We start from the raw sequence: 70838 nt of genomic DNA on the forward strand, positions 1-70838 counted from the left end.
CTAAAAATGTGCTGGGCATGCTCCATTGAAAGGCTTTTTCTAACCCCCAATCCTAAGTCCACCAGGTAGTTCATCATCTTCCAAGTGCACTGGCTTTGCTTTCCAATGTCTGCTTTCCAATTTTGGATCCATGAGCTATACAGCTGCATGCTTTGATTGCCAGAAAATTAATCTTGCTTCTTCATCAAGTCTTTCACTTTACTTTCTCCTGTGCTTGTAATCAGAAATTAACTTCAAAGTGCAGTGACAGTGGATTTTCTCTTGAACTGCTGGTGAAAATAGTCTAGTACACAGGTGCTGTCAGCCCAGGGTGGAAGCTGGGAATGATTGCTGGGTTGGGGGGCGTGGGGTTGTATCTTCAGGAAAGAGATGCAGCATACCTCTTACTTTTGAGTGCTCACCTGTCCTCCCTCTCTGCAGGTGGAAACTCTAGGGGATGCTGACCTGTGGTCTCAAATTCTATTAGACTTTCCTTCTTGCTGCCCTTAGGGGTGGCAAGTCCACTGGGTTGCCACCCTCTTTTTATCCTGCCAATGACCAGCCACATGGTAAGACTGGGGAATTCACATCCTTGGGCAGTAAGCAGCAAGTTTTTATCCAGTAATGTCTCAAGGGATGTTTCATTGCTCTCAGGAGCTGGCCATTAAGTGTGTCTTGTGCTGTCAGTCAACACCAGAGGTACATAGGGACTCAACAGCCCAGCTCAGCTGAGACTTCCAATAGAAGGCTTTTATAAAGTGGGGTTCCTGTCCCCCCAACGTTGACTCTAACCTAACTCACAATCACACAGAACTTCATGGCTTTCGAAGGCTTGCACTGACCCCTCTCATTCTATCCTCACAGCCTAGGGAAATAGGAATTTTCATTCCATTTCTCCAGATGTGGAAGCTGAGGCACAGAGTAGAAGTTCCCTGTGCAAGATCACAGTCAGGCGGTGGCACAGTGCCGAGACTTGAACCCAGGGCTCTACAGGGGTTTCTTCCCTTCAGAGCGTCTTCCCTGCTCATTCCTCTGACTCTGAGTTGCACAGAGATTGACTGTAGGACAAGCTAAGTTGGTTTTGGTCTTTTACAAGCTTCCTGCTAAGAAGTTTCTGAGGCTGTGGTCTTCCATAAAGAAATAGGAGCTTGATTGAAGTCCCCACATTTTCAAGCATCTTATTTTCTATTTCTGGGCAGCTCTGCTAACAGGTCAGTGCTGTCCTAGGAGACCTCTGACTCAACCCGGAAAGCATCTTTCACTGTCTTTATTATCTTCCTCCCTGAGAGAACTGTTTTGTTTTTTCCTAGGTGGTGGGCAAGTCCTACCCAGGACGGCATGTTTGATCACTCCAAGCTTCTGGACATATACCCATGGGTGATATTTGATGGTCAGGCCAAAGAGTCTCAGACATCTCAGCAGTGTGAACACATAATGCCAGGCTGGGAGCTGGGACCACCATCTTGCTGATGGGAAGGGCCACAGGCAGGCCAGACCTTGCTCCCACTTGCTCCTGGATGTCCCCAGGAACTGTGTGCTTAGGAATTTCTGTGGTAGAGCACCGGCCCTGCCTTGAGAAGAGAGGCAGGCCTCCGATCCCTGCCCCAGCTAAGAGGGACTTGCCACAGAGCACAGGGTTAGCAGAGACTGAAATATGACTCGCCTAGACACAAAAATATACAGACAGTTAAAATGCTGAAATATCCAAACTTTCTTTTGAAGTTCTGTATCTTCTTGCAGCAACTCTGTGAATTACAAGGTCCCCAAATCTGCCTTCTAACTGTATTCTGTCTTTATTCATCCTTTTGGGCTAATTGAAGGGGGGCCCTTATTTCTTATCTCTAAAAGTCACCACCAAGGGCAACTTCAGATGGCCACTCTAGTCTGAGCTGTACTCAAGATTATATGACTTACGTTTAAATCAAAAGTTAAGAAACAGGAAGCCCATAAGCAAAGGCACTGAATCTTTTCCTGATAATGGCAGAGTCCCTAGAGGTAGAAATTCATCCTGCTGCAAAGAGAGAGAAGGAGAGGGGAGAGAAGGGAAAGAGAGAGAAGAAGAGAAGAAGCTGGGCAGGGTAGAAAGCTGACACTAAATATTTTTACACAAAAATTTACTAAAGCAACAAATATTTCCTGAAGATCCACCCTGGGTGAGGCTTTGTGCTGACTTTAGAGATCACTGTGGGGGCATGAATACATTTCTTACATATTTTATTCATCCGTTTTGAAAAAAAAAATAATTCAAATATGCAATTGAAAAGTCTCAGAAAAATATGGAATTTTTTTCCTGAACTTTTCAGCGTTTTCTTTTACCTTTGCCAGAGTGTTGGGGGCAGGACTGGACCTCCAGGGTGTATGGCCCTTCCTGCTTTGGTGGAGGCTGCAGGAGGGTGGAGGCCTGGAGAAGCAAGGGGGGCTGGGTGGCAGAAGGGGGGCCTCCCAACTCATTCTCCAGCGTGGCCCCCTGTCCCCTTCAGATGTGCTGCTCCAGGCTGTGCCTGCAGTGAATGTCCTCAGTGTTCAACCCTGTGCTGTGTGGTGTATTTTTTTTTTTTTTTCACTGACAGTGAATAAAAGGTGTGACCGTACCGAGAGCTCCTTCTCTTCCCTAAGCTGAGATAGGGCTGGGGTGAAGGGAAACCTCAGCATCCTCCTTGGGGCTGAGGTCCTTGTTCTAGGTTACGTGGAACAGAGACCCACACGAGCTAGTTCAAAGAAAGGGGTGAGCATATTACAAGGGACCCTAGAGATGGAAATTCAAGAATGTCTGGGCCTCAGGAGAACTGGGACTGTCAATGGGGCCTCTGTCCTCTCGTCTCTGGGCCTGTGGAAAAGACAGGAAATGAAGGCTCAGAGAATGGATGGTAAGGCTGCGACCTGAACTCAGGTCATCCCTTTGGCAGCATTCACATCTATGCTCTCTTCTTAATTTCTCTTCAGACATCCATGGTTTCCCAGCACAAAGTGGCTGCATCTCCAACTCTGTATCCAGACTCACCAGCGACTGACAATTCCCTTCTGTGTCTCTTAATCCAGTTCTCAAGAGAAAGAATCTGATTAGCTTTTGGTAGGAGCCCGTGGTCCATTCATCGATGGCCAGACCAGAACTGATTTGCGGGGTCTGTGGGCAGAGCAGTTCCCCCATAAGGGAGCTAGTGGCAGGAGACCTTGGACTCAGTTTCTCCTTGTGTCCAGTGGAAGGCATGGTGAGAGCCCAAATGAGTGGATAGTGGGCAGCGGGGAGAGAGGCTGAGAGCCAGGATTACCAGTAGTCCATCTGGGGCTCTTTGCACGAATTAGGAAAAGGTGCCCCTTTGAGTGTAACAGCGCCATAAGCATTCAGCTTGGCCAATGGATGACACCTTTGGGCTAATGAGAAAAATACACCCCTTTTCTTAACAAATACAGCCTTGTCATGCCACGATGCACAGCTTGGCAAGTGGCAGCCAGCCTGGATCTCAGCCTCTATCTGCCCTGGTCAAGGGTATTGTGTGCTGCAGACACTTCCACCATCCACAAGAGCCCAGAGCCCTGAGACCCTACACTGACCCAAATGTGGTGCTGTGAGGATGGGAAATAGTGGTGAAGTGTTTTTCTCAGAGCGTCCCCCCTAAAGCCAGAGAAGAGCTGTTCTCTGCAGGGAGTCCGGGGCGGGGCAGGGCATGAGGCGGGGTGGGGGTGGGGGGGTCGGGTGGGGGTGGGGGGCAGGTGCAGTGGCAGCTGGAGGTGCCTGCTTCCTCCTGAAACGCTCAATTACTTTTGCAAGGGTTTTCTCAAGGACGCTTGGAGGGGGCCAGCTCCCTTGACAGGAAGCAATTAGGACAGAGGAGTAAGGCTGACCTGGCCTCAGGGCAACCATGAACCTAAGGAGGTGACTCAGAAGCCTGAGAACTGGTGCGGCTTGGGGTGGGGGGTGGGGGGGGTGCCTGCTACTTGCAGCTGAAACTACACTGAGGGGAAAGGCAGTCTAGTTCCTGCCTGTCTTGAGGTCACAGGTCAGTCCAGCTTCCGCTTTCAAGTTTGCCCTCTGGACCGTCTGCCCTTAAGGAACCAGAGTGATCTTCCTAAAGCACCATCTGACTATGTCAACTCTCCAACGCCCCTCTTTTTCCCTCAGTGTAATAAGCCCCTTCGAAGTCCCTCACAGCCCTGCATGATCTGTCCCCTGCTGACCTCAGAAGTCTGCTCTAAGCCCCACCTCCCCCTCCTGCACTTGAGTCACCCTGAATTGCCCTCTGTTTCCCTAAGGGATCTCTTAGGCCTCTGTGCCTGTGCGCAAGCCAGTGCCCCTCCCTGGGCCACCCGTACCCCTGTCTCAATGATCTCCTCCTCTGTGAAGCCCTCCCAGACCTCAAACAATTGGCCCCTCATGTGTACACAGTCCATCATAGTAACCAAAGAGCTTCCCATGTGATTCCCTGTCAGCTGAGCTGAACACACATTTAAGTCTCTGTTAATAAAAAAGAAAAAAAAGACAGGAAATGAAGGCTCAGAGAATGGATGGTAAGGCTGCGACCTGAACTCAGGTCTCCTAACTTCAAGGCCACTGCTTATAGTGCTTCCTCATCCATGGGAGGGAATCCAAATCTAGATGTGAAAAGGGAGGTAACAAACCTTGAGCTCTGGGCATCAGAGGAGGGGAGGGTCTTGCCTGGGGGGGCCAGGAGGTAGGGGAGGAGAAGGGGAGGGGAACAGGTAAAGGATGAAGGGAGGCTTCATGGAGGAGGTGGCTTCCACCCCTGGTCTTGCTGAACACCAGCCCACAGGGGGAGCAGTTCGGGTGCGGGGATCCTGAGTCCTCTTCAGATGGGCTTCTCCTGCCACAGGGAAAGATGGGTATCAGCACACATTGTCCCAGATTAATAACCCCAGAGAAGACAGAGCCCAAATCTCCCAGCATCCCTGTACAAGAGTCCGGTGCAGCTGAGGTCGCATCCCCGTTGTGGCTCAATCACTGTGTCCAGGGAAATAGAGTTATATGACTGGGCAGCATCGCATGCCTATTCCTGTGACCAGGGAGGCAGGGCCTGTTACTAGGAGGAGAGGGTGGGAAAAGTTGCTAGTCAAGCAAATCCAATAGCCACCACCTTTCTGAGGGGCATTTGTTGAAGCAATGTGGAGAATCTCATGGAAATTTAGAGATGGGCATTATAGCCAGGCTTCAGCTAGGACTTGGGAAGCTATCAGGACCAGAAGCAGCTCCCTCTCAGGGCAGCACGGTTTCTCTTTCATGGGGTCTCTGCTGCCCTCTGCAGAAACCCTTTTCCATCTTTATGCTGATGGGCTCATTCTGCTCACAGAGTTTCTGCTCCCTCTTAGATTTATGTTGCACGTAACTGCAGCTGGCTAAGGCCCATCCAGGCCTCTTGGAAGCCAACTGTATTTCGCAGCATCCTTGGCTTCTGTTCTTACAGTTGACTATCCAGCCCCTGTTTCCCAATTCTAAATTCCTGAGAAAGAGGAATCTTTGGCACAGATCATCTTTTCAACCCAGGCTACTACCCAGGTCAAAGGTCACTGGACAACATGGGGATGGTTCACCTTTGGGTCAGGTGCTCACTGCCATCCAAATAACTCTATACATTCTCCCTGGTGACCTCCTCCTCCTCCTCCTCCATGAGGCATCTGAGAATAATTGACCCCTTCCTAGAGTTTCATTATTTACAGCTGTGTAACAAGCCACCCCAAAATGTAATGCTTAAAACGATAAAAACGTATCATTTTTCATAATTCTTTGGGTTGCCTGGGCTCAGCGGGGAGGTTTTGCTACTTTATGTGCTGTCTGTGGTCACTCCTCCTGCTGCACCGCACTAGGAGCTGGGCTGGGGCTGGAGCAGTAAGATGACCTCACTCATATGTCTGGCAAGTGATGCTGACAGTTGCCTGGGAAACCACCTTTCTCCACTGGCTTCTTATCCTCCAGGGCCTCTCTGCCTCTCCATGTGGCCTTTCCAGACTCCTTTACATAGTAGCTGGCTCTCAAGAGGGCAAAAATGGAAGCTGCAAAGTCTCTTAAGGCTTAAGCTTAGAAATCACACAGCATCACTTCTACAGCATTCTATTAGTCAAAGCAAGACGCTGGGTCAACTCAGATTCAGCTCCGCCTCTGGATGGGAGAAGTGTCCAAGTCACATTGCCAAAGAGCAAGCAGGATGGGAGAGAGTTTGAGGCCATCTGTGGAAACAATCTACCAAGCCTGGAGAAGGACAAGTCTAAACATACTTCCCCCAATCCTAAAACTTTCTGTTATGATTATTTCTCCTTTTCTCCCATGCAAGGTTTGGTTGGTTCCTCCCAGGTCATGATGGAGGCTGGGCAGACCCCTCCATTCTGTACCCCATCCCAGTCAGACGTCCACCAGGCTAAGCCAGTATTTTCTCCTGCTGCTCCCAGCCACCTTTGCACACTTCTAGACACACACAGAGATGCCCCTTGTCTGCTTCCTAGCCTGTGCCTTGGAATGAGGGGCATTAATGTCTGCACCTCGGGGTCTGCACCAAGGAGGGCAATGCCCTAGAACTCCAGGATGTTGGTCCAAGACTCTTGGGTTCCTAGGCTCCTTTTCTATCCTCTTTCAATCCAGCCACTTCATGGCGTATAACTAACCAAGCTCAGCAGGTGGTACCTGGGAGTGTGCGCCCCCTGCTGGCCATCAAGGGGCTAGCAGGAACCGGGGTCCCCGGGAGTCTCTCTGGTCTGGGTCCCCGGCCAGGCCAAGGGGAGCCTGGTCTCGCCACCGACTTCAAGGGCCCCTCCGCCTTGGTGGGGAAGAGCTTCCCGGCTGGGCCCTCCGCTGTGCCCCCAGCTAGGAGCAGGCTCCTGCTCGTGGATGGAGCTGTCCATCCACCACCTCCTCCCCCTCTGCGGAATGGACTAGGGTTTGAGGGAAGAGGACGCCGCTCAGGGTCCCACTGTCCTGGCATCAGAGGGGAAAGACGGGGGCTAGCTTTGTTTTGTGGGGGCGGCTAGCTTTGCATTTTTTCCTTTGTGGATCACCACCCCGGGGGAAAAAGTCGGCAGGTCTCCCCTTCTCTCGGTGCCGAATAGCTCATCGAAGAACACTATCCCCTTAATCCCGAACCCGCAGCAGCCCGCAGGCCCGGCTTAGGCCCCCTCCTCCTGCGAGCCCGAGGGTCCAACCGCCCCCCCACCATTTCGGGCGTGGAGCGGTCGGGGAAGGAAAGCGCAGCTGTCCTGAAATACACATCCACCAGCAACAGCAGCAACGCACCGGCTGCCGACAGGGCGAGCTGAGCACCCCAGAGGCCCCCCCCCCCATCCCGCCCTCCGGCCGGCCCGCACGCGCACTCTCCACCGCTGCCCGCCCCCTTCTCACGCCTGGGACGCGCCTCCCTCCCGCAGCCCAGACCCGCCGGCTCCGCTCTCCGCAGCCGCCTGCTCCGGCTGGGCCAGATCAGAGCCGAGCATGGAGCCTGGGGAGCCCCGGGAGCCCCGCGAGCCCGGGCCGGGGACAGGGACCGCCGCGGCCCCGCGCTGGGAGGAAGCCAAGACTTTCCACGACAACCTCGCGCCCAAGAAGAAACCCAAATCGGTAAAAGCAGGGCATGGGTATGGGGGAGGGCAGGGGGCGGGTCACCGGAGGGGGGGTCGTCAGCCCTCTGGAGAGGGACCCGTGGTGCTTCTCCGAGAAGGGACGCAGTTCCTCGGCACCAGAATGCGCCAGGCCGTTGGCACGGGCTCGGGTTTATTTTTGGAGCTCTGCTCTGGTGTTTTTCTTATGCCGGGGCTCGTGTTCCACGCCAGGATCCCCCTCCGTCATGCTGTCATCAGGGCCCAGCTCCAGACCTCGGCCCAGCCCCTCCCCTTGCGGGCAGCCTGGGGCGAGCGGACAGCATTTGTTGGCAAAGCTGGTCAGCGGCGCCTGCGGAAGCGCCCCGGGCTCAGGTAACCCGACTCTGAAAACCCGGCTCCTTGCTGTGCGCTCCGGTTTCTGCCATCTGGGCACCGGCCTCCGGACCCGAACCTCTGCGTTTGGGGTCTGAGTCAAGGTCCTGCGCCTTGGGCTCGGGGTGCCGGGTTCCCCGCGTCTTAAGAGGAGGTAGCTGCCCTGGAATCTGCTCTCTGCGCTTAGGGGCTCTGCGTCCCTGGTTCTGGGATCCCGACGCTGGACTCTGCTCCCCAGCTCCGGGCTCTGCTCGCCTCACAGGGGAGCCCTCGCTGGCATCGACATCTCTGCGACCTCAGTGGTCGTCTCATCCCTTGGGGATTCACACAGAGGAGGGAGCTCGTCTCCCCATTGGACAGATTGATGATGCCCTCGTTGGTCCCTGGGCCTTGCTCACTCCAGCCTCCCAGATCTCAGAGCTTGGGAAGGGGATAGAGGATCGAAGCTGACTCAGAGCATCCTCCAAAGAGCTCCAGCCTGAGACCCTTCCCATAAGGCCCACCCTGTCAACAGTCATTCCCCCAGAGCACCTGCAGGCCTGCCCAGCAGTGCGGATTGAGAATAAATTAGACTGAGTCCCCGCCTCAGGAGCTCACAGAGACCCTGGACATGGTGAGTGCTCAGGTGAAAGACCCTAGCAGTGGGAGCATAGAGGCGGGAGTGACTGCCAACTCAGGAAGTCTTTTAGAGGTGGCATTTGAGCTGATTTTAAAGCCTGAGTAGGTGGACTTTCCCAGGCAGAGAGGGAAACAGGCTGGGCAAAAAGCATGACTGATGTCTTTGAAACTGAGAGGATTCAGGATCTGAAGGAGAAGAGTTGAAGTGATGCCAGAGACCCACAGAGGGCCTTGAATGCCACATTAAGGAGTCTGAACCTTATTCAGTGGGGTTAGGGGTCTTAAAACTAGGCTCCATGAAGCCCCATGTTTCAGGAGGTCTTACCCACATGTGAAGCCAATTCATTTTCTTTCTTCCTCAAACTATGTTTTACACAAGTAAAAATAGGTGATAAAACTCAACTTACTCAAATGTGTTGTTGGACATTTTAGCACCTTGGAGACTGCCGACATATTAACTTATGCTACATACAGGTTGATTACCGTTTTAGCAAACCTCAGAATAAAGCATTTCCTGTGATCGGTTTTAATAGAAGAGTATCTTGAGATTGCTGACAATCGTTGCTGAGTCTCCTGAGGGTTGTAGTTTAAAACAGAACAAAACAAAAAAAGCCTTTTACCTGGGGCTTCCCTGGTGGCGCAGTGGTTAAGAATCCGCCTGCCAATGCAGGGCACATGGGTTCGAGCCCTGGCCCAGGAAGGTCCCACGTGCCACGGAGCAACTAAGCCCGTGCGCAGCAACTACTGAGCCTGTGCTCTAGAGCCCGCATGCCACAGCTACTGAGCCCACATGCTGCAACTACTGAAGCCTGTGCACCTAGAGCCCATGCTCCACAACAAGAGAAGCCACTGCAATGAGAAGCCCGTGCACTGCAACTAAGAGTAGCCCCTGCTCGCCGCCACTAGAGAAGGCCCGCGTGCAGCAGTGAAGACCCAATGCAGCCAAAAATAAATAAATAAGATAAATTAAAAACAAAAAAAACCAAACCTTAAAAAAAAAGGCTTTTACCGTTTGCAACCACTTATTGGTGTGAATCAGGGCTTTCTCAATGCTGTGCAAAAACCGACAAACTGAAACAGAAACAAACTGACTAGATGATGAAGCTTAAATCCACACTGGTCTCCTGTATTCATTGGTTGACATGATAATATATATAGCGTGAATATGTAATACATTTGAATTTATGGTATAAATTTATACCAATAAAATATGGTACTATGTGCTTTACATATTGGGGCTTCTTGCAAGAGTTCGTTTGCATAAAATGTCAACCTACTTTTAAAAAAAGTATGAGAACCATTATGGAGCTATGGCAGGACTTTTCAGCAAGGGATTAACTCGGTCCATTTTCATTTTAGAAAGGTCACTCTGAGGCTGTGTTGGTGGATGGATTGGAGAGGGTGTGTCTGGTAGCAGGCAGATCAGTGAGGAGGCTGGTCCCTGCCTGGGGAGGAAGCTGTGGGATGGAAAGGAGGGGATGGACATTGGGAACTAGGGTGGTGAGTGGAGCACACCAATCTGTTTCCTCCCCAATCACCAAGGAACCCGGGGAGCTCAGGCCCAGTCGTCAGTTATGACCTCTCGGTCAGCCCCTGGCCCTCACTGTTCTCTGGGAGGCAAGGAGGCTGGTGGCTTCCTGGTCCCTACTCCTTCCTGCAGAAACCCCTCCCCCCTACAAGCTATTCTGGGGGCTTCGGGCCTCCTGGGCCCCATCAGGGCCTGGCCTAGGCTTATTCTCATCCCCAGGAGCCTGAGTGAAATATTTAACCCCCAAAGGCCTATAGGAGGCCCTCACCTCATGAGGTCAGAGGACTTCCTCAGTCCAAACCTGTTTTGTTCCTCTCTCCTCCGGCAGCCTTTCTCACTCTAAGTCCTTCTAGAAATAACAGCTTTTGGCTATGTTCCTATCTTGGGCCCAACAGGCAAAATCACTTTGGCCTCAGTGAGAGCTCCTCAGGCAGGCTGGGTGGGGCTGGACTGCCCTCCTTTATCCCTCCATTCCTGTCCCCAAAGCAGGAGTAATCAGCTGAACCCCCCAATCCCCCCCCACTCCAGTGAAAGACAGGGAGAGCTGGTAGCACCTTGGCTCCCTGGAGCCCGGTGTTCCCAGGCTGAGTTCCTGGTCTGGGGTAGGGGGTCTCTCTGACCCAAGCTTCAGTCTGGCATCTGGACTTCTTTCTGATTTCTGGAGGAACTGTCTCTAGATGCACCTGACATCACGGGACGGGGTGGCCTCCCTCTGCAGCGAGGTCCAAGGGGGTGTCTTAGTGCTTGGCTTCTCCCCAGCTCCGACCAGCCCCTTTCACTTGTTCCTTCAGCTCCGCCTGGAGCCCAGACAGGCTGCTTCTCTCTCCCAGCTGGCATTCCATATTTCCCACAGCGGCTCATGCCCACTAGGCCCTTAGACTTCTCCTCACTTGTACAGAGTCAGAGCAGGCTGAGCAGGGAAGCAGGGTCCTTGCCCTGGGGCCCTCCATTCTGGGAGTAAAGAGAGCCCTGCCCTGAGAAACCTCACTCTGAGGGCATGGTACCCCTCACCAATTCTCCCAGATCTGAAAAGGGAGGGCTGGGGTGTGAGGAGAGTCCCAGGGAAGTGCCTGAAGTAGCAGGGGTTGGGGTCTTCTGCGAGTGATTGAGGAGGGGCGTACAGGGGTAGGGTGCTGCTGTGTGGACAGAGGCCAGGCTGGAGGCCAGAGACTTGGGATCTTATCCTGGCTCTTCCTTGACTTTGCTGGGTGACCAAGAGTAATACTCTGCCCCTCTCTGGGCCTATTTCCCCATCTGTAAAAGAAGGAAGTGGAGACTCCTGGGACCAAGGCAGCTGGGATATTTTTTTTGCAGTGGCCAGAGGTGGGATGGGATGGGGTCTGGGCCGGTCAGCCGGAGGAGACCCAGAACATAGCAGTTTGGCAGGGACTGTGGGACAGAAAGTGACGAGCGAGACCTTGGCTGGCTGCCTGAGCTGGAGCCTCCGGCTTGGGAACCTGCCCGAACAAGCTGGAGGGTAGCTGGCTCCCTGTCCTTGAAGGGGTGTTGGGCCTGGCCTTGGGGCAGTAAGCCCAGGGGGTGAGGCAGTCTCAGCCCTTGCCCTGAAGGCCAACAGGCTTCCTGGGTTTATGAGAGCGGGCCTCCCCACGCCCCCAACCATACCCTTCCCATCCCTGGCCATCCATCTATCACCCCTTTTCTTTCATCTTTACCTTCCTTCCCTGAAGGCTCACAGTGGCTGAGGGGTTTGGGAGGTACCCAGCCCAAGAACACACAGACACTTGGGGGCGGTTGGCAGCTGGGAGAGTTACTGGGCTGAGCCCCAGAGGACAGGCACCTGTCCTGCCAATGCCTTATACTCACCCTGCTGGGCCCACACACTGTCTTGGTTGGGATAAAAGTCAAAGGCAAACTGAGGTCCATCTCCTGAGTTTGGGGACTCTGGTCTTCTCTTCCTACCTGGAGGTTCTAAAGCTTCATTAGCCACTAGCCATTCATGGCCACTTAAATTTAAATTGATTAAACTTAAAATTCAATACAATTAAAGATTCAGTTCCTCTGTCTCACTGACCATATTTCAAGTGGCTCCCTAGCCACATGCAGCCACACGGAGAGCACTGGACGTTTCCATTATCACAGAAAGGTCTATTGGACAGTGCTCTTCTAAAGCATGCACAGATCTCTGCCTTGGGGATAGATCATAAGCTCCATGTAGGCAGGGATCACAACTGTGTGATCCCTGCCATGTCCCCAGCACAGTGCCTGTCACATGGTCATCACTCAGTGTTGTCAACTGATTGGGACCCAGGCTTGACTCCAGAGAGGAGAAATGGGGTTGAGTGCGTGACCTGCGGGCTGTAAGGAGCAGGCCAGCATGCAAGGTCCATTTATGAGTCTTGCCCCCAACTTGAGTCCCTGTTTCCTCATCTGTAAAGTGGGAATCATAGTCCCAGGATCGCTTAAGTCACAGAGATGTGGTGGAACTCTCTGGGTGTCTGTGAGTCCCTTGGGGACCCCAGGGATTATGAAGGGTCCAGCTGCTGCCTGTGGTGGCATTCCTCTCTCCCCATTCTGCTGGAGGTGCCAAAGGAGTTCTGAGGCACTCCCGGGCCCCTGAAAGAAGGCCTTCTGCAGTCTAGCACCTGCCTACTCTTCTGGGCTCAACTACACTCTGCTCCCATGCACAGAGCTCTGTTCACCTTTGTGAAGGCACGGCGTGTGTGCACACCTCCTCATGCCTTCCTTCGCCCCACTCCTCCTTCAAGGCTTTGCTGAAACGCCTCCTGTCCTATGACAACTTGCTCTGAACACATGTCATCGAGACTTTGCTTTCACCTGGTTCGAGCACTCATTTCAGTCCCCTTTGCTTCTCTGTTTACCTGTCTTTCTCCCCTACCAGCCTGTGACTCTGAGGGCAGGAGCCAAATCCCTACCAGTATCATTCTCAGGCAGAGCCCAGGTGCTTGGCACAAAGAACTAGTAAATGTTTGTCAAATTTGCATCAACCGAAACAATATTCTCTGAGCATTTACTATATTTCAAGCAATTTGAACAGAGGAGGGCACTGCACTGGAGTTTCTAGTTCATGTTAAATTTGTCATGGCAAATACTGTCTCACGTTAAACTATATTGCTTAAAAGTTCAGAGACATTAAATATTTACTGAGCACCTACTCTGTGCTAAGCACAGTTCTGAGCACTACAGATACAATATATGAACGGGATAGTCCTGGTTCCTGTTCCCTGAGAACTTAAGCATGGTTCCTGCTTCTAGAGCTCTGTCTAGAAATAGAAATAGTTAAATAAGTAATTATAATTTAGTGTTTAATTTTACCACAAAGGAAATCCTTAGGAGAGGTAGCAAGCCCATGACTAGGGGTAAGGGAAGGTGACTTGTAGTTTGAGACCTGAAGGCTGAATGGAAGTTAGCTGGAAGGGCAGTCAGGGGAAGAGCACATGAGGCAGAGGAAACGTCACGTGCGAAGGCTCAGAGAAGGTAGGGGGGAGGCGTGCTTAGACATGAGAAAGTCAGATTGAGCAAAACGGGGTAATGGGAAGGTGACAGTGGAGACAGAGGTAGGGTCTGTCATGAAGGGCTTCCTACTCCATACTCAAGGCTGCCGATCCAAGTGTGAGAAGAGTGGGTACCACTGAAGGGGGAGGCGGGGCATGATCAGATCTGAATTTGGGAACAATCCCCTGACAACACTATGGACCACGTATTGGAGGGAATGAGAGATGGTGATGGGCCGGACCATGGTAGGGAAGACAGAAAGAAGTGGATGGATTCTAGTAGAGTTGGCAGGTTTTGGTGACTGATTGATGGAGGGAAGGGGGTAAAGGAAGAGGGAAGACTTGCGGTTGACTTCCGGGCTTCTGGTCTAGGTGATGAGTAGTTGGTGGTGCCAAGCGTTGAGATGAGGAAAGCGGGGAGGGGACCAGGTTTGGGGGTGGAGAGAATGCTGGGAATTCAGCCTTGGGCATGATGAGTTTGAGTGTCTATTAGTCAACTGGGGCAGTTAGGTATATGAGTCTGGAGCTCAGGAGAAAGATTTGGGCTGGAGATAGAAGTTCTTATATAATTGTCATGTTTCTGGACACTGCTTCTTCCTAAGGGCATGTAGCTCCCATTTTATAATGGAAACCATCTGGAGACCGTCTTGAGCATCTGTCATACTTTGACTACATACACTGTATTCATTTTTCTGTCGAGACCAGATGGCTGGCTAGATTGCAAACTCCCTGAGGGCATGTGCCTCCCATCTGACTGTCCTCCTCCGTGGGGAGCCATCAACTCCCTCAGCCCCCAGTTGGATCCTGCACAGAGGGGGTCCTGATCTAGGTCTGCCCCTGCCCAAGGCTGAGCTCCTTAGGGCAGAGGCTGGACCTGTGTCTTCTCCCTGTCCCTGAGACCTGCCTCAAGAGAATCTGAGAGTCAGCCCCTTCTCCTGCGCCCCTGCAGCCCAAGCCTCAGAATGCAGTCACCATTGCTGTGTCTTCCCGAGCCCTGTTCCGCATGGACGAGGAGCAACGGATCTACACGGAGCAGGGTGTGGAGGAGTACGTGCGTTACCAGCTGGAACACGAGAACGAGCCCTTCAGCCCTGGGCCGGCCTTCCCCTTCGTGAAGGTGAGGGGCAGTTCCACCACTGGCCATACGGTGCCTTCATGGGCGTTAGAGAAAAGCACTCCCATGGGTGCATGAGTAAGGAAAAGGGGTCCCCTCTGGGCAGATGCCACCACACAGGAGCAGAGCTTGGCAAGTGGACAGCCATTGTGGGAAGAAGAGGCCACCCCATCCTCTGGACTAATGCAACCCCACTCCAGGTAACCAGCTTAGTGCATGGAACCTGAGCTGGATTTCGACCCCCACTCACCCTTTTAGTGAGGCACCCCTGGGCAATAATCAACGCGCACAGTGGCAGAGACTAGGAGGAGATAGCCCGCGTCCACTGGCCTCACCCCGAGCCTGGCCCCGGACCTCCCCTCTCCTCCCCGTGTTGGATCCCAACTCACCCCTCCTCTCCAACCCTGGCTACCAACTCCAGGCATCAGTCCCTGGGGGTCTGAGCCCGAGGGTCCACTCTCCCATCCAGGCTCTGGAGGCTGTGAACAGGCGGCTGCGGGAGCTGTACCCTGAGAGCGAGGACGTCTTCGACATCGTCCTCGTGACCAACAACCACGCTCAAGTGGGCGTCCGTCTCATCAACAGCATCAACCACTATGGTGAGCACGAGGGCTTTGGCCATGACGTGACCCCTACCGGACACCCGGGGTTGGGGTCACACCTCTGCAGGGTGCAGGTAAACCCACTGGAACCTCGAGCTCAGAGGGGTGTTGGTAAACAGGCCCTTTTGTGTAGCCTGCTTGTGTAGCATTGCCATGTTCAGGGTGTAAATATTCCCACCGTGGCTGATGTCAAGCTACCAACAGTTGAACAATCTAACTGGCTCCAAAAGTCCCTGGATGCTTAACGTTCGGCTCTTGCAAGCTGGTGCAGGCCGGCTCCAGCACATCGCCGCACAGGCCCCACTCCCTATGTGATTGGGCAGGGCACTTGCTGCCCCTGTGCCTCAGTTTCTCTCTCTGCAAGGGGGCTGACAGGCCTTAAAGTCTGCTGGCGGAGGCAGGTGCAGTCGTCAGAGTGAAGGGACTTTGTGTCTTAGTCCAAACTCTTGTTTGAAAGTAATAGACCCTCCAGAGCCAGACCTTTCAGCTGAAGAAAATGGTGGGGTTTTTTTTTTGTTTTTTTTTGGCTGTGCCGCATGGCATGCGGGATCTTAGTTCCCTGACCAGGGATTGAACCTGTGCCCCCTATGTGGAAGCGTGGAGTCTTAACCACTAGATTGCCAGGGAATTCCCGAAAATGATTTCTTATTAGGTTACAGGTGTGCCTCTTGGAACCACAGGGAAGGAAGTGAAATTGGGCCCACAAAGGCCTGAATCCCAGTACTGGCAGTCTCTCCAGGGCTTTTTTTTCTCTCTGCACCACATGAGCCCTTATTTCTGCTTCTCTCAGCAAATCTGTTCCTTTTTTTTTTTTTTCTTTTTTTTCTGTCTCTTTTTCTCTTTCTGCAAACTAGGTTTCTCTGCCTTTCATGAGTATGGCCCAAACTGACAAGTTTACAAGTCCTTGTTCCTTGTTTTCAGCAACCAAGAGAGGCCAGTTGGCATTTTTAAATCCTAATTTCAAATTGTTAGGAGCAGGGGTGATGTTCAAAATATTTAACCACCTTGTGACATAAGTACCGAGGAATCAGGACAGACACCACCTATGGTACTGGGGCAGAGTCCTGAAGGACCCCTGCTGTGCCCTTCCACTGTGGACCCTCCTGTGTGAGGGGCTGGGGTGGTGATGGGGTAACTCAGTGGGCTCAGAGCAGCAGCCATTTATCAGCAAACAAAGTTTTACAACCTGCACAGACATAGGTACTAGGTGACTCTCAGCCCAAGCTGGGAGGGAATCTCATTGGCCCAGCTTGAGTCAGGTGCCTACCCCTATCCAGTCAGCTATGACCAGGTGGGACCACGAGCCACGAGGCTGGGACCTACTTTTGTAGTACTGTGATCCCCTGAAAGGGGATATTACTGTAAGCCAGGCAACTCCTCCAGAGATGTGATCATCCCCATTTCATGGTCGAAGAATGGAGGATCTCAGAGAGGGGGAACGCTGGCCTAAAATCACTCAGAGAATCACTGCTGCCCCACCACCACTCAGAGCCAAGATGGCGTCCATTGAACACGGAGGGACCACTCTGAGGCCCTGAGGGTTGACCCAGGCATCACCTGGGTACTCTCTACCTCCTCTCCAGACCTGACCATTGAGAGGTTCTGCATGACAGGCGGGAACAGCCCCATCTGCTACCTCAAGGCCTATCACACCAATCTCTATTTGTCGGCTGATGCAGAAAAAGTGCAGGAAGCCATCGATGAAGGTGAGTCAAACTGGGGAAGGAGAGTGTGGGGAGTCTGCCTAAGGGGGCTCAGAGATGGGAAGCCTTGTCCTAAAGCTCTGAGCAGGCTCTAAGGGTTGCCATGGTAACTGGAAGGGGAGGACCGTCCTTAATTCCTATGACCTGTCCTGTAAACTCTGAGAACAAGGCCTCACCTATTTCACTTATTGCTCATCTATTCCACTGTCCCACCTCCTGCCGTACCATGTTAAGGATGCCTTTACTCATCAGCATCACCCAGCCTTCCGTTTCCATGGGAACCCTCCTTACAGCCCAGAAAGCTACTCCCTTCCAAGAATCTTCCAGGTCAGTAGGAGTTCTAATTCCTGTGTGACCATGGGCAGCCTCTGTCCTTCTCTGGGCCAGTGAGGAGGGAAATCAGTACCTAGTCCAGCCTGAGCAGTAGAGTCTGGGAAATGGCCAGTATTCCAGCAGCCGGGCCAGCCAGTGCTGAGGTGAGGTTAGAGACACAGCTGCAAGCGCGTGTGTCTTTCAAGGGGCAGTTTTGGGGATGGTATGCATAGTCTCCTGACAAGGTGTGTTTCCCTATTGTTCACGGAAGAAGACAGGCTCGCAGGGGAGGAAGAACTGCCCCACTGCCCGAGAGGGCTCCTCAGGCTGAAAGCTACTGTTACTTATTTATTTTGACATTTTATTGGAGTATAGTTGATTTACAATGTTGTGTTAGTTTCAAGTGTACAGGAAAGTGATTCAGTTATACATATATATATTCATTCTTTTTCAGATTCTTTTCTCATATAGGTTATCACAGAATATTGAGTAGATTTCCCTGTGCTATACAGTAGGTCCTTGTTGGTTATCTATCTTATATATAGTAGCGTGTGTATGTTATCCCAAGCTCCTGATTTATCCTTCCCCCCAGTGTTTCCCCTTTGGTAACCATAAGTTTGTTTATCAACCAACGATATGTTTACTTTGCTCTTCCTCTTTCATGCTGTCTCCTGCCTGGAAGCCTGGCCTCTCTCCCGCTGATGCCTCACTCCCCTGAGATGCTTGGGGTTCCAAGAGACTTTCTTTAACCAGGAAGCGGAAGCCATTTCCCTAGACAGATGTCACTCCCTCTGGTTGGGGTCTTGGCATTGGTCCGTATGTGTGCCTCTGTATGTCTATAATTTAAGCCCAGGCTAGGGAGCAGGGGATGGTCAGGAGGCAGGCCTTCCCCAGGTCTGGTGGTTCTGGGTCATCTTGGTTCCAGCACTGGCAAAGCTGAGAAGGTCCCTGGCCTGATGTCCAGGGCCTGGGCCTACCTACGCATCCTCAGGCTAGTGAAGTTGTGGTGAGGCTGGCATTGCTCGTTCCTCCCAAAGCTCTGCCTCTGTCCAGGCCTGCGGCCCTAGATTCCCAAAGAGCAGGGCTGACATGGCCTTTGGAGAGGTGAAGAATCGGGGATGGGCTGAGCCCACTGCCTGAGTCTCCAGCCTCCTGGTACCGCTCTTTGCTGTCCAGTGAGTTCTAGTTGGAGCCAGGGTTCCCAACAGGCATACTGGGCCGTCTGGAGAAGCCCAGAGTCTGTGTCACTGTGGCGGCAGACTGAGGGGGTGCCCACACCCACCTCACCACAGACTGCAGCCTAGAATCTCAGCCCCAGACAGAGCTGAGCACCCTTAATTTTATCTTGGTCCAGAGAGGGTGAGGGACTTGCCAGAATCAACAGCAAGAGAGTAACTGAGGCCCAGCCAGGGTCGGGGCTCCTTCCCAGCCCCCCTGTAGATCTACATCAGGGCCCTGTGAGGAGCTCCAGGAAGGACAGTGGTGGCCTGGGGGACCCGCCCTTCCATCCAGGACTGATGTTTGTCTGGTCCATACCAGCATGAACTTACTAGATATTAAAGTATTGAAATTCCCCCATGCCGATTGATAAATAGCTCCTGCCCTGAGTCCTCTGAGTGCCCCCTGTTCCCTGGGACACCTCCCGGACCTTCCCTCAAAGCAGCAACTAAAAGGGAAACCCTGGCATGGGCTGGGGCCTTCAGAGTCCTGCTCAGAGCAAAAGCCACTATCCATTCTTACTGGCCCCTTTGGAAATATTCTGAATATTAGCCCTCGTTAGCTGGCCCCTGAGTCCTAGGTGAGGCAAGCAGGGCAAGGATAGCCTGAGATAGCCCTCTCCTGGCCCCCAGGCAGCTGAGGCAGGTGTCAGGGCCCTATTACCTAGACGAAGGCAGACAACGCTTCCCTTTCTCTGCCCAGGGATCGCAGCCGCCACCATCTTCAGCCCCAGCAGGGATGTGGCTGTCTCCCAGAGTCAGCTGCGGGTGGCCTTCGATGGGGATGCTGTGCTCTTCTCAGATGAGTCGGAACGCATCGTGAAGGCCCACGGGCTGGACAGGTTCTTCGAGCATGAGAAGGTCCACGAGAACAAACCTTTGGCCCAGGTGCTCCACACACTCCCCAGAACCCTTGGGTGGAGCAAGGAAGCTCCCCAGAACCTGTCCTTGGCTGGAACCTCCAGCCCAGAACCAAACCCCAAGCTCAGCCCAGAATCCAGCCAGGTCCCCTCCCTAGGCCTCCGGCCTTCCTCCCTCTCACCTGACCCCTGGGTCCCCTCAGCGAGCTTCTACCTCTTCTTTGAGCTCCCATCTCTCTCACTGCATTCCCATCCCCGCTTTGAAGCCCACATTCTCTCTCTAAGCCCCTCTCTGAAGCCCCTACGTCTTCTTTGCAGCTCCGTTATGAGGTCTCCATCCCCATCGCTTCTCGGCCTTTTGGCTAAAATCAAGTGTAGGTCTCTATCCCCTGCCTGAAACCCTCATCCTCCCTCTAAGCTCCCAGCTCCTCTCTGAAGACTCCATCCCCTTTCTGAGGTCTCCATCCCATCTCTAAAGTCCCCATCCCGCTCTGAAGGCCTCATGCTCTCTCTCTGAAGCTGCCATCCTCTCTCTGGAACGCTTGTCCCCTCTGAGAGATTCCCCCACTCCTCTGAGAGGGATCCCATCCTCCCAAGAAGTCCCTGCTTCCCTCACTGAAGGAAAGGAAGAGTTGGGCTGGTGCCCTTCATTGGGGCAAGGAGATCCAGCTAGTGTGGGGTCTGGGCAGCCCATCTGCTTTGGGCCACACCAGCCCTTCACACCTCCTGCCGGCCATCCCTTGGCCAGGGGCTCAGAGACCCTTACTCACCCTTAAACTGCTCAGAGTGTCACTGAGAGCAGAATACGCCCTAGAGCTGGTGGAAATTCCTTGGGGTTGGAGCTACTGGCATTCTCCAGCCCTCCAGGGAGCTCCTATCTGTGCTTTTAACAAAAATCTGGGTGCTCAATAACCCCCAAAGCCTGTCTCTCCAAGAGCTCAGCAGGCTTCAGCTCTGACTCCAGAGTAATCGTTTCATTTTCTCTCTTGTTGGTTCCCTCTGAAATCCTCGGCAATCCGGAGCGGGACCGTTTTTCCACTAAGTGGTAGGCAGAGCCCCAGGAGACCACTGCTTGCCCCAGGCCACCCAGCAAGTGAGGGGTCTCCAAGATTAGAAACCCACCTTTCCCGATTTCCAGCGGCGTGACAGTTTTCTTCTTCATCATCCTCTGGTTCTTTATTCACACCTCCTCATGAAGCTTCATTGCTCCAGGCACTGTAAAGAGTAAATCCTTTCCCTGACCCTACAGAGCTGGAGCACGACACCCCGAGCCACTCACCTGCCCCAGGGGCAGGGTTGATATCGGGCAGTGACACATGGGTCTGTCTGTCGCAGCTAAAGTCCATTCTGATTGAAGGGTGCCCATGCCATAGTTACTAAATACTCTTAATATCCTCCCTGCTGATGAGCACGAAGGCCACACTTAACGGAGTTGCTGGACAGACACCCATGTACCTGGTGGGCTGCTATAGTAACAACCCTGGTATGGTTTTTCTGACGCAGACATCCCCAGTCATAGCAGTATGGACACCTAGACTGCCATAGGGACCTACAGTCCAATTGATGCATGCAGTGGCCCGAGCAGGCATAGCAGAACTGAGAGATTTAGAGATCCTGAGAAGCTTTCCCACCCCAAACAGCAAGATCCTAGTGTTATAGGTAGGAGCCCAGCAGCGGAGGGGGCAAATGTTTGGGAGATGGGTGAGCTCACAGTGTTCCTTTGCCTTCTCATAGGGCCCCTTAAAGGGTTTTCTGGAGGCTCTGGGTAGGCTGCAGAAGAAGTTCTACTCCAAGGGCCTGCGGCTGGAGTGTCCAATCCGCACCTACTTGGTGACGGCACGCAGTGCAGCCAGTTCTGGAGCCCGGGCTCTCAAGACCCTGCGCAGCTGGGGCCTGGAGACAGATGAGGCCCTGTTCCTTGCGGGAGCGCCCAAGGGCCCCCTCCTGGAGAAGATCCGCCCACATATCTTCTTTGATGACCAGATGTTCCACGTGGCTGGGGCTCAGGAGATGGGCACAGTGGCCGCTCACGTGCCTTATGGTGTGGCACAGACACCCCGGCGGACCACACCCACGAAGCAAACCACAACTGCACCGTAGCTGAACCACCAGCTTTGCTGACCCACGTTGCTCCAGGCATGGCTCCATGTCGTACACGTCGCCCAATGGACACTTCTAGTTCCTCACCTCTCTGCCCTTCTGCATGTCCGCCCTCATCCCTGTGAGTGAGGTACTTGTAGGAAATTAGGCAGACTGGTCCAGCATTCTCACCAGCTCCCCTTTTGGGCAAACACTGTGCCATGATCCTGGCTCAGAAAGTAAGACTGTGCAGAAAAGCTGGGTTTCAGGGGGAAGTTGATGGGACTAAGGGTGAGAGGGTCAGAGCAGCAGGATGCCTCAAGAGGAGCTTATAAAACTAGCTCAGTGTAGCACAAAGAACACTGCTTTGAGAGAGATGGGATCTGGCTTCTAAACTTTGTCCTGGCATTGTGCACGACTTTAAGTTTGAGGTGACTTTAAGGATGAGGTGACTTCCCCCTGTGGTGCACTGGTGAACTCTCCATCCTTGCAGGAGCCCCTGCAGCCCCTTTGTCACCACTGCCAGGGGAGAACTCTCACTGCGTGATGAGTCAGCTTCCCCACCTTTCAGGGGGTTTTCAAACTCTCCTTTAGCTAAAGAAGCTTGGTTTTATAAGATTGCCCTCTTTGAAGGAAGGATTCTGAGCCAGGGCTTCTCCTGATATATATGGTACCTTTGTACAAATTATAGAAGGACGCTGTCTCTAGAATGAATTGTGAAAAGACGGCCCTTCCTCTGGGCTGACCCAGACCACGCTGGGGCACACAGCTTGGTTAGCAGGATATAGGCTGGATTTTGGCCCCTACCGGCTCCTCAGCCCAGAGGCCTTTGTCAAATGGGCAAGGCACACAGTCATCCACAGCAACCTTCCCTATAATTTTACACGTTTGGAAACCACTGGATGAGATGACCTGTCTACTTCCTGTGATGCCTTAATCTGAGTCATCAAGGGTCAGCTGCCAGGTGCAGGGTTTGTGGAAGGAGGGAGGGAGTGAATTTAACCTGCATGCAGACTCTCATCCGGCCAGCAGGGGGCACTGCAGGCCCTCCCTGGGAAGGAGCTTTACTAGGCCTGCTCAGTGCTTCCTTCGCTTTTGCTTTTTAGCCAAAGTTAATTTGTTGCTGCCTATCAACCCCCTCACCTCAACCCTCACTCCCTCAATGACTGTGTCCTACTCTGCTTGCCAAGCAGCCCTGCTGGGGGGAAGAGGTGGAGAATTGGTGTTTAGTGTTGTGAGCTCAAATGCAAGGGGAGAAACCTTAGGGGCTGAAGTGGGAGGTGGTCCAGGCTGAGCCCAAGGGAAGGCCTGCCTGGATTGATATAGGAAATGTGGGGAGGTCAGGTCTGATGCAGTGACTGGTTAGAGAGGAAGGAGCTGCAGTGTGCATTAGCAAGATTCTCCAGCTATGGGATTGTGATTGAAGGTAGCGAGCTCTTGGTCACTAGGATGCTGTCAAAGGGACTCCAGGATGAGGTGACCTCCCCCTGCGGTGCACTGGTGAACTTTCCATCCTTGCAGGAGCCCCTGCAGCCTCTTTGTCACCACTGCCAGGGAAGAACTCTCACTGCTTGATGAGTCAGCCTCCTCCTTTGCTGCCCAGCTTGGCTTTCTCCGGAGCGAGGGTGGGACCTCCAAAGGCTGGTCCCTCGGGAAGACCCAGAAGGGGTGAGGAGACGTCAGTGGTGGGCACTGATTGCTCAGCTTCCTGGGCGAGGCCCAGCTGTGAGCAACCACTTTGTGAAGAAAGCCAAAGGTGTCACTGGAGGTGTGTGCGGGGGAGCTGGAGCACTTCTGGGGGCAGGGAGAGGGGTGACAGGCCACATGAGGCCTGACCTTTATCCTTTTGAGGACTCAGCCCAGGGTCTGAATGGGCACAGGTGCTGGGCAGTGGAGGGCAGGATCGTAACGTCAGCAAGATAACGCGGGAGGGAGAACAGGGTCAGAAGACTGAGGTGGTTCTGGAAATGAGTAACAGTTTGGGTGAGAAGAGCGTCCTGGGCTGGGCTTGTCCTGTCAGTGCTGGAGCGGCTGAGAGGCTGGCCACGGGGCAGGGCGAGGCTGTGCTGGGTGTCTGGGCACCGCCAGGCACGGGCAGGTGACGACGATGTCCTTGCACAGGGTCATGCCATCCACAGCCAGGATCCTCCTGGCCAACAGAGGAGGCCTCAGGGCAGAGCGTCTGGTTTGGAGCTCTTTCCTCTGCCGAGGCTCCCAGCCCAGCCAGAGATACTGTGAGACCTAAGGACAGCCTCCAGCAAACCGAAAGGAAGTGAGAGAAGGAACTCAGTCCCAGTCAGCCTTGACCTTGGCCGAACCACACAGAGGCCTGCTTCTCCTTCCTCTGGGGTCAGAATCACCCCTTGGGGGAGCCTCCAGGGCTCACAGAGCCAGCTGGTGGCCATGAGAAGCCTGCAAGGCTGGGCGCAGCCGAGGCTCAGTTCATGACACTAGGCTGTGTGACCAGGGTGGACACACGCGCTGCGAGGGCAGCACCGGATGTCACCTAATTAAGATGCACCGAGGGATGCTGAGACCGAGAGGTCCTGCCCCCTGGGCCTCACCATACACACCCCTGATTCTTCCAGGTCTCTCAGGAAGCAGGAAAACGTGATGTGGGAAGCAGCAAGATAAGGCACTGTAGAAGCTGTGTATTTCACTGGAGCACTGTTAATAGACTTGGACAGCCCTCAGCGATGAGAGACACTAGGGTCCAAATTCTATTATTGAAACCATAAAAGAGCATTTCAGGCCTGGAAAAAAGCTTCCAGTGTCTGGAATAAAAGGCCAGACGTCCTGGGGGCAGGCTTAGACAGCTGCCAGACACACCTTCTGATTGTTTCAAGGGATGAGGAGATGTCCTGGGGAGAACATCGCTTATTGTATCAGCAAGCAAATTAAAAAGCCGCGCGAGCACCAAAGCCCCAGGCCCAGCCATGGACTGCAGCACTGGGCCCGAGGAGCCACAGCTCCTGACATGCAGAACCCCTGGAGCCCAAAGCACGGCACCCCAACAGCGCCTGCAGAGCATGTCCCAGGAAATTCTTGCCAGCCAAGTCCCAGACCCAGTGGAAACTGCCACTTAGCAAAACAGAAGCCCTGTTACTACGCACTGAGATTGCCAAGGTCACTGCAAAATAGCCCTCTCTGCTTTCTGAGAGCCCAATCAGAATGATGGGGATGTAGCAGAAGAAGTTGAAACCAGCAAGAAGTGTAAATCCAAGCTGGATCCAGCATTATAAGGATACTCAACTGGTGTGCACCAGTCCAGCTAAACTGGCGATTAAAATATTGAAATGCCTCCATAACGGTTGTAAATAGCACTGGCCTGAGCCCCTGACTTCCCCCTCCCCATGGCCTCAGCTGCCCTGGCCCCTTCGTCTTCCCACGATCCAGCAAAAAGGGGCTCTGGGAGTCTGTGCCAGCATGATGGCCAGTGTCCACTCTGTTTGGGGGTCCCCTGGCCATGCTGGCTTAGAGAGATTAAGTAAGTTGCCCGAAGTCACACAGCTGGTAAGTGGCAGTGGGAGGACTCAAGCTCATGTCTGTCTGATGCTGGGACTCAGGCCCTTAACTCTTTTGCCATACGGCCCATAGGTGCATAGACGTAGCAAGAGAAGCTTCATAGCAATGGCGTTCCCTTGACAGTCTGTTAACGTGTTGACCCCCTGCATGTTAAGATACTATAATAGACTCGAGAGGGTACATCTTTGTTGTAGCTTTCTAAATAGCTCGGAGGAATTTAAACTAGGGCCAAACATTTGCAGGTATTCTAAAGCACCTCCAGACAACCCCAAGTTCTGTAGAACCCAGTTCTTATTGGGTTAATGCTGGGTTTGGCAAGCAAAGCTCCTTGGCCAAATATAGCCCACCACGTTTTTGCAAAGAAACTTTTATTGGAATACAGTCATGCCCATTTGTTTACATCTGTCTTCAGCTTTCAAACTATAGCAGTGGAGTCGAATTATTTCAACAGAGACCGAGGAGCTGGAAATATTGGGTCAGCCAGAAAGTTCCTTTCCATCCTACGAAAAAACCGAACAAACTTTATGGCCGACCCAATATTTCTCCGGCTGTTTGCAGAAAGAGTTTGCTGACCCCTGGGTTAAGGCAAACATCCCTGGCCCGCTCCTCAGTGGGACAGTCCAGCTTACATCCACCTAAGCATTCGGAGGTAGAGGCTGGCTTGTTTGCAGAGGGGGCAGCACAAGACATCTCTGTGCCCATCTGCAGGCATCGTCAGGGATGGCAGGCGCTAACTGAGAGCCTTGATGCTAAACCCAGCAGGCCCTTGGCATCGGAGGATTGAAGATTTCAAAGTTTGACTATTTTCAAGTGACCCGTGGCCTGTTGTAATTTGGAATGTTTGAGGCACACCTTTGATTTTAGTGTGCTCTCCCAAGCTGCTGGGCGAGGGGCAGGGAGCAGGACCCCTGGCTAGGGCTGAGCCCAGCTGGCTGGCCTCTGCTCAGCACGGCTATGTAGTTCTCAGCTCATCATTGCCTTTGAGGGGCCTCTTGAGAAGCAATAAGTGCTGGTAGATGGATGGGCCCTAGGTAAATATTAATTTGGGGTGAAGTGAAGTGCCCCGTGTTGACTTAAGGACCCAGATCTAACAAGTCATCTATATGCTCTCTGTGGAAGCAAGAACAAGCTCTTCAAGAAGATGGTCCCAGTGAGGACTTTAGCTGGCTCAGAAGTTACTGATCAAGTGAGAGAGAAGACGCCAGTGAAAGTTGGAATGACAGTTTTCTTGTGGTATTAGGGAGGGAGCAACAAACACGCATACCCTTATGATGGAATTGTGAATCAGGAGAAATCTGCCGATGTAGGGAATGGCAAGTGTAGAAGTGGCCCTACCTACCGCCATGGTTGCTGGCACTGTTCCATCTTCTGCGCTAAGCCCAGACTTGACCTCAGAATCCTTCTCAATCCAGCATTCCAGGCAGCTACTACCAGTGGGTTGGAGTTGGCATGAAAGATGAAAAACCTATGTTGCCATCCCTATTGGTGTTGGATATTGCTTTCCTGGGGGCGTGCAAGGCCCTGAATGTTCATTCCCCAACGTTGTGCTGCAACTCTGAGGATGCCAGAGTCTCACCCCACTCAGGCAGAACACAAAAAGGAGGAAGAATGGCATCCTGTGTTGGTGGCTTCCTTAGAGGAGGTTGCCTGAGAAGCAGTGTCCCAGGTTTCATGGTCTTCAAGCAAAGTACAAATACCCCTCCTACCAGTAGGTGGCACTGCAGGCCAACACTCCACTGCTGGCCATAGTTAGTGGTTTTCTTCCCTGGTTACTTTTCTCTCCTTCCATGCTACTTGGTGCCGTGCTGGACTCCCGCAAGTAGCTTAGCCAAAAAGGACTTTAGGTGCTGCTAAGCATAACTGTGTGATGAGCTGACAGCTCTTACCAACAACCACTGTGACTGCATGTATGGACACACTCATATGAGTGCGTGCAACAGCATTAAAACTGCATGTATGCATGCTTTTGTGGGTGTATGTAATGGGGCAGATATCTCTGCTGAAGACTGAGTGTGTGTGTGTGTACAGGTTGGTTATCTCTGTTAACTAAAGGTCCTGGGCCCCACATACTGATGGCCAGCCCTGCTTCCTGGGACTAGTTCTAGCTCTCCCTATCATCTCATGGGCGTTTGCACATATGCGGTGTGGGACTCTCTGAGGCCCTTATCTATCTCTCCAGCTTCTAGCCTCTGGCCGACAAGGTCTTGGCTCCTAACCCTCTGCCTCCCCTCCCCCCTTATCCCTGCAGCCTTGGGGACAAAGTGGTAGAATCACTTTTGGCTGCACCTGCCTCACCATCTACATTTATTTCTTCCCTCCCCTTGACAGTCCTGAGTCCAACATGTACAGTTGGGCAGACTGTGCACTGAGCAAAGGCAGATGGAGCCATTCACACCATGAGTGGTACCTCCTAGGCATCTATAAAAGCTGCCAACTGTACCCAGCTGCCTTGGTCATCTCATGGCCATGGCTAGGAAAGCTTCCTTCTTCCCTGCCCTCCTGGCCCAGCCCAGCCTAGGCTGGGATTCCTTCCTCTGCTTGGGTGTTCTAGTCTGGCCCAGAAGTGACTTACCCTTGGCCTTGATCAGGAAGTATCTCCCTGATGGGCCATCCCCAAGAGGCCTTTGGGTTCAATTTATGAAAATGAAATACGGCTGGCAACTTTTCAGTTACTGTAAGACAAACCAAAACTCTGCAGATGGGGTCGCTGATTCCCACACTCCTGGCCTGCAGGTGAGTACGCCTTCACGGGCCAACTGCTAAGATGGCTCTGCTACGGAATTAGGGTAGAAGCCTCAAATCTAGGTTTATAGCTGCACCAGCTAGGAAATCGTGAGGTTGCCATAGACTGGACACCTGTGCCAGGTCACAAACTCTGATGCCTCCAAGGGCTGGGCGGGAAACATCAATGAGCAAAGAGGATTAGGCAAGGACTGTAGCAAAATGCGGAACGCGTATGCTGTAGCCTGACACGGTTGCTGCCGTGTGGGAATGTGGCCTGCTGGTGCCGGATATTCCTCCCCATTTTCCAAGAGGAGCTAGAAATCTGGACTTTTAAATGTTGGCAACTGAATTCTGAATTTAGAAAACACTGAGCATGCCAGAGAAACCACATCTTACGGGCCAGATCCGGCCTTTGAATTTCCAGTGTGCACCCTCTGACCCAGGCCCAGTGAATGGGGTTTTTCAGAACTGAGTAATGGAGTCTGAGAATATTACACTCAGACTCACAGAGCTTTGGATCTTTAAGAAAACTTAAAGATAACCTAGTTCCTTCCTTGTGTGTTTTAAACTGTGTATGTACAAACTTTTTATTAACAGCACACATATCCTTAAGTTCTAGTTTCTACCTAAAAGCATCTCTGTTCCCCCAATTTAACACAAGATTTAAAATGAAGTCTCGACACATAGTAGGCTTGTATCTACCTGTCAGAAGCCCTATTTTATTTATAGGCCCGGTACTCGGGCCTCTCACTGCTGTGGCCTCTCCCGTTGCGGAGCACAGGCTCCGGACGCGCAGGCTCAGCGGCCATGGCTCACGGGCCCAGCCGCTCCGCGGCACGTGGGATCTTCCCGGACCCCACGGGGGCACGAACCTGCGTCCCCTGCATCGGCAGGCGGACTCTCAACCACTGCGCCACCAGGGAAGCCCCAGAAGCCCTATTTTATACCATTTGGTTTATGATAGGTCTACTTCTGTCTTTTGCAAACATGGGCTGCCCTGGTCTTCCTTATAACCTAACTTCTCTGGGTTGCTTTCCATGGTAAACCTATAAGTGCCTCCTTAAACAGTTGGGGCCTGTGTTTCTTCATCTGTGGGACTTCCCTTGCCTGGGGGTGAGACCGCTCACACTTTTCCCACGGGTCCCTCCGTGGTCTGCCCTCAACCTCCAAAGGCCCCAGCTCAGTCTGGCTCTGTGGCATTTGCCAACTCACACAATACAGGGTGCTACGTGCTGGTCAGTGTGGATCCCTCTCACTACTTGTGCTCGTCCCATACCTAATGTTACGACCTGGCCTTCTGCTTCTCAAAAGCCATTCAAATAAATAGAAGACTTTTTAAAATAAACTTAGGTTGCCTTCTTGTCCCCCCTCACAACTGTATTCACAAACTGGCTTAGGGTCCCTTTAAGAAATGCCAATGGGAAGAGTGGATATATGTATGTGTATAACTGATTCACTTTGCTGTACACCTGAAACTAACACTACATTGTAAATCAACTATACTCCAATAAAAATTTTTTTAAAAAAGAAAAAAAAAAAGAAATGCCACTGGGGATGCAAGGAGTGAGCAGGCCTGGGATTGGTTCCATCCGTGGGTGCCAGTGTCTCTCCGTAGACCCTCCCCACCCACACGAAGACCACCCTGAGGTGAGATTCTGTGATGGACAGCAGCCTGAGCCCATCTGGCAAGCTTGGCAAGCCCATCTGGCAAGCCTGGCAAGCTTCCTCCAGCAGTGCTCTTGGCGTGGACTCAACGTTCCCATCTGGAACTACCAAGGCGGAGGGGCAGGGGGATGCAGTGGGAGGAAGAAGAGGTGCTGAGAAAGCATGTGAGCTGGAGGAAGAAGGGGCTGACTCAGACTCCAGCCTCAGCCCTCACATCGTCCTTCCTCCTGCACCTCAGCCCCCTCCACAGCAAACCCAACCTAGGGCCGATACCTCTCTTCCATCCTGTCCATCACCCTCATTTCTCCCACGCTTCCCTTCACCTCCATCCGCTGAGGCCCCGTCAAGGCTCATCTCACACACGACTTCCTCAACTAGGCTCCCTCAAAACTCTATGTATCATGAGGGACAGATCACTTCCTCCCTTGAACAATATTGAGGTCTGCGGTTCTTTCTCCCATAGCCCAACAGAGTATTAGTTATGGAGTATTAGTTATGGGAGTATTAGTTATGGGAGCCAGACTAAGTGGCTGTGAATCAACCTGCCTATAACTGAATGACTGAATTCGGAGCTGATGGGACTGGGCCAGCTGTTTGCAGCCAATGTCGTTTCTGAACTGGTTGTAAAGTATTTTGAATATCTCTCTAAAAAGTAAACCAAAGGCATGGGAGTCTTACAGTGGATTAGTTATCTGTTGCTATGTAACAAATTAGTCCAACACTTAACTGCTCAAAACAAACATTTATTATCTCACAGTCTTATGGGGCAGGAATCCAGAAGCAGCTTAGCTGGGTGGTTCTTGCTCAGAGTGTCTCAGGAGGTTGTCATCAAGCTGTCAGCAGGGCTGCAGTCATCTGAAGACTTGACTGGGGACGGAGGATCTGCTTCCAAGATGGTGCACTCGCATGGCTATTGGCAGGTGGCCTCAGTTCCTTGCCACAGGATGGCCTGAGTGTCCTCACAACACAGCTGTCGGATTCCCCCAGAGTAATCCAAGAGAGAACAAGGCAAACTTGCTTTAAAAAACTGTCCTTTGTGATACATATATACAATGGAATATTACTCAGCCATAAAAAAGAATGAAATTGTGTCATTTGCAGAGATGTCGATGGACTTAGAACTCTCATACAGAGTGAAGTCAGAAAGAGAAAAACAAATATTGTATATTAAATGCATATTTGTGGAATCTAGAAAAATGGTATTGATGATCTCATTTGCAAAACAGAAATAGAGACTCAGACGTACAGAAAAAACATGTGGATACCAAGGGGAAAAGCGGGTGGTGGTGGTGGGATGAATTGGGAGATTGGGATTGACATATATACACTACTATGTGTAAAATAGATAACTAATGAGAACCTGCTGTATAGCACAGGGAACTCTACTCAGTGCTCTGTGGTGACTTAAATGGGAAGGAAATCCAAAAAAAGAGGAGATATATGTATATGTATGGCTGATTTACTTTGCTGTACAGCAGAAACTGATGGCAGTATAAAGCAACTATATACTCCAATAAAAAAAAAATAAAGCTTTGAAAAGGCAAAAAAACAAAAACCAAAAAGTCTTTTATGACCTAGCCTCAGAAGTGACATATTATCACGTGTACCATATTCTATTGATCACAAAGAGCAACCTGATCCAGTGTGAGAGGGGATGACACAAGGGTATGAAATGCCAGGGAGTGGAGATAATCAGGGGCTGTCTTGGAGGCCGGCTCCCATGTATTATTACACCCCCATCAGCCTGGTATAACTAGGGGCCTCTACATTTATCATTTCCTTTCCACTGGTTAAGACTAGACCCAAATGCAAAAAATAAAATAAAGTTTTAAAAAATACTTTAAAAAAAGAATAGACCAAAAAGTGCCTCCTTGATTCTCCAACGTGAAGTTCCCCACTTCCCACCCAAGTCACCAGGGATAAGGAGAAATGTGGCGCCTCATCTTCTTCCTTCCTGATACCCCCCATCCAGCATACTCTTTCAGGAGCCCTTGGGTCACCCACTTGGAAACGCCATGGAAACTTTGTGTTCTGAGACGTCTTGGTCTCACTGTGAAGTTTTTATAATGTCCGTAAGGCCGGTGGTTACACTGGTTTGTAGCCAATGGACCATGTTTAAGGTGAGGGGAAGGGCAGAGGTGGAGGGAGGGGAGGAGAGAGGGGCGGTGGCCTAACACCCTTTCCTACCCGGACCTTGGATGAACAGACTCAACCCTCTGGTGCCAGAACTAAATCTTCTATTTTCTGACATGATCTTGGACCAGATTTGGGAGCAAAACCCCCATAATATGGTAGAGATGTGGCTGTGGCTTAGAACAGAAAAAGAAGGAGCAATGGGACGGCGAAATAGGGGAAAAAAGTCCTTCTCCTCCTCTGTGCACCCCCTTTTCCACTTGCAAAGCTCTTCCAAGACCTGAGAACTACGTGCTATCTTTCTTTGTCTTTTTTTTTTCTTATTGATGGTCAGTTTTACTTGCCCATGAGTCATTTAAAAAAAAAAACATTTTTTATAAACAGGTCACTCAAGAAATAAAACTACAAATTCATGTCTTAACGGTGAACAGAATAGACTCTGTTTTAAACACTTAATCCAAACCAGTTCATTTCCTCCTCACAATAACGCTATGAAGCAGTTACTACTGTTATCCTCATTTTACAGATGAGGAAACTGAGGCTCAGAGAGGTAAGGTAACTCACTCAAGGTCCGTAGCTAGTTAATCGCAGAGCTTAATTTAAACTCAAGCTGTCTGGCTCCAGACTGTGTATCTTAAGTGCTACACTATACTGACTCTCTCATGTACATTTCAAGATTAAACACACATAAGAAAATTTGAGCTTACATTGTTTTTTGTTTGTTTGTTGTTTGTTTGTTTTTGTCCGTGCCTCGAGGCTTGTATGTGGGATCTTAGTTCCCTGACCAGGGATTGAACCCAGGTCCTCGGCAGTGAGAGCATGGAGTCCTAACCACTGGACCTCCAGGGAATTCCCAGAGCTTACATCGCTAGTTTGAGATATGCCACCGTGAATCGCAGAGGAAGTACAAATAATTTTCTGCCATTTGGGTTACTCCAGGGGAAAAGTTTGAGAATTGGTCTTTAATGGGTACCTCTGTAAGAAGCCGAGCCATCTTTCCCGAGATAAAGCGATTGGCTCCCCTTGCCCCATTGTTTCTGGATCTGGGCAGGAGAAGCAGGGGTGAGCTATTTCCAACCACATCAAGAAGAAAGTGAAAACCCAGTCTTAAGAGACAGGAAGCAACTTGTCTGAGGACACATATCAGTAAATGCAAAAAGGAAATTTAATGCCAGGCTGTTGTTCCAAATTCAGTGCTATTCTCTCTGAAACACCATAATTTCACCCAACTTCACCCGAATCTTCATTCTTTCATTTGTCTGACAAAGTCCCCCTTAGACGCCCTGTGAAGACCCAGGTGGCTTAAAGCGCATCCCTGTGTCAGCATACTGCAGCCACAGCCCAGGCATGAGAACCTGTCAACTGCTTGCTGGGCTGCGTGACCTTGCAAAGCACGTATCCTCTGCGGCTACCAGGAGGGTACATCACTCGTACCTGCCTTCAAGAGGACTGGCTGCAAGGAGTGTCATTAACTCCTTCAGCTGCTGTCTCTATGGACCTGCATATAGTTTGCATTCCCTGGGCTGCTCTGGGTCAGTGACTGGGGCTATTTCTTCCCTACATGAGGCTCCTCTAACGCACAGTTTTTACCCTGGGCCTGACCAAGACTTTCTCAGAGCTGCGTTGCAGTCTGGGGCTCTTCCTACCCAATCCTCCTGTTTGCTCCCTCCCCTTCACAGGTGTCAGACTTCCATCACGGTCAGAAGGCTCTTCCTGCTTCCTCCTGTTCTTTCCCTCTATCCTTACAAGCCGTTTCCTCAACAAATCTCTTGCACCTCTAATTCACCTTAGCATCTGTCTTCTAGAAGACCTAAATGACACACCCTCTGGGCCGTAAGCCCTACACCCATCTGCCCCTCAGGATAGCTTGTCTGATGGTCTTACAAGTCTCCATCATTACTGAGTGGCAGAATAGAAGTGTGGTTTCCCTGTCACCGCCAGGGGACATGGTAGAATCCAATTCCAGCCATAGCCAGAGGTGAGGGACAGCTGCTTTCCAAGCCTGGGGCTCCCACCCAACCCATGCCCGGCCTCGACCCCATCATCACTTCCCAGCCTCCAGATCCTCTGTCCAGGAGGGAGGTTCAGGGTAGAGAAAAGGCCTCGGGGCTTTGGACTGGGGTAAGAGACCTCAGTTCTAATCCTGTCCCTGCTGCTAAGTTCCCTTCTCTGGGCTTCAGTTTTCCCCATCTGTACAGTGGGACTTTGGCTTGGCTGGCCTGGGTGGGGAAAGGGGGATTTAAGGGCTCTGGGTTTAAGAAATGCCTTGGCAGTTGGTGAGGACTAAGCTATTTCTTCTGCTTGTTAAGACCAGACCAAAGGGTACAGGTGGGAAGTTCTACCCGGCAGCATTAGGGCCGAGGCCAGGCCTAGAGCCATGTCCTGATTATGGTCTGACACCGCAGGTTGCAGAGTGCTGTGCCTGGGCTCCTGAGAGCCCACCCCAGGAAGGACAGCTCTCTGAGGAGCCACAGTCAGGGGAGGTAAGCAGACAGCAGCGGTATGGGGAGGGAAACACAGAGGTACAAGGAGGCAGTACCAGTGCCCAAGGGAGGTTGGACAGGCTTCCTAGAGAGAGAGACTTTTGTGCTGGGCTTTGGAGGCTGATTAGGAGTTTTCCAGATAGAAAAGGGAAAGACTTTCAAAATAGACAGAATACAAAGACTGAGAGACATGAACCTATGTTATGTGTCCTAAAACATAAGAGAAATGGCAGGACTGGGGTGGAGGTCAGGGAAGTAGTGAGTGAGCTGTGCCCAGACCATGAAGGACCTCCATCAAGGCTGAGGATTTTACAGCCTTTATATTGACCTTAGACAGTGGATGCTAGTCTTAGTTCCATTTTACAGATGAGGAAACTGAGACCTCCAGAGATGGTGAGGGGCACGAGAATGCACAGGGCAGTGTCAGGCCCCGGTCAGGCTTGGGAGCCACAGGCCAAGTCGTCCTCTCCTTATTTGGTGGGCAGTACCAAGGACCAGGCTCTCCCCCACCCCAGCCCCTCATGGCCATCTGACTCCAGGGAGCATGGTGTCCCCAGTCCCTCCCCTCCCTCCACTCCCAGTGTCCTTGTCCTGCTGACATCATGTACACAAGGAAGGGAAATCTGTGGAGATTCCAGAAAGGCCAGAGTGTGGGAACCAGGACAGATGCCGCTGGCGCCACCCCAGCAGCGGAACCTCTGGAAGCTGCCAAGGGGGCTCTGGGATGTGTCTGAGGTCTCCGGATTCCTCTGTTGCAGGCCACCCCCCAGGGCCTGAGAAAGCTAGGAAGGCCCTAATCACCCAGCTGGACGTTCTGGCCCCAGGCAGCCTCTGTGGAGCTTTGTGCTGCCTGCACACAGGCATGGGGAATATATGAGCATCAGGAGAGCTGGGCCAGCCCAGCCTGTCTGCTTTCAGGGGTCCTGAGCCGGGGCCACTGGACCCCTGTAGATGGAGCAAGACTTCCATGAATTCTGCAGCCTGGGGATGGCGAAGGGAACCAAAGCAATACTGTGCACCACTTCCCCTGAACAAGGAGCTGGGGAGTGTGTGTGTGTGTGTGTGTGTGTGTGTGTGTGTTGTACGCAGACAAACAGACACAGACAGATGGTCCCAGCTCCCACCCCCACTGGCCCCAGGGGTGGATGTGCACCACCTGTTCCGCACATGTGGCTCTCAGCAGCTGCACATTCCGTCAGTGACCAGCTGTGGTGGCAGCTGGGGTGGTGGGGAGTGAGCACGGATGGGTCCCAGGGGAGCAGGGGAGGAGGACAAGGGGAGGACAGGAAGGGCCTGGGGGGAGCAGGGGTCAGGAAGCGGGGGAGGCAAGGAGGCTCAGTTTGTTCTCAGGACAGAACACTGAGCAGGAAAGTGGTGATGGGGGTACCTGACATCTGGGCTGGAGGCCCTGTCGGTGTGGGCCTTGGCAAAGAAAGCCTGGGGGACATCCAGGCAGGCCTGGCGCACCCGGTTAGGTCTTGGCGTATAGGTGGGCCAAACTGAGTGTAAGGAGACAGACGGTGCAGTTGGATGAGTCTGAAGCTCAGAGAAAAAGTCTGCGTTAGAGATAAAAACTGGGGAGTCATTGGCTTATAGGAGGTAAAGGCATGGGAGTAGATGAGTCGCCTAGGGAGAAAGCACATGGAGACAGAGGCTGAGTCCAAATGCTAACATCACCAAGTGCTCTTTCTCGACACCAGGCACAGGACTTCCCTGGTGGCGCAGTCGTTAAGAATCCGCCTGCTAATTCAGGGGACACGGGTTCGAGCCCTGGTCCGGGAAGATCCCACGTGCCGCGGAGCAACTAAGCCTGTGCGCCACAACTACTGAGCCTGCGCTCTAGAGCCCACGAGCCACAACTACTGAGCCTGCGTTCCACAACTACTGAAGCCCGCGTGCCTAGAGCCTGTGCTCTGCAACAAGAGAAGCCACTGCAATGAGAAGAGTAGCCCCCGCTCACCGCAACTAGGGAAAGCCCACACATGGCAACAAAGACCCAATGCAGCCAAAAATAAATATAATAAAATAAATAACTAAACTTTCAAGAAAAATAAAAATAAAAACATAAAAACACCAGGCACTGTGCTATGCATCTTACCTCATGTAAGCCTCACAACAAGCTTATGGAGTGAGTAGCTTTGTTATCATCCCATTTTACAGATGAGAAAACCAAGGCACAGGGAGTCCTTTCTTATCCTGGCTCACCTCTTGCCTCACTGTGTGGCCCTAAGGATGTTTTGTCCCTCTCTGAGTCTCAATGTCCACAGACACAAGGAGAGGGACAAGGGCCTACAGAGGGAGAGCTGAGTGGCACCCAGGTGCTCCAGCCGCTCTCCCCAGGCCCTGGGCTAGGATTCTGCCCATTGTAACTCTGCTGTTTTCCCTGGGACTGGGCACTATCTCCTCCACAGAGAAGGTAGAGGCCTTCAGGAGCCCCCCAGCTCCCCTCCCCATCACTAGTCACTCTCCAATATTTACCAAACACCTACTACATGCCGAACACTGCTAGGCATGGGGAGACGATGGGGAGCAAACCGCTTGGGTTTTGCCTTTATGTCCCAGAGACAGACATAAATTATTGCACAATTAATAACTACCAACAGCTGCCCGGAGCATCTCTGTGACAACCATCCTCTCCTCTGGGACCCCCAATACCTCCATCACTCAGCAGTTAGTTGCTCACTGTCTGGCCCAGCAAAGGGCGCTGGAACCCTCTTCCAACATATGGTCCGCATGCAACCCAACCATTGGCACCCAGGCGCTGTCAGTCTACTAATCTGAATACCAGCCCTAGGAGAAGGGGGCTGACCTAGTGTGGGATCAGGGATTGAGAAAGTGTCACTGGAGCTGAGACCTGACCCTGAAAATCTCTCCTGCTCATTCTGCTCTGGGGCAGGGGGATGAGAGAAGGGGAGAGGGTACAGGTTCCCTCTCTGCCTTCTTCCCTTTGGACTGAGGCTAGCTGCTACTTCTGGGCTCACCCCTCTGCCTCTTCCTGACCCCTCTCCATCAGCAAGCAAATTCCTCCTAAGGACTTGCCGCCCTCTGCAGTTGCCTGTGTTGCCCTCTCTCATTCACCTGCTCCTTCTTCAAACCTGCTTCTGCATCCTCCACAGACACTTCCAGATCCCTGAGGTACGGCCCCTGCCTCATGCCAAGGCCTCTGTGACCTCATGTTTGCAGGTCTTCCTCTTAGAGCCCCTGAACTGGCCACCGAGCCCTTTACTCGGCATTCTCTGACCTCGGCCCCAGGTGCTCTATCCTTGTTCAATTTTCCTCCTCCTCCCAGAGTTTCTCTGGCTGTTTTTCTCAGGGTTCTACGCTAGGTTCTCCTCCTTCTTGCTCTGCACTAGGTCCTTGAGTTACCTCATGTACCCCGTGGCTTCATCTATCAGTCCCCAAATCTCTACTCCAGCCCAGACATCTCCCCGGCCTCTCCTCCTGGGTGTCCCATGGGTCTCACAAACAGCATGGCCACACTGAGCTTACCTTCTCCTGTGTTTCCCATTGGTGCCTGTCACCTTCACCCACTCAGTCATCCAGACAGGAGCCCAGCATCACGTGGATTTGTTCTGTGTTCTTCCCCTCTAAACCAGTCCCTATTGCCTGGCCTATCGTAGGAGGCTTCTGATTGGTCTACCCCACTCTAAATGCACAATGCCACAGTTACCAGAAAGAATCTGGTGCCGGGACTTCCCTGGCAGCCCAGGGGGTAAGACTCCTCGCTCCCAATGCAGGGGGCCTGGGTTCGATCCCTGGTGGAAGAACAAGATCCCGCATGCTGCAACAAAGATCCTGCGTGCCGCAACTAAGACCTCATGCAGCCATAAATAAATAAATAAATATATTTTTAAAAACTGTATTTAAAAGAAAAAAAAAAGACTCTGGTGCCAACCTGTCTGGGTGGAGTCCCAGCTCTACCACTTACTAGCTGTGTGATCTCTGATAAGTTGCTTAATTTCCCTATGTCTCAGTAAAATGGGATTATAATAGATAATAATAGCAACTTCTGTTATAGGGTTGTTACAAGGTTTAAATGAGTTAATACATGTCAAATAGTACAGTGCCTGGTACATGGTGCAGTAAGGGTGCAATAAGAATTTATTTTTATTGTTGTTATTATCATTTATTTATTTCACAACAATGTTAAATGCTTACTATGCGCTAGACACTTTACTAGGCACTGAAAGACATAATAATGAACAACACAAATGATTCCTACCCCTAAGAACTTCACAGTCAGGGTGGAAGCCTCTTCATAAAATCCCACAGAGGGATGGTTTCCTGCTGCTTGGACCATGCCCTACTCACTTCCATTTTAAAACAAAACGAAAGGGCTTACCTGGTGGAGCAGTGGTTAAGAATCTGCCTGCCAATGCAGGGGGCACAGGTTCAAGCCCTGGTCTGGCAAGATCCCACGTGCCGCGGAGCAACTAAGCCTGTGCACCACAACTACTGAGCCTGTGCTCTAGAGCCTGCAAGCCACAACTACTGAGCCCGTGTGCCACAACTACTGAAGCCTGCGTGCCTAGAGCCCATGCTCTGCAACAAGAGAAGCCACCGCAATGAGAAGCCCGTACACTGCAATGAAGAGTAGCCCCTGCTCTCCACAACTAGAGAAAGCCCGCACACAGCAATGAAGACCCAACACAGCCAAAAATAAATAAATAAATTTATTTTGTTTTAAATTCTCTTTCAATAAATAAATAAAACAAAACAAAAGCAAAAACAAACAAACCCAGACTACACATCTCCCTCCAGCTATTGTCCTAGCTTACTTTCCCATCACAGTCAAGCTTCTTAAATGAGTTTATTCTGCCAGTAAGTATTTATTGCACACCTACTGCATGCCAGGCACTGTGCTAGGTGCTGGAGAGTCAGCAGGGAAAAGGAGAAACCAGTGTCTACCCTCAATGAGTTTATCTTGTGGTGGAGGACCCAGATGATAAATATATCAACAGATAATGTCAGTGAGATTAATAGATGCTATAAAGTATTGGGTTGGCCAAAAAGTTCCTTTGGTTTTAAAGTAAAAATAAAAGACATTTTTCATTTTCACCAAGAACTTTATTTAACAATGTATTCACCGTTTTGTTCCACTACCTTCTGCCATTTTTCGGGCAACTTCATAATTCCATCTTCCCAAAACGTTTTATCTTTTTGAGCAAAGAACTGTTCCAGGTGCCTTTTATAGTCTTCCAGGGAACTGAATTTTCTTCCATTAAGAGGATTTTGTAAAGACCGAAATAAATGGAAATCCAAAGGTGCAATGTCTGGTGAATACAGCAGATGAATCGGAACTTCCCAGCCCAGCTGTAACAGTTTTTGCCTGGTCATCAAAGGAACATGTGATCTTGTGTTATCCTGATGGAAGATGCTGCGTTTTCTATTGACTAATTCCGAACGTTTTCATCGAGTGCTGCTTTCAGTTGGTCTAATTGGGAGCAGTACTTGTTGGAATTAATCGTTTGGTTTTCTGAAAGGAGTTCTTAATAGAGGACTCCCTTCCAATCCCACCATATACACAACATCACCTTCTTTGGATGAAGACCGGCCTTTGGTGTGGTTGGTGGTGGTTCATTTCGCTTGCCCCACAATCTCCTCCATTCCACATTATTGTACAGCATTCACTTGTCATCGCCCGTCACAATTTGTTTAAAAACGAGACATTTTCATTACGTTTCAGTAGAGAATCGCAGGCGGAAATACGGTCAAGAAGGTTTTTTTCGCTTAACCTATGTGGAACCCAAGCATCAAAGCGATGAACATAACCAAGCTGGTGCAGATGATTTTCAGCACTTGATTTGGATATTTTGAGTATGTCGGCTATCTCCCGCGTGGTATAACGTTGATTGTTCTCAGTTAATGTCTCGATTTGATCGCTATCAACTTCAACTGGTATACCTGACCGTGGAGCATCGTCCAGTGAGAAATCTCCAGCATGAGACTTCCCAAACAACTTTTGACATGTTCGATCAGTCACAGCACCTTCTCTATACACTGCACAAATCTTTTTTTTACGTTTCAGTTGTGTTTTTACCTTTCTTGAAATAATAAAGCATAACATGCTGAAAATGTTGCTTTTTTTCTTCCATCTTCAATATTAAAATGGCTACACAAAAATTCACCAATTTTGATAAGTATTTTTTTAATGCATGCTGATATGACAGCTGTCACAATACAATCTAACATAATTGTTTCGAATGAAGTTAAAGACAACTAAGCGCTACTAGAGCCATCTGACGGAAAAAACAACAGAACGAACTTTTTGGCCAAACCAAATAAGATGATGTGAAACGGGACACAGAGTGAGCAGGAAATCGGTCGCTGTTTTAGACAGAGGGTCAGGAGAGTTCTCTCTAAGGATGTAACATTTGAGCCAAGACCTGAAGAGAGTGAGATAATTAATCTGAGACCATCAAGGAGAAGAGGCTTCCAGGTAGATGGAATGACGAATTCGAAGTCCTGCAGCAGCTACAAGCAGGAAATTTCGGTGGAAGGGCAGGCAGGAAGGCTCTAGTGGCTGAGTGAGCAGGGCAGGGGCAGGGCCCAGGGCTTAGGGTGGCCATACATCCAGTAATGCCCTGGACTGTCTCGGCATAGTTAGTGTTGCCTCCTTTCACTCTCAGAGGTGCCCCAGGCTTAGATGATAAATTATAGAGTCACCCTATGTATAGGCCATGGTAAACAGTTGGCATTTCATTCTGAATGTGATGGGAAGCCTATGGATGGTTTTGAGCAGGAAGTGATGTGATCTGACTGACATTTTAAACGATCATGACCAAGTACTTGAAACGCTCTCTGGCTCCTGTAACACCCACCCTTGGCTCTCCTCCACCTCCCGGCTGTTCCTTCGCAGTCTCCTCTGGCAGCTCTTTCTCTTCTACTCAACATCTAAATCTTGGGGTTTCTCTAGACCAGTGGTTCTCAACTGGGGGTGATTTCTCCCCCAGGGGACATTTGGTATTATCTAGAGACATTTTTAATTGTCACGACTGGGGCAGGTACTACTGGTACGTAGTGAGTAGAGTCCAGGGAAGCTGCTATACATCCAACAATGCACAGAACAGCCCCACCGATAAAGAATTTTCCAACCCAAAATATCAAATGGGACTGAGGTCAAGCCACCCCTGTACTAGATTAGCACTGTCCAATAGAAATAGATTGGGGAGGAGCATAAACAATTAATTAAAAAAAACTAAAAACAAGTGAAGTTAATTTTAATAATATATTTTATTTAATCCAATATGTATAAAATATTATAATCTCAGGGCTTCCCTGGTGGAGCAGTGGTTAAGAATCTGCCTGCCAATGCAGGGGACACGGGTTCAAGCCCTGGTCTGGCAAGATCCCACATGCCGCAGAGCAACTAAGCCCGCAAGCCACAACTACTGAGCCTGTGCACCACAGCTACTGAAGCCTGTGCGCCTAGAGCCCGTGCTCTGCAACAAGAGAAGCCACCGCAATGAGAAGCCCGCGCACTGCAACGAAGAGTAGCCCCTGCTTACAGCAACTAAAGAAAGCCTGCACGCAGCAACAAAGACCCAACGCAGCCATAAATAAGTAAATTTTTAAAAATATTATAATCTCAACATGTTATCAATATTAAAAATATAAATGAGAGCTCGCCCTTTCTCCCTCCCTCCCTTCCTTCCTCCCCTCCTTCCTCTCTCTCGCTTTCCTTCTTTTTTTCGCTTTTTTTTTTTTCGCTTTTTTTTTTTTTTTTTTCGCTTTCCTTCTTGAATCTGGTATGTATCTCACTTCCTAGCAAAGCAATTCAGTACAGGCACATTTCAAGTGCTTAGTAGCCACACGTGTCTCGTGGCTATTGTATTGATGGCACAGCTCTAGGCTCAGTACTAGATACTATAGCCTGATGTTTAGGAGCTATACAGGTAGTAAAGCCTGGTGGTTTGGCTCTGGAACCAAACTGCCTTGTTGAATTCCAGCCCTTCCATTTACCCTCTGTAGAGTTACTCCACCTCTCTGTGCCTTTTTTTCTCATTTACAAACTGGGGATGATAATAATTTTACTACTTTATAGAGTTGCTGAGAATGAAGTGAGTTAATACTTACAAAACAGTTTCAGGTGTTATAAGTGCTTACCAAACGTTAGCTATTTAGCTAGGCCCCATCCACACTTTCTTTCTGGGTAATCTGTCTACTCCTATAGCTTTAAGTGCCACCTATTACCTAATGACTTCCAAATTTAAATATTCAGCTTCGACCCCTCTTCTGAGCTCCTATTTATCTGTGCACTCCTTTTTTTGGGGGGGGGGCTTCGTTGCTGTGCACGGGCTTTCTCTAGTTGCGGCGAGCGGGGGCTACCCTTCGTTGCAGTGCGCAGGCTTCTCATTGCAGTGACTTCTCTTGTTGCAGAGCATGGGCTCTAGGTGTGCAGGCTTCAGTAGTTGTGGCTCGTGGGCTCTAGAGCGCAGGCTCAGTAGTTGTGGTGCATGGCTTAGTTGCTCCACGGCATGTGGAATCATCCCGGACCAGGGATCGAACCTGTGTCCCCTGCATTGGCAGGTGGATTCTCAACCACTGTGCCACCAGGGAAGTCCCTGTGCACTCCATTTTGATGGCCCGGGGCATCTCACATGAACATACCTACAACGGAGCTTGATCTTCCCCTGCAAATCTGCTCCACTGCCAGTCCCTGTGACCTCAGTCACACGCAGGGCAGATCTCTGGGCAACATGGCTGATTTCTGCCTTTCCAGGGAATGCAGAGTGCACGGACTGCACAACTTCTGCGTTGGTTGAGGTTTCCACTCCACTGGTACATGTCCATGGAAGTTATGTGAGTGCTGAGGGCATCTGGAAAAAGAGAGTCCATAGGTATGGCTGGGGTGAACACCAGGGCCTCCTGAGGAAGTCCAAGCTGCAGGTTCTGACTGCGCATGCCAGCTGTGTACCTGTGCATGTCTATACCTACATGTCCATATACTTGGCCACGTGGTAGTGTCTGTGGACACGTGTGGAAGGGGGCACGGGATTGTTCTGTCCCACCACCATAATCAAGTGTCCCCAGTCAGGTCTTACAGTGGGAGTGGAAGTGCAGTTATTCTCAGATGACTAACCCCACTCTCCCAAATGAGGAGATGGCTTCCTCTGTGTCCTGGGGGGTGAGTCAAAGGGAAAGACTTCATCTCTGACCCACCACATGGAGACCACCTTCCCATCTCCTCCTCCCAGCTCATGAAGTCCACCTTCCAGGATGCCCCCGTTCCATTTCCTTCTGAGCTTTGGGGGGTCTCTCTGAGGCACTGGCCCATGAGGATCGCAGGTGAATCTCAGAATCTTCCTTGAGTCTCCCTCCCTAGGGGCAGGGCAGTCGGAGCCCCTACCCAGTGAACAGTTTGGTCTGTTGTAGGGGGGAGGAGGGTCCCAGGAAGGGAGGCTGGAGGGTGCCACCCACCCCCTTTTGAGGCCCTGCAACAGCTTCAGGAATGGGCCCTCTCCAGGCACTCTTGGCCTCCCAGGACAGCTCTGCCTCTGGTGAACTGGGAACTAATTCCCAGGGACACCCACGATCAAGACAGGTCTTCAGGCACCTTGGCCAGAGCTGGTCCTGCGCAGGTGGTGCAGCCACAACTTCGGCCATCCCTTTTGGGGATGGCCCCCTCACCCACATTCTACTTGCTCTGGACCCCTTTGGGAGAAGCGGCCAGAGAATTCTGGCCGAGGGTCAGCCCACAGCCACTCCACTGACCTCCCCAAACCGATGTCTCTGCCGCCCCCAGAACCCCAGGAGGCAGGAGCCGGCGAGGGGACCTCTAAAGAGGCTGGGGTATAGCGGGGCGGCGCCTCCACAGGCCGACAGCGCCCCGGGGGCGAACCAGGGACAGACGGGGACCCCTTGGCTTCCCCAGGGGCCTCCAAGGGCACCTGCCCAAGGCCACCCAGAGCGCGGCGGCCGAGGGAGCGGAGCCGGACCTCCCAGCCGTCGGCGGGGCGGCGACCTCCCGGGGCCTTCCCACGGCTCGGCCAGCGCGTCACGGAGGGGGCGAGGGGGCGCCCGGGGCTGCGGCTGCGACGCAGGAAAGGGCCCTGGGAAAGGGCGGTGGCTGCGCCCCCGGGGCGGGGCCGGGGCGGGGCCCGACTTCCCGGCTCGCCGCCCGCGCCGCCGGCCGGGGACCCACGCAGCCCGCGCTGACGATGAAGCGGCCCCGGGAGCCGAGCGGCTCCGACAGCGAGTCCGACGGACCCATCGACGTGGGCCACGAGGGCGAGCTGAGGTAAGGCTGGCTGGGGGCGCTGGGCGCGCCTGGGCGAGCAGGCTGGGGAGCAAGCCGACGGGCCGGCGAGCGCGGAGCCAGTCCTGGAGCGACCGGGGTAGACGCAGGTGTGGCGCCACCGTTACGCGCACGAGTGCCCGGGATCCTGTGCGCTCTCGGCCGTTTAGGGCTCGAGATGCTGGGACGGAGGGAGAGTTCAGCTCGGGGTCTGAGGTCCGGTTGGAGATCTCTTTCTGTCCAAGTGAGGCTACTGGCGAGGACTTTTTTTTTTTTTAATTTATTTTTATTTAATTTATTTTTGGCTGCGTTGGGTCTTTGTTGCTGCGCGGGGGCTACTCTTCGTTTCGGTGCGCGGACTTCTCATTGCGGTGCCTTCTCTTTGTTATAGAGCATGGGTTTCTAGGCGCGCGGGCTTCAGTAGTTGTGACACGTGGGCTCAGGAGTTGCGGCGAACGGGCTTAGTTGCTCCTCAGCCTGTGGGATCTTCCTGGACCGGGGCTCGAACCCCTGTCCCCTGAGTTGGCAGGTGGATTCTTAACCACTGCGCTACCAGGGAGGGCTTTTCCCTGAAGATCTTAGGAAACCCTCATGGACTGTTGGTATCACACCCCCTGGTCCTGAAGTAGAGTAGTCACTACTCTGCAGTGACTATGCAGAGTAACCATACTTTCTTAATTTTACCCTAGCTGGGGTGCACTTTTCATATAGTACATACACACACACACACACACACACACAGACAGACACACACACACACACAGACACACACACAGACACAAAACTTCCAGGGGAAGAAAATCTTTGGAATTAAGGTTTTAATATTGGAGAAAATAATCGCTGACTTGCCCATGGTCCTTGCAAGGGCCTAGACTCTGATTCCAGTGCTCTTTCTACTGCACCAGTCTGCTGTCAATATCTTTTAACTCTTGGTACGTTTTCTGACCCTGCTTCAAACCTGTAGAACAAACTGAACTTGTATAAGTTCTGTTACGTCCCAGTTCTGTGACCAATCTAAGCTTCGGTTTCTTCATCTGAAAAATGGGTATAAATAATAGAACTGACCTCATAGGATAATTAGGAAAATCAGATGAGATAACCTATGTCAAGGGCTTCACACAGAGCCCAGCACGTAGAAAATGCTTAAGTAATATCAGGCACCCAATATGTGATACTCAGAACCCTGAAAGAGCAGCAAGGACTGACTGGGAGTCTGCAGACTTGGGTCCCAGCCCCAAATCTGCCACCAAGTTACCGTGTGACCTTGGGGCATTGCTTTCCCTTTGTGAGCCTGTTTTCTCATCAGTAAAATAAAGGAGAACAGGGAGTGGGAAAAGGAAGCCTATTTGGTCCCTCCTGGCTCATCCAAACCTGACTCTCTAGAATAGATTTGAAAGGGGGATTCAGTTCATTCTTAGGGATGTTTCTGAGAGTATTTCGTACTTTCAGTGATATCCAGTTTTCTGAGACCAGGGGGTCCTGCCTCAGTCACAAGTCCCAGTAAAGCGCCCCCAGCTTCCAGTTCTTTCTAGCTTCTAATAGGAGGTAATTTCCTGTCCATGAGGTTTTGGGGTATATAATAGCATTCCCTATGCAACTTAATAGCCTTTTAAAATTGTTTAGCAGAAACTGCTCTTTAGAGAATCAATTCTCTGAGTCTGTGCCTGCTAGGAGGAGGGGAAGGGCCCAGCACCATGGGGTGGGGGGTTGGCGGGGAGGTGTCTCAAGCTCAGTGTCATTGGGTCTTCATGAATCAGAGGCATGAAATGGGTGTCAGAGAGCTGCGCTGATTGGAGCTGCCTTCTGTCCTCCAAGAATTTGCAGCCTGGTCAGTGACCTGCCAGGTCACACAAAGTCCATGGACAGGATGGACAGGATGGGCTGTGAGGGCACCTGAGCAGGGAGAGGTCACTCACAACCAAAAGTGCAGGGAGGGCTTCCCTGGTGGCGCAGTGGTTGAGAGTCCGCCTGCTGATGCAGGGGACATGGTTTCATGCCCCGGTCCGGGAAGATCCCACGTGCCGCGGAGCGGCTGGGCCCGTGAGCCATGGCCACTGAGCCTGCGCGTCCGGAGCCTGTGCTCCGCAACCGGAGAGGCCACAGCAGTGAGAGGCCCACGTACCGCAAAAAAAAAAAAAAAAAAAGTGCAGGGAGAGCTTCCTGAAGGTGGTGGCATTTAGACTGTGGCATTTGGACTATGGCATAAAGGATCAGTAGGCAGTTTTTTTCCTATACATTTTGTCCTTTCAACTAGAGCCCATTTTTTTAGACTGTCTAGATTCTTAGGCGAGCAGACCCCCCCCAGAGGAGAGAAACAGTTGGACATCTGGCAGAGGCCGACTTATAGACCCCTCTTTGTAGCACTCACCAAAGGGCCCTCCCCCCAGCAGACATCAATGCTTCAATTCAGGGAGCGCTGAACGATGCCTGCTGTGGCCCAGACCCTGGGCTGGGCGTGGGGGGCCCAGATGTATCCTGCTCAGCCTCTGCCCTCAGGGAACTCTCAGAGAAGAGCTTCATGAACAAAGAAAGCCAGATGAACATTGGCAAGGGCCAGGGGACTGGAGCAGCCAGCCTCCCCAGGGTCAGAGGCAGGGTGCAAATCCGCCCCCACCCCCCGTAAGAGTAAAGAGCAGGTTGTGTTCCATTGCCACTGTAGGCATCTGCCTGGTGGCAGTGTCCTGCCCCATATATGGGAATCACCCTTAGAGCTCCTATCTGAACACAGCCCCCTGACACATGGGGGTCCAAACTGAGAATAGTCTCCCCCCTCCCTCTGCAAAAATTTAATGAGCACCTGCCACGTCAGGCACTGGGTCAGGGTCTGTGGGTCATTTAAGGCACATGGTGGCCTTTGAAGTCTCACCACCATTAACTTGGGTAAGTGACGACCCTTTTCTGAATTCTAATTTTCTCCTTTACAAAATGGGGATGCTAATACCTTACCTCATAGGGGGAGGCTTTGATGAGGTAATGGACTTAAGGCACACAGCTCCCTGCTTTGGCACAAGGCAACTTCCAATGAAAGCTACTCCCTAAGGGGTCGCCGTTCAGTTGGAGAGTGCCACGTCCGTGAGGCAGCATGGTCTAATGAAAAGCCTGGAGATCTGAAGACTGGACTTTGTGTCTCTGTCACTCCAGCTATCAAGTGATTATTTTTCCTAAGTGTGAAATGGCCCAATAACGTACTTAACTCATTGTATGATAAATGAGACAAGTGAACATGGAAGTGCTCTCTAGAACAAAAAGTACTGGCTATGAAATGTACATGGGGGGACGATGACTGTATGGGGAGCACTGGATGAAAAGCCAGTAGACTTGGCTCCAGTTCTGGAATTTCCTCTAATTTGCTGTGTGGCCTGGAGCAGATCGCTTCCCCTCTCTGAGTTTCCTCCTTTTACAAGTAGGCTCAGTGGTCTCTGAGAGCCCTTCATTGGAGACATTGTGATTCTGCCTTTGGCTGATGGAAAATGAGCGGGGTCACCTGCAAGGGCTCCTCGGCGGAGTTCCCAAAAAGGAAGTGAGGGTGAGCGCTGAGGGTAGTCAGGACCAGCAGCCAGACCACCTGGAAAGCTGCCCCTCCCCCAAGAGGCCACCCCAGAATCCTGGCTAGGGACCCCTTGAGGCCCACGGAGCAGATCTCGGGGGTCAACATATCTTCTCTGGGTCCATGAAAATCTGCCTTATTTTCAGACTCTCAGACAAGAATCTCTCACACCCTCTCCCAATGTCAGGGCCAGATCCCAGCCTGGAAGAGAGCTAGCTCTGGCTGAGCTCTTGGGAGCTTTAAGGCTAAGGGGACTGGAGGGCTATTCAGACAGACAGGAAATAGGAATCAGGAGGGAAAACAATGTTGATTTTGAAGCCAGAAGATGTGGATTCCCATGCTGGCTTTGCTCCTCAGCAGCTGCGTAGGCTGGGCAAGCTGCCTTACCTCCCCAGTGCCCAGCATCCTCATCTGTAAAGTGGGGCTTCCCCTCAAAGGAGGGAAGTATATGTAGGGATGCCGAGAAAGCTGTGAAGTGAGGTTTGCCTGTGGGATACGGGAGTGGGGGGAGAGGGATAACACCGCAGAGACCCAGGAGAGTGGAAAAGGGTGGCTGAGCTGCCATGCTCTGAAAGGGGTGTGTCAGCCTCCAACAGATGGTCCCTGAGGAGGAATCAGGCTGAGAGGCAGTGACGTGAGCAGTGGTAACCCAATACCCCAGGAGACACCTTATCCAAGCTGCGGGGACAAAGGCCGTGTTTCTTAGTAGACCTTGGCCCTTGTGGCTTGTCCATACTGAAACTTTGTAAACAAGCTGCCCTACAGATCTCAGGATCTGGCCACCTGAGCCCTGGATCTAGCTTGCTGACCCATCCCTCCCACGAGCTTTCATAGGCCTCTTACATTCTTGTCCAGATGTTTGGATGGAGATATCCTTTTCCAGATGTAGCTAGATGAAGCCAGGGACATAGCAGTAGGTTTGACAAATGTTGATCTGGTCTCCCATGCAACCTTATCTCTTTAAGCCGTTGATGAAAATGATCCAACCTCTAGTGCCAAGAGGGTCGTCACGTGGGCTGGGACCCTCCCGGTGAGCCACACATGCCCCCATCCCACAAAGGTCTCAGACATAGATTTTTTTTCTTTTAATATTTGTTTATTTATTTGGCTGCATCAGGTCTTAGTTGAGGCACGCGGGATCTTGGTTGAGGCCTGCGGGTTCTTTTGTGGCAGCACACGGGCTTCTCTTTAGCTGTGGCATGCGGGTTTTTCTCTCTCTAGTTGTGTAGTGCGGGCTCCAGGGTGCGTGGGCTCTGTAGTTTGCAGTGCGTGGGCTCTCTCGTTGAGGCGCACAAGCTCAGTAGTTGTGGCGCGCAGGCTTAGTTGCCCCGAGGCATGTGGGATCTTAGTTCCCCGACCAGGGATCGAACCCGCATCCCCTGCATTGGAAAGCGGATTCTTTACCACTGGACTGCCAGGGAAGTCCCAAGACATAGATTTTATGGTCTCACCTCTGTGTTCTCCGGTGATGCCAAAGATGAGGGCAGGAGGAGGAGCTCAACCACGAGCTCTGTCATGTCACTTGCTGAGTACTGGGTACAGCTGTGAATGAGACAGATATGGTTCATGGCCTCATGGAACTTACAGACTTGATGGAGAGTTAGACATTAATCAAATAATCATATAAATATGATTTGTACCCAACAAATGGGTACAAATGCTATGAATGCAGGATGCTAGGATAGCGTAAAGCAGGGGGTATCAAGTGGGAGGGGTGATGACATTTGAGTTGAGATCTGAAAGGTGGTAGAAGTTACTAGGCAAAGGGGCTGGGGCTTGGGGGTGGGGCGAGGGAGTGGACCAGAGAGTTCTGTGCTAGGGGAGCAGTATGTGCCACCACAGGAAGGAGTTAGTGCATTCACAGGCTGGAGCACACAGAGCAAAAGAGAATTGAGTCTAGGAGGTGACAGGGGCCTGCGGGACTACCTGGAAGATGGTAGCCTTGATCCTAAAAGCATTGAGAAGGCCCTGTAAGAGAGTGACACGATCAGATTTGCATTTAGATGATCACTCTGCCCGCTTGTAGGAAGTAGTGGGTGTAATAGTCTCCTGCAGTCTAGAAAGATGATGGAGGCTTGGTCCCGAGATCGGCAGTGGAGATAAGGGGGACAGGTGTGAGATGTATTTTAGACATGGAATGGGCAGGTTTTGATGGGGTAGGTGAGGACAGAGGAGGAATCAAAGATGGTGGCTGGGTGTCCACCTTGCAGAAGTGGGATGTGGGTGCCTTCGCTGAGATGGGAACCTAAGCAGAAGAGGAGAGGTGGAGGCAAGCTCTTGGGTTCCTGTTCAGATGGGTGGCATTTCGCGTTCTGAAATAGCAGGGGAGTCACCTTGTCTAAAGTTATTTGTGGCTGTGATGTCTCCAGTGGGAGCTGGGCTCTGGAGGGCTGGGGCCTGGCTGAGGGCATCCAGTCCAGCCCTAGGTCTGAGTGGGGCCTCTGGCGTGTTGGCCAAGTGAATGATCCTAAGTGCAACCCAGAGAATCTCCTTCACTCCAAGAGAGCCTCAGAAGTGGGAACCATGAAGAGGGTGAGCAGTTGGGCTGAGGAGGATTCGGTCAGTCTGGGCAGGAAAAGCCCCAGAGGGCTGAGCCTCCTCCCGGTGATGGTAACGCCTGGGCTGCCGGCAAACATACATCCTTCAGCCAAGCCCGGGACCGGAGGCCTGACACGATGCGGGCTGGAGCCTTCTGGGGAGGCTGGGGCCACGTCCCGAGAGTCCGAGAGGGCCCTGTGACCCAGATGTCGCCTCCCCCTCGCCCGGACCGCGCAGCGTGGGAGGAGGCGGCAGCTGCAGGCCGGGTGGAGGGCGGGCGACCGGCGCGCCCGGCCCGTGGGAAGCGGCGGCATCTGTTCTTTCCACGCTCGTTCCCAGCGGCTCCCTCTGAAACCTAACCCGCAGGCCCGGCCCCGCCGCCGCCGCCCGTGCCCTCGCCCGCCCCGCCCGGGGGATCGGGTTGCAGGAGCGGGGCGGCCGGGCTGCGGTTCCCCCGACGGCCCGCGGCAGCAGCGAGGGCGAGGGGCGAGGGGCCGGAGGCAAGGCCGAGAGGGTCAGGTCGGGGCGAGAGCCAAGCCCCCCCACCCATGGCCCCAGCCGCCGGCGACTCTGGGGCAGGAAGCTCTGTGCAGGGGAGGACTTGGCCCGGGGAGAAATGAGCCCCCGGGGAGAAGGGGAGAGAAGGCGTCCCCACCCACGCCTGCCCTGCGCCTCTTCCCGGCCTGGGAGACCTCGGCCGCCTGGGAGGGGTCTGTGCCCGCCCACAGCCGGCCTCCGAGGTCAGCCCAGGCCAGGGAGACGGTCCTCTGAAAAATCAGTCTTTCTTTTCCTCTCCAGCCAGATGGCCCGGCCGCTGTCCACCCCCAGCCCTTCACAAATGCAAGCCAGGAAGAAACGCAGAGGGGTGAGTGTGTATCTCAGCAGAGCTGTCCAACAAATGTTTGCCCTGAGTTCCCAGGGGCCTGGCGCAGAGAAGCCTGGTCAGAAACACCACCGGGAAGTGAGCCTGCCTGGGTTCAAGTCCCAGCTTTGCCAGTAGCTAGCTGGCTGACTTTGTGCAAGCCACTTAATCTCTGTGTGCCTCGTTTTTTCATCTGTGTAACTGAAATAATGATGGTACCTACCTCAAAGGGTTGTTTTGAAGTGAATTAATGTAATGCACTCAGAACAGAACCTGACGCACAATTAGCCACTATCATTTATTCCAGCCTCCCCCTGCTTCTCTCTGAGCTCAGAACTTTCCTTCCCTCTTAGTGTGCTGAGGGGTAGGGAAGGGGGACAGAAGAAGGAAGAGCCCGTCCTTGCTCTTGGCCCTACTTTTCCCCCAGGATGCAGCTGTGCTTCTGCCCTGGGAGTCCAGAGACTGGAATGTGGCAGAGACCAGCCCTGCCACTCACTAACCAAAAGGCCTTAAGCAGCCACACCCACCCAGCCCTCGTTCTCTTTATCGGTAAAATGGGTGTTGTCATTTCTGTCCTGCTATCAGTATTGCGCCGCCAGTATTGTGAGATGAGAGTGAGCTTGTGGGAATGAAAGGCCTTCCCAGCTGGAGAGAGCAATGGGACTCCTCAGACCTCATGACCCAGCACCTCAAGGGGTCTCCCTGGCCCAGGAGGGGCCTCCAGGACCTGCTGCAGTGCTGTGGCTGGTGTTCCTGTTCTAATTGGTTGGTGCCCTGCTGTATCAGTGGTTAAACGTTTTGGATACCATCCCTTAGATCAAGACAAGAGATCTGAGTTCTAGTCCCAGCCTTGCACTTCCTTGCTGTGTGACCTTAAGCAAATCCTGCCCCTCTCTGAGCCTCGTTTTCCTCTTCCATAATATAAGAATGGATTTATCTCCCTGACAGAAATATTGTGACGGAACATATGAGTCAGTGCCTGTCGAGGCGTGTTGGAAACCGTGATGAAGTGCCTACTTGGTTTTTGTTTGTTTGTTTGTTTCATCATTGTTTTTTAGATCATAGAGAAACGGCGCCGGGACCGCATCAACAGCAGCCTTTCTGAACTGCGGCGCTTGGTCCCCACTGCCTTTGAGAAGCAGGTATGTGACATTGCTGAATGTGCTAGAGGAAATGCTGTGCGGGTGGCAGATAAGGTTCACTTCTCACGGCATCTCTTATCGATTGGTGGCAGCTGCCTGAAGTGCTGTGATATCATTTACTGATATCTGTTGATGGCCAAGAATAAGGGGGATGGAAATTCATATTTACTGAGGTGTCTCAGGGGTTGTGGCTTTATGTCCATCATCTGGTTGCACTGAATGCTCAGAATGATCCTGAAGGGTAGGGATTATTATGCACATTGCACAGGTAAGGAAACTGAAGCACAGAGAGGTGAAGTAACTTATACCAGATCACACAGCTAGTAAGTAGCAGAGCGGAACTGGACACAGACTGTGTGATCCTAAAGTGCCCTATCCCTCTGCACTACTGACATTTCCAGAACTATCTGAAAGTAGAACAGGCCGCTTGGGGAGTGAAGTCTCTGTCATTGAACATGCTGGGGTGGAGGGACTCCAGTGGAGAGTCAGACAGTTGAATCAATCAGACAACCTCAAAGATTCTCACCGTGTGCGCCAAGGCATGGTCATAGGTCCTGTGTCTTCCTTTCTGCTGGGGAGAACAAGTCAGTCATTCCACAGACATTCACTAAAACCTTCACAAGTCCAGCCATGAACTAGACCTGGTACCTACCTTCAGGGGACTCACATGGAGAGTCCGACCCTCAGGTTTCATCTGGGAGACCAGGTGATGCTGGAGGCTTCAGAAACACTCCTCAAGAGAGAGAATGGAGGAAGAGCAGATGCTTTGGAAAAAGACAGTGAGCCCGATCTTGGGTGTGTGTGGCGAGTGTGCAGTTGGATTCCCGGTAAAGCTGGTCTAGGAGGCAGGTGAGGATGCAGGAGTGACATTCTGGTGATGGTGCCTGAAGCCATGGAGGTAGAGGGGACCCTCCGAGGAGAGCGAGAAAAAAGTGAGCCATCACCCACTGGGAACACCACCGTTTTAAGAGACAGTTAGAGCAAGAAAGCAGGGGAGGGGGGCTTTCAGGAAGGATGGTCAGCAATGTGGTGGACAGGTGGGCTAAAATGAGAACTGAAGAGAATGGGTTAGATTTGGTGGGCTTGGCTAAAGCAGAAGCCCGATCGCAGGCAGTGGTGGAGTGGGGGGAGGAAGAGAAAACTGAGGTCGTGAGTGCTGATGACGCCATGCTGGGGAGGAGGGCGACAGAGGTCAGCTGAAGGCCGCCACTCTTCTGTCTTCTGTACACACAGGGCTCCTCCAAGCTGGAGAAAGCCGAGGTCCTGCAGATGACGGTAGATCACTTGAAAATGCTCCACGCCACTGGCGGGACAGGTACTGATGCTCTACTTTCCTGGAACCATTCCTGCAGCCAATATTTGGGGGCTGGGCCCTGGGGATACTTTGGTGAGCAAAGTAGATGTGGTCCCTGACTTCATGGAGCTCACAGTTCACAAAGGGGCTGAAGCAGATCCAGGTGGAACGTTCGCAAAGCTTGTCTTTCTTCTTTTGGCATTGCCCCTCGGCTTTTATTGTCTCCATGTGTCCTAGCCCTTTCCTCAACTCCACTCCTTCCAGCCTTGAACCTTGGAGGAGCTCTTCTACAACAGATTACTGATCCCCCTGCCCCCAGGGCCTCGTTAAGCATCAGCCTGAATGAGCTTATTCTCACTGTGATCCCAGTGGGAGAGACACGCCTGAGATTTTTAGCCACAGCACTTCGCTAGTGTGCCCACCCACCGGTCTAGGCTTCTGAGCTCTTGTGTCCTTGGCAGTGCTGGGGGGATATGTCACGCTCACCGCTGAAGATCAGTCGTGGGATTTTAGTAGGATGCGAATGTTAATGCATTCTGTTATTTTGAGCTAGTCCACTACAAAAAAGTCATGGAATTGTGGCTTTTAAAAGACTTCTGGACAGATGGAAATACTGTGTGCCTGAAGCCGCTCTGTGTGTTTCGGTAATTTCACCATTGGGAAACCTTGAAGGCTCCACTGACCTTGGCTCCAAAGCCTTAAGTCTTGAAGCCTTAACTTGCTACCCCCTCAAGGGGATGGTTGCATGTTAAGCAGCCCAGCCTGGTGCCTCTCAAGCCTCAGCGGGCAGCAGTGTCATGTAGGGGCTGACAGCGTCGTGGGTCACAGCCCAGAGATCCCGAGGCAGTAAGTCTGGATTGGAGTTTAGGAATCTGCCAGTTTAGCAGACACGCCCGATGATCCTGCTGCAGGTGGTCACTTGGAGAACTTGTGCCAAAGGAACGCACAGCCAACGGTGGAAACTGTCTCTAATCAACCAGTGGGGGAGGAATTTCAAGCCACATTTGTATTTATCCAATTAAAAGAAAACTAGTGACTAATATTTGGGCAGCATTTTATAGTTTTCCAAATGCTTTCTCTAACATTATCTCATTTGATTCTCACAAGAACCTCGAGGGTGGGTGTTGCTATCCTCACTGTTTTCTGGCTAAGGGCTGATGGGAAGACAGAGAATTGGCATGGAGCACTGGCTTTGTATGTGAACACTGAGTTTACTACTTACTAGCTTTAGGACCTTGGACAATGATTTAAGCTCTTTATTCCTCAGTTTCCTTATCTCTAAAATGAGAATAATGCTAGGGGTTTTTTAAATATAAATTTATTTATTTATGGCTGCGTTGGGTCTTCGTTGCTGCGCACGGGCTTTCTCTAGCTGCGGAGAGCGGGAACTGCTCTTCGTTGCGGTGCGCGGGCTTCTCATTGCAGTGGCTTCTCTTATTGTGGAGCACGGGCTCGAGGCATGCGGGCTTCAGTAGTTGTGGCACGCGGGCTCAGTAGTTGTGGCTCGCGGGCTCTAGAGCGCAGGCTCAGTAGTTGTGGTGCATGGGCTTAGTTGCTCTGTGGCATGTGGGATCTTCCTGGACCAGGGCTCGAACCCATGTCCCCTGCATTGGCAGGAGGATTCTTATGGGGATTCACTTCCCCATAATGGTTATAATGATAGGTTTTTATGAGGTTTAAATTAGCTAATGCAAATTAAGTGCTTAGGAAGAACTCAGCAAATGTCAGTGGAAAAAGAACAGTGAACAGAGAAAGGTGATGGGATTTGCTCAAAGTTGCACAACTAAGTAGACAGCAGAGCCAGGTCTTACTGCCTAGAAGGCCTGGCTCCAAACATCATCTCCTGCCAAGCTGTTCCTCTGTGGGGACCTCAGCCGTGAACCAGGGACCCGATATTTGCTACAATGATCATGAAGCCAGTGCTCACTGGGGCTGTTCTGTCTTTGCCCAGAAGGTGGTCGAGAGACGGGCAGGTGTGGAGAAGCTGTGAGAATGTGAATACTTCTGCAGGCAGTCCCCCTGGTCATCCCACACTGAAGTCAAACCAAAGACAGGGTCCCTGGCCTGAGGGCAGCAGCTGAGGACCAGAGTGGGGTCCTGCTTTCTAGACTGCCCTTTGGGCTGGGGAACAAACTCCAATGCTTATGGGGGCCAAACCAGTCATATAAATGATAGCTAACTTTTCATTTGTTAAGCATTTCTGTGCACCATTTCATTTCGCCCCCCCCATCTGTACATGGCAGGGCCTGTTAATATGCCCATTTCACAGCTAAGGAAATCAAGCATGGAGAGATTGAGACTTGTCCATAGTCAGGGCGCTAGTTAAGTCCATGGTCAAGCAGCTGGCCCCCAAAGACCTCATGCTTCATTGCTACCCTATGCTCTCCTCTCCGAGGAGTCTCCCAGCTCTGATGGCTCCTGCCACCACCTCCCAGCGTCTGCCCCCATCAACTCTACACCTCCACGTGCACAGCGCTTTCACATCTGGCAGGTGTCTATTTAAATGAAGTTATCTGGGCCGCAGATTTCCTTCTTTGGGTTAATCATGAATGGTGATGAAGATAACACTTCACGTTTTATAACGCTTCACAGTTTAGTGAACTCATTTGATCCGCACAGTCCACTCGCTCTACCCCAGTAGGGATGATTATTCCCACTTTAAGATGGTGAGACTGGGGCTCAGAGAGGTGAGGTGACGTGCCCAAGGGGGTGAGTGGGGAAAGCAGGTCCAGAGCTCAGTGCTGACCCCAGGCTCGGTGCTTGTCTCCTGCCTGGCATGCCCTCATCGTGCCTCACTTTGCAGGATTCTTTGATGCTCGAGCCCTGGCAGTCGACTTCCGGAGCATCGGTTTTCGGGAGTGCCTTACCGAGGTCGTCAGGTACCTGGGGGTCCTGGAAGGGCCCAGCAGCCGTGCAGACCCGGTGCGGACTCGCCTTCTCTCCCACCTCAACAGCTATGCAGCCGAGATGGAACCTTCACCCACGCCCGCTGGGCCCCTGGCCTTTCCTGCCTGGCCCTGGTCCTTCTTCCATAGCTGTCCAGGGCTATCTGCCCCGCGCAGCCAGCTCGCCATCCTAGGAAGAGTGCCCGGCCCCATCCTCCCCGGCACCTCCTCTCTGGCTTACCCCATCCCGGCCTTCAGAACCAGTCCCTTGCGCAGAGCCACTGGCACCATCCTGCCAGCCCGGAGGAATTTGCTGCCCAGTCGAGGGGCATCTTTTACCCGGAGGGCCCGCCCCCCCGAGAGGCCAGCCGCGCCCCTGCCCCCCAGTGGCAGGGCTGCCAGGAGCAGCCACGTGGCACCCCTCCTGCGATCCTCTTCCCCCGCCCCTCCTGGCATTGTGGGGTCTCCTGCTTATGTGGCTGCTCCCGGCTCTTCCCAGGGGGCAGCTGGGAGGCCAGCAGGAGCTGTGCTCTGCCACTCCTGGGTCTCTGAAATCACTGAAGTCGGGGCTTTCTGAGCTGGCTTTGCCCCCAGGAATGAGGAGAGTTCTTTTTCCAGGAGCTCTAAAGATGGCGTTGCCTTTTCTGCTCTGTTTTCCGGACTGGTTCATATATGAAGGTGTCTTCTTCACCCAGCAGAGGCCCCCTTCTCCTTTGGCCCCTCTCCCCTCCTCACTGCTTGTCCCAGCTTCTCCTGGGGCTGTTCTGATCTCAGAAGCTTGGTCTCATGTTTTCCCTGGAGAGATGAGTCCCAGGAGAGCCCCCCAAGAGCTGTACCCAGACCCCTCTCCTGCCCCAGGACACATGGGCAGTAGGCATTAATCTCAGGTTGGGGAACAATGCTTTAACCTAAAAGGCACAATGACCTAAGGCACGCTGCTCCCCTAGAGATCAGACCCCAGCCAAGAGCAGTGACTGCCTGGCTGCAGCCTTCCCAGGCCCCCAGGGGTCAGAACATAGTGTCTGTCTCACTTCCTGAGACAGTAACAGACAGACACAGGGGCCACAAAGAGGTCTCCTGGGAACCCTGTCTGCCCCAGCCCACCTGTCTCCCGCCCACTGCAGTGAACCCAGAACAGACCTGCTGTCCACCACGGCCAAGGCTGGGGACTGGGAGCCCAGCAGGGCCCGTTCCTGCCCTCTTGCCAGCTGCCGACACCTACCCTCCAGCTGACCAGCAGTTCCCTGCACACAGCTGGGAGGTCTCTGGGCTCCGTGACAGGGTGTACTCACCACCAGGCCTCGGACGGCGTCCCCAGGCAGGAGCCAGGCTTGAGCCACAGAGAACCCAGCTCCCTGCCTACCACACGGTCACCGTCCTCCAGGCCTGTGGTCCCGTCAGATGCACAGTGCGGAGGCCATGTTCCCACGTGATGGCGCCCCGAGAGGAATCCTCTTGGGATTCAGCACCAGACATTTGTGCTGCCTGTTTTGCATCCGACTCACGAGGCCCAGACTGCTGGGACCGCCAAGGGCTGTCAGGCTGGACGAAAATAACTGCGAGGAGGGGCGAGAGGAAGGACAGTCAGAGGCGGCTCAGCCCTTCAAGGTCACACAGTGGGTCGAGGGCCTGAGATCCTGTTCACCCGGGATTCCACGCGGCTGGCTCTGCTCAAAGGCCATGCATGGCGTTACCCAGCTTCAGCCCAGGCCGCTTTCCCTCTAACAGAGGGAACTAATGGCCCAGAGACCTTTCCCAGTGGAGCAGCAGGAACTGGACAAGACAGGGGCAGACCAGAAGCGACACACAGCCGGCCCAGTGCTGCCAGATGGTTGTTAAAATGTAGAAACACTTCTGTGCTCACTGACAAACCTGCTTTCCCTGAGTGTTCCCACCACATGGCTTTTCTCCCAGGACCCCGTGCTGGTTAATGCCCGGCCGACCCAAGGCCGTGGGGCCCTCCAGCTGGCAAGTCGATGGTGCTTATTCTGCACTGGTTATTAAATGCTTCTGATGTCACCCCTGGAAGAGTCTCCCACTCTCATCCTTTGATGGAGCTACCCTCCCCAGAGGCTGAATTGAGGAGACTCCATGAGCTCAAAAAGTAGTGTCTGCAAAAGCCCTGGGGAAAAAGAGCCCTTTCAGAGAAGTGGGTAGGAGGGCAGAGATCATTTAAATGACCCAGAAAGCTCTTTTGAGAAGGCAAATTCCTCAAGGAGGGATAAAGAACTAAAGTCATTCTTTTATTCCTCAGTGTGAGGTCGTTGGATCAGATATTGCTCTCCTCCTGGACCCATCTGCGTGTCCAGCAGGGAGGAGGTGTCATTTCAGGGAGTGGGTAACTGGCCAGGAGTGCCCCTGAGGCAGACAGAGATAGAGGGAAATAGTGAGCGAGGGAAGGCAGTCAGCAGGCTCCCAGGATTTGGGAGGGCGGGCAGAGGGAGGTGGCAGAAAGCAAAGAACAACTTCACTGTTTTCACAAGGGGCGGGAAGAACGGCGCGCCCCACCCCTCCCCCTCCTCCCCTGCACTCTCCCCCTCCTCCCCTGCACTCTCCCCTCCCCCTCCTCCCCTGCACTCTCCCCTCCCCTCCTCCCCTGCACTCTCCCCTCCCCCTCCCCCCTGCACTTTCCCCTCCCCCTGCTCCCCTGCACTCTCCTCCTCCCCCTCCTCCCCTGCACTCTCCCCTCCCCCTGCTCCCCTGCACTCTCCTCCTCTCCCTCCTCCCCTGCACTCTCCCCTCCCCCCTCCCCTGCACTCTCCCCTCCCCCTCCTCCCCTGCACTTTCCCCTCCCCCTGCTCCCCTGCACTCTCCTCCTCCCTGGCCACTGCAGGTGGTGGCTCACTGCTCCCAAGATACCAGGGCAGTTTTCCAGTCCTGCAGTTTGACCACTCCCTAGCCCAAGAATCCAACATTTACTCATGGTGGGACGGTGGGAAACACATTTTCATATTTCAAATACCCAACTCCAAAAGAACCAGTTGACACCATTGAATGAGGTGGAAATGGCCCAGCACTTTGAGCATCTTAGTTGCTCTTAGGTTCATTCTCCCTGAGAGATTGTGTGGGGAAAGGTGACTGTGTGTATTGGTTTCTGTGGTTGAGAACTCATGTTTGTTTATATTCCCAAGCCTTTCTGGTACCCCCGACTCCCACCCCATCACTGGGGTTGTTGCAGACATTCAATAAAGTTTTTTTTTTCTTTAGCTCTTCTGGAAACCTCTGCAAGGTTCTACTTCTTAAATATCTCTGGAGTCCATCTACTTCTCTCTGATCCCACAGCCTTCACCCTGGTCTGGCCACATCACTTCTCCCCAGATCACTGCCCTCCAAAAGGTCGCTTTGCTTCCTTCCTGCTTTGCCAAGCAGTTCTCAACACAACCAGAGAGAGCTTTAAACACGCAAACCGTATCATATCAACTCTGGTTTAAAATCCTTACCCTATTACCCTATTATTCTAAGGATAAAATCCAAGCTCTTCCTCATCTGGTCGCAAACTCACTTCCAGCTGTTTTCTTGCCAATCCCAATCTTGTTCCCTGTGCTTCTGCCGCCCTGGCCTTCCTTCATTTCTTCCACATTCCAACCTCATTCCCACCTCCAGGACTTTGCACATGCTGTGCCCTTTGCCCAGAATGCTCTTCCTCTGCCCTTTGCAGGCGGAGCTCTTCATGCCCTCAGGCCTTGGCATAAATGCCACCTCCTCAGAGAGGCCTTCCCTGCCTACTGGGCTTGAATCTATCTCAACGTCCTCTATCTTTTTGTTGTTCTCGTATGGAAGTGACCATTGCACGTCCATTTGTGTATTTACTTGCTGGTTGCTCCCCCACCAGCACGTAAGCTCCGTGAGGCCAGGGACCATGCCTGGTTTGCACTCCACCCTGTATCCAGTGCCAGCCATGGTACCTGGCTCAAGGTCAGGGTTCAATATATATTTGTTGAATAAATGAACTGGGGGAGGTGAGGAGTCTTCTAGACTCCTGTTGTTGGATGGTACACGCTCCTCTAGGGGTGAATCTCCTGCTGGCCAACTTTGGGGGCGGCTGGAGAGCAGAGTGAGAGCCAGGGCCAGGGGCCTGGAAGTCCTGGCAGATGGTGAAGGGATTCCGGCCAAAGAAAAGCACGAGCATGCTTGCTCTGGAGCGCATGCCGACAGCTGAGAACGGGCGGGCCGTCCCTGCCAGAAGGTCTTGTTCTCCACTCTTGGCCCAGCTCTCCCCCATGGATTTGGCTTGCAACAAACCCAGGCAACCTTCGCAGAGGTCTGCTCCGTGCCAGGCCAGGCATGGCAGAGCCAGAGGTGACGAGGACTCTGTCCCCCTGAGGGGGTGCACCCTCTGTCTAAGTGACAGTTGGGTGGGATGAGAGTGGAGAGAGGGGTCTGTTGAGAAGACTGAGGGGTATCAGCCTCTGCCTAGGGGGGTCATGGGGGAAGAGAGTGCTGGAAGGAAGCCTTCCCGGAGGAGGGCGAAGGGAGGCGTTCTAACCGCGGGGGGGGACGTCGTCAAGGGCAGCTCTGGAAGTTGGCCTGAGGTGAGCACTGGCCTTCAGTGGCAGAGCGAAAGGCAGGCTAGTCTGGGCACTGAAGCCAGACTTCCTGGGTTGAGGCCCCATCTCTGTTCACTTATAGGGCTGAGGCCTTGGGTGAGTTACTTAACACCCCTGAACCTCAACCTTCTCATCTTTAGAACAGGGAGGATGCCATAATAGCTACTGTTAACTGAGCACTAACTACATACCAGACACTGTGCTAAATGCTTTTCTTAGAATGTCCTCATTTTACAATAAGGAAACTGGGCCGAGACATATTCTCCTGAAGTTAGGTGACAAGTGAATGGGATAGCGCATATAAAGCCCTTGGTACGATGCCTGGGTCAAGTGAAACACTCAGTCCATTTCAGCCACTCGTGTCATTAATGGAAAGAGGCTGGATCCAAGTTGTGGGTGCCGTGCAGAGTTTAGACTCCAGCCTGTAGGCAGTGAGAGCCATGGAAAGCGTTGCCAGGTGAATGTCAAGGTTAGACCTTGTTTAAGAAACTCCTGTTTGGGGTGGTGTGGACGACAGGGAGGAGAGTATTCGGACTCAGTGCCACCTATTCACTGGAAACACCTAGATGCTTTGGAGACATATCAGTGTCCAGGCCCTAGAGGTGACGATTGAACTCACCTGCAGTGGGGCTCAGGCACCCCATAAGGAAGTGTGAAGAATCAGGATTTCTTTCCTAGTCAAGGTGAATTTCAGTTCCATGAGTGAGCTGGACGCCAGCTTATGAGCCTGCAGAGGCTGCTGGTTTCTGAGAAGTGAAGCAGAACTTAATTTCCACGAGGGCATGTCTGTCCTCCAGCCCCATCCTAGTCTTGGGCCTATAGTAGATACTTAAGAACCTTTATGTGTTGAAAGCTTTAGGAACTTGTGCAGTTGGCCCTATGTGTTTGTGGCTTCCGTATCCACTGATTCAACCAACCACGGATCAAAAACAATTTTTTTTAATTCCAGTAACTTCCAAAAGGCAAAACTTGAATTTTCCCCAGCCAGCAACTATTTACATAGCACTTACATCGTATTAGGTATTATAAGTAATCTAGAGATGATTTAAAGCACACAGAAGGATGCGGGAAGGTTATGTGCGACTATGACACCATTTTATATAAGGGACTTGAGCATTTATGGATTTTGGTATCTACGGGAGGTCCTGGAACCGATCCCCATGGTTATTGAGGGATGACTGTAATTCATTCAAGAGTCACTGAATATCTTATGACTTCGTGGAAAACTCAAGACATTAGCTTCCTTCCCTCCTTCCTGTGGAAAGAGGGCAGGAAAAATCAGGTCTGGATATCACCCGATCTCATTAGTAGCAGCAAACGTTTTCAAGCCCTTGACCTACATTATCTCATATAATCATATGAGATGATGTATATTTCATATAATGGTAGGTTCTGTTATCCCCGTTTTACAGAAGAAGAAATTGATACTCAATTTGTTGGTGAAAGCGCCCAGAGTTCGTGACGCTAGTGAATGTCCTAGCCAAAATTAAAACCTAGGTCTCTCTGATTCCATCTTAACCAATACAGTACACGGCTTCCTTTCCCAGCTGCCTCTTGTAATACAAACCCGAAGCCATTCAGTGACAGGTCATACAGGGCTGGTGGACTGGACTCTCATGTTAACCTGGGAAGCCTTCAGCTTGGCCACGTTCTTCTCCCCTGTGCTAGTCAGAGTAAAGATCAGCTGCTGTAACAAAGAGGCCCAACAATAACTCAGTGGGTGAAGGAAATAGAATTTTATTTATCTCTCATCTAACTGCCCGGTGTACATTCCAGGTCAGCCAGGAGCTCTAATCAATGCAGACATTCCAGATTCCTTCCGTCATGATTCCCTGCCATTCCCCAGAACGTTGTCCCTGCGCCATTAAGCTAGGTCTCCATGGATTCAAGCCAGCAGGAAGGGAAAGAGGACTTGGTGGAGACATGGCCACAGACTTAAAGCCTAGGCCCGAAGTAGCACATATACGTCCAGTCCATCCAGATTCCCCTGGTGAGATCTTTGATGAGTGGCCACACCAAACTGCAAAAGAGGCTGGGAAATGCATTTCTGCCCTGTTCTCTGAAATGAGTGTGAATGGGTATCAGTAGATAGTCTCTATCACTTCACTCTTGCCTCCCAGCCTGGGAGGTTGAGAGGAATGTGGGAATCAGAGTCATCAGTAGCTACCACCCGGCGTGTGTGTGTGTGTGTGTGTGTGTGTGTGTGTGTGTGTGTGTGTGTACATGATCTGGGGGGCAATTTACTTTGAGTTGGAGGAACCAGGTATAGGGGCTCCACCTACCACTCTCTGATGCTACAGGGGTGGGTTGGATACTCCTGAATGGAGTTGTAGCTACTGGACCGAGCTCCCTGGAGAATTCCCCCAGGGAACACAGTGTAAGAAAAGAGGGTTTGTTGCTCTAGGATGGCCAGTGAGTCCCAAGCTGACTGATGAACAGCATTACCGGAAGGGTTGTGTACCACATGGTGCCCAGAGGGCCTTTCCCCATCCTGGCTCCCACCTGGGGAGGCACTGACAGATGCTCACACCTTCCCTGACCCAGACGCTTGTCACGCTTTCTTGTCTTCCCAGCTGCCAGGGACACAACCAGCCCAGGAGCTCTGGGCCTCACAGGGCTGTGGGTTCTGTTTGTCAAAGTTGAGCCTCTCATGAATAGGGCTGCTGAGATGCCCTTGTTAGTTACTTGACAGTGGCAGGTGAAAAGGGGCCAGGTGTTAGGTCTCCAAAGACAGACACCCAGCCTCCCTGGACTCTTTTTTTTTTTGCTTCACCTAGGAGTGAAAAGAAGTAAGACTGTCATTCAGGCCATCAGTCTTAGAAAGCTGGCTGGCTGACCAATGCTGCCCAGAGCCTGGGGGCCATTTAAATTCAGGTTTGACTCAGGCCTTTGGGCAAAATCTGGATTCCACTGCTCTGTTCAAGGAAGTCCAGTGTGGCAACACCCCATCCCAGGTACCCCAGATGTTCTGTTGGAGCCTCTGACAATTAACAAACCACTCGTTGCCTACAACTCCAGCAACCCTGAAAGGAACCAGTCAACAAGCACGAGAAGTGATGATGCTTTACATCGTACAGCAACATAACATTTCAAAGTGCTTTCACATGCATCACCTCCCTTACAGCTCTCAGCAGTTTGGTCAAGGGAGTCAGGGACAGGAATTATTATCTCCATTATGCAGATGAGAAACTGTATCTCGTTTCAGGTAAAATGATCTGCCCCAGATCAGAATAATAGTAAATGGCAAAGCTTGTTTGGACAGTAGTGGAAAGTCACAGATTGTAAGCAGGCACAGAGAAGTAATATAACATTATCCAATCACTACTAAGCGTGCACTATATGCGGGCCCTGGACCACGTGCTTTACATGCAGAGTGTGGGTTTATCTGTGTAACTCCATGGTTTAGATTTTGGTTCTATCATTATCTCCATTTTACAGGTGAGGAAACAGGCTCAGAGAAATTAAGTAACTTACCCAAGGTAACACAGCTATTAAGCACCATAGCTCTTAACTGTCAAATTCTACAGCCTACCAAGCGCTGTATCTTCTGTGTCACTCCTTCCAGACATCAGATGGGGTATCCAGGCCTCTACCACAGCTCCTGGCTTACACCTCAAGGCTTTGGCCTCAGACCCATCAGTATTAACTCAGCCACCCCTCAGGACACAGAAACCAGCTCTGTCTGGCTTTATAACAACACTTAGGGAGCTCTGACCATGTGCCCAGCACTCATCTAGGTGCTGGAATTCAGCAGTGGATAAAACAAACCCCCAGATTCCTGGAGCTGACTTTCTCATTGAGGGAGATAGACAATAAACACCCAGACAAAGACATACATGAAATGCTTGATGGGGAAGCAGGATAAGGTGGCTGAGAGGACAGAGAGTGATGGGGGAGAGGTACTATTTTACATAGGATGGACAGGGAAAGCCAGGGGGAGCAGTTTGAACAGACACTAGAGGGAGGGAGGGAGCCATGAGGCCATCAGCGAGCAGGGCGTTCCAGGCCAGGAGCATCAAGGACTGGTCCCAGAGGCCAGTGTAGCTGGAGTGTGGACAGCAGGGGGAGAGATAAAAGTCTGAGGGGGGTGGGGGACAGCTCATGGGACCATGTTAGATTTTACTCTGAGTGAGGCAGGAAGACGTGGAGCGTTAAGTGTTGAAGAGACTCGTGATCTGATGTACACATTAGGAGTCATGGAGTGAAGAATAGACCTCAAGAGGGCCAGGGTGGGAGCAGGGAGACCATCTAGACCTCCCCATTTCCAGGGACCTCCTTGACACCACCTAACTGCCCACTCCCACAGAACTTACCATCCCCCAAAATAGCTCCTCTAGGAAATCCTGATTTCACACGTCCCATTCTCCAGACACTACATACTCTCCTCCAACCTCCCTCTCCTCAACCTTCCCGTGGTAAAAACTCTCAAACTTAAGAAGATCTTCAAGTCACCCTACGACTCCCTCCCCAGCCCTTGGTCATTTACTGGCTTGGCTTCACTTCTTACCTAGCTTCTTACCCTCATGTCCAAAATCACCCCTTCAAACGCCCTTACTCCTTGTCCCATCCCTGTCTCCATTGCAGTCACCAGGTGTGGGGACAGACTTTAGAGTGGACCCCGTGACCCCACCTCCCGGTGCCCACACTCCTGTATAATCCCCTTCCCTTGAGAGTGAGCAGAAACTGCAACTTGCTTCTAGTCAATAGAATATGGCAAATGTGAGAATTGTCACCCCTTGTTTAAGCTACATCATGTGGCAAAAGTGGTGGGCGGTCACTCCCATGATTACCTTACCTTATATAAGACTGTGTTGGCTTTTTTTTCCCCACCCTTTAAAAACTTTTTAATTGAAGTATAGTTGATTTACAATGTTGTGTTAGTTTCTGGTGTACAGCAAAGTGATTCAGATATATATATTATATATATCTATATATCTTTTTCAGATTTGTTTGCATTATAGTTTATTACAAGATATTGAATGTAGTTCCTGTGCAATACAGTAGGACCTTGTTGTTTATCTATTTTACATACAGTAGTTTGTATCTGCCAATCCCAAACTCCTAAATTGTCCCTCCTGCCCCCTCCTTTCCCCTTTGGCAACCATAAGTTTGTTTTCTTATGCTTGTCTGTGAGTCTGTTTCTATTTTGTAAATGAGTTCATTTGTATCATTTTTTGAAATTCCACATATAAGTGGTATCATATGAAATTTGTCTTTCTCTGTCTGACTTACTTCACTTAATATGATAATCCCTAGGTCCATGCATGTTGCTGCAAATGGCATTATTTCATTCTTTTTTATGGCTGAGTAATATTCCATTGCATATATATATCCATTTACCCATTCATCTGTATAAGACTGTGTCTTATGTGAAGATCAATGACGATTCTACATGCCCAGAAAGTAGAAGGTACTCACTATTATTATTGGCATTGTTTTGTCTACACTGGCTAAATATTACTCAAAATGGCAGAATATTGGTCAATATTAAGGAGAGTGTTTGCTCACATGTTATGAATCGTGTGTAATGACTGGTTATCATTCTCACTTAAACAATGAAGCAAATACAGGAAGTACCTTGGTGTGGTTAAAAAGATCCCTGGACTAGGAATCAATTAATTTAAATTCTAATTTCATTTTTGCTACCAATGGTTAAATACGTTAACCTTTGTGGACCTCAATTTCCTTGAGCTTAAACTGGATGATCACTGCAGGACTTTCCAGCTGTAAAACAATGCTCATGGTCAGATACAACTTACTTTTTTAAAAAAAGGAGTCTGTCTTAGCCGACTGGTGGGAGAGGCTCTCCCCTCAGGCTTGATGAAGTAAGTAGCCACTTTGGAACTGTGTATGGTCTCTAGGGCCTCAGGGGCGTCCTCCAGCCAACAGCCAGCAAATAACCAGGGCCCCATCATCCTTCACAGGATGAATTCTGCCAACAGCTTGAATGAGGTTGAAAGTGCATTTTCCCTCAGGAGAGCCTCCAGATGAGCCTGGCCAACACCATGATTGTAGCTTCCTAAGACACAGAGCAGAGGACCCAGTTAAGCCCTGCCAGGATTCCTGACCCACAGAACCATGAGGTAATAAGTGTGTACTGTTTAGTGTGCTATGTTTGTGGTCACCGTTACACAGCAATAGCTAATTAACACATCAGGCAAAACCTGAATCTTGGTTACAACCTACTTCCTGCCTGTCCTACACCTGCTAGAAAAGAGTCATTCAACCGACTAGAAAAGCCCATGATTTGATTTATTTCATAATCAGAAACCTCAAATGAGGGGGGTACCCTGCTCCTCCACCAGGCTGGCTCTCCGGCTTTTCAAGATAACTACATTATTACTTGGCCTCTCTCCTCACAGCCCCATTCCCCTTCCCAGATCATTCCAGAAGGTGATCCGCAAAAAGCAAAACAAACAAAATAAACAAAAAACCAAAAACAGAAGAGGATGATCCTACTTCATTCCTCACATTAAATATGGAGGTTTGGGGTGACCTTGAGAATAGTATTTTTTTTTTTTTTTGGCTGTGCTGCACGGTGTGCAGGATCCCAGTTCCCTGACCAGGGTTCGAACCCGTGTCCCCTGCAGTGGAAGTGCAGCGTTTCAACCGCAGGACAGCCAGGGAAGTCCCGAGAATAGTATCACTTTCTAAAATCGACAGTATTGAGGTGTAATTTACATACAATAAAATTCACCAGTTTAAAATGTACAATTCGGGACTTCCCTGGTGGTCCGGTGGTAAAGAATCTGTCTTCCAATGCAGGGAACGCGGGTTCAATCCCTAGTCAGGGAACTAAGACCCCACATGCCGCAGAGCAACTAAACCCACGCGCCTCAACTAGAGAGAGAAGCCCGCGCACAGCAACGAAAGATCCTGCTAGCCACAAGGAAGATCCCACGTGCCGCAACTAAGACCCAACGCGGCCAAAAATAAATAAATATTTAAAAAATAAAACAAAATGTGCAATTCGATGAGTCTTGATGTACACATGCAGGTAATCACCATAATTGTGACGTAGACCATTTCTGTCGCCCAGAAAGTTCCCTTTTACCTCTTTGGAGTCAATCACCTCCTCCTACCCCAGCCCCTGGCCATCATTGATCTGCTTTCTGTCACTACCGTTTTGCCTTTTTAAGAATTTTCGTATAGATGGAATCATACAGTGTATAACCTTTTCAGTCTGGCTTCCTTTGCTTCTCATCATGCTTTAGAGCTCCAGCACGTTCTGTCAATCAGGTGTTCCTTCCTCTTTACAGCCGAGTAGTATTCCACTGCGGATGGAGCACAGTTTGTTGATTCGTTCACCTGTTGATGATCATTTGGGTTGTTTTCTGAGGATGGTTTTTGAACACAAAAAGACTATATACAAGTTTATTTTGAGAGTACACAATTCGTTTCTATTCATTAACGTTACTAATTCAAAGCACTAGTTCTTTCTTAACCTTTAAAACTTAGCCTACAGGGGCTTCGCTGGTGGCGCAGTGGTTGAGGGTCCGCCTGTCGATGCAGGGGAGGCAGGTTCGTGCCCCGATGCGGGAAGATCCCACATGCCGCGGAGCGGCTGGGCCGGTGAGCCATGGCCGCTGAGCCTGCGCGTCCGGAGCCTGTGCTCCGCAACGGGAGAGGTCACAACAGTGAGAGGCCCGCGTACCGCAACAAAACAAAATAAAACAAAACAAAACAAAAAAAACTTAGCCTACAAATCATGTTTGAGAATCTAGCAGATTTTAGCAAATGCTCCTAAAGGGACTTTTTACACACTTGCTTCTTCAAACATTTTCAAGTGCATTTGTAAATGAATAGCTTTGATTTCCTTTTTCAGTACCTCACTTATCTGATAGAAACAAAACCTTCCTGAAGTTTCATTCTTATAAATCTAATAAATCCAACTTATAAAAATTGTTAACCTTAAGTTCTTTTAAAATTATATTTATATAAAAAGCTCAATGTATGGAGATTTCCTCTTTAAACAGAAATATTAATACTCAAGCTTTAATTCCTGGTTTAGCATGATATACTTAATCCTAAACCTTCTGAGGTTAAGTTGTATTTCAGGTACTCTCTAAGGAAGAAAATTCCATCCAGGTAGCAGAAGTTAATTAATTCTTCCTCTTCCTAGGGCTGAAAGATGTATTTCTGCTTTAAAAAAAAAAAGACCACAGCCCTCTCACTCATTGAAGTCACCTGTCCACTAAGAAAGACATCTGTGGGGCTGTGGTCACCAGCCACATCCTCGCCGGGGCCCCAAATTCTGTTTGTGAAGTTGAATCGCTGATTCAACCAAAAGGGCTACTGAGAGGCACTCATTATATAGCTGGTGGGATGAGTGAAACAGTGACAAGCATTGGCTTTGGGGGCTCTTCCTGTTTGATTCAGGAAGGACTGAAAGCTTCTCACTCAACCTGAGAATCTCAGGAAGCTGGCTGACTGACCACACTGCATGGTGGCCCAGCAGGCCCTTTCAAGCAAAAGCCTATGAGTATTTGAAGCTCGATTAGGAATGACCAATATCTGCTACATGAGCAACTACTCCCCCATCCTGACCCCATGGCAGACATTGCTAATCAATCACTGCACCCCTTCCCCGCTGTTAAGACAGCACTACCCAGGGCCAAACCTAATTAATTGAGGTTGGCATGTAAGATGCCTTCCCTGGACTAGCCAGCTTTGATGAGAAAGTGAGGCCTGCCCACTTGGCTCTTACTCAGGGCTTGGTTAATGGGTAACTGGGTTTGGGGTTTGTTCCTGTTTTCTGTGAGTAACCGTGGCCTGCAAAGCAATGACCTGTGAACAGCGGGGAGGAGGCCTGGGTGTTACCCACCCCGCCTCGGGCATGGAGGTCGGTGCTTCTGTTGGGAGCCCCCGTGTGGGGAGCTGGGGGCGCTGCAGCAGCCTCCCTAGGACACAGGCCACGCTTGAGGTGCAGAGCGGAGAACTCAGGCCCTGGTCCTGGGCAGAGCTCCGCGGCCTCCCTGTGTGGTCATGGGTGAGGCTGGCTCAAAGCTGCCAGAGTTACATCTCCAGCCCAGACCGCTGAAGTCCAGATCCAGAAACCCAACAGCCAAATGTCTCAGAGGCATCCAAAACTAACAGGTCCAAAAGCAAACTCCTGATTCCCATCCCGCTCCCCTCCCTGACACTCTCCTCCCCGGATCCTCAAGGTCTCAGGAAATGACAGCTCTGTCCTGCAAGCTGCTCAGGCTAAAAGCCCTGGAGTTGTCTTTGACACCTCTTTCTCTCACAGCCCACATCGGGTCTGTCAGCAAATACTATCAGCTCTGTCTTCAAAATAGCTTCAGAATCTGGCCACTTCTCACCGTCGGCACCTTTATCCTCCAGTCCAAGCCCTCAGCACGTCTGCATCTCCCCTCCGGATTCCATCAGCGGCCTCCTCCCTGGGCTCCTTGCCTCACCCTGCCCTGCAGTCCATTCTCCTCACAGCAGCCGGAGGGGGCTTGGAATACAGAAGTCAGATGAGGTCACCCATTTGTTCAGAACCTTCCAATGACTTATCAGCTCACATAAAGGCCAAAGCCCTCCCCAGGCTACAAGGCCCCCCATGGCTGTCTACCTATTTCCACACCTCACCTCTGGCCCCATTTCATAGTATTCACCCCATTGCCCACCATCTTCTGCTACCCTGACCTCTTTGCCATTCCTTGAAGGCAGGCATCACCCCATCTCTGGGCCTTTACCCTTACTCTCCTCTCTGCCCAAATGCTTGACTTCCAGACATCCACGTGGCTCCTAGATATCCAGAAGGTGGCTCCCTCTCCTCCTGCTGGATGTCACTTCAATGAAGCCTTCCCGACAGCCCCCATTTTATTTTATTTCTTTTCAAAGATTTTTATTTTGATGGG

At 51.5% G+C, this 70838-nt stretch overlaps 2 protein-coding genes across 2 annotated transcripts; both read left to right on the top strand.

Annotated features, from left to right (window-relative positions):
• Positions 1 to 7408: 7408 nt before the first annotated feature.
• On the top strand, positions 7409 to 21414 carry NT5C1A (5'-nucleotidase, cytosolic IA; the record flags this gene model as incomplete). Its single annotated transcript, XM_082859670.1, has 6 exons — positions 7409 to 7534; positions 14456 to 14623; positions 15090 to 15219; positions 16806 to 16928; positions 19158 to 19342; positions 21049 to 21414. 6 exons carry the CDS (start codon positions 7409 to 7411, stop codon positions 21412 to 21414), a joined length of 1098 nt encoding a protein of 365 aa, XP_082715796.1.
• Positions 21415 to 44083: 22669 nt separating this feature from the next.
• Positions 44084 to 57005, top strand: HEYL (hes related family bHLH transcription factor with YRPW motif like; the record flags this gene model as incomplete). Its single annotated transcript, XM_082832346.1, has 5 exons — positions 44084 to 44163; positions 51044 to 51110; positions 52166 to 52249; positions 53483 to 53564; positions 56347 to 57005. The coding sequence occupies 5 exons, from the start codon at positions 44084 to 44086 to the stop codon at positions 57003 to 57005; spliced, it is 972 nt and encodes a 323-aa protein (XP_082688472.1).
• Positions 57006 to 70838: the final 13833 nt, after the last annotated feature.

Source organism: Leucopleurus acutus (genome assembly GCF_964270905.1).
Source record: "Leucopleurus acutus genome assembly, chromosome: 2".
Classification (NCBI taxonomy): Eukaryota; Metazoa; Chordata; class Mammalia; order Artiodactyla; family Delphinidae; genus Leucopleurus; species Leucopleurus acutus.